The 71388-nt window shown below is 48.0% G+C and overlaps 1 protein-coding gene across 1 annotated transcript; it reads right to left on the reverse strand.

Annotated features, from left to right (window-relative positions):
* Nucleotides 1-21959: 21959 nt before the first annotated feature.
* Nucleotides 21960-40148, reverse strand: LOC125127744 (myelin and lymphocyte protein). Its single transcript, XM_047781235.1, has 4 exons — nt 39946-40148; nt 27802-27969; nt 26503-26628; nt 21960-22567 (listed from the first exon to the last, which is right to left on the reverse strand). Exons 1-4 carry the CDS (start codon nt 40036-40038, stop codon nt 22493-22495), a joined length of 462 nt encoding a protein of 153 aa, XP_047637191.1. The 5' UTR covers nt 40039-40148; the 3' UTR covers nt 21960-22492.
* Nucleotides 40149-71388: the final 31240 nt, after the last annotated feature.

The following is a 71388-nucleotide window of genomic DNA, read 5'->3' on the forward strand; positions in this document are numbered from 1 at the left end:
AGGTAAACTTCAAGACAATATCCCTGTATCCTGAGGATGTGGGTTTGATCCCTGGCCTCACTCAGTGGGTTAAGGATCTGGCCTTGTTGTGAGCTTAGTGTAGGTCGCAGATGTGGCTCAGATCAGGCATTGCTGTGTTGGCTGTGGTATAGTCCAGTAGCTGCAACTCTGATTCAACCCCTAGCCTGGGAACTTCCATATGCTGCCAAGTATGGCCCTAAAAAAGACAAAGACGTGGAAGCTGGTGTGACTAGAGACTCACATCCTGGGAATTCATTAACAAAGGAATGCTCAGATTTCATCGCTGACCCGTGTGTGCCCTTTCACACACCTTCATTCTCAGAGGATAAGTGTTCTCCTCTTAAAGACTCAGATTCCATTAGAGGACATTCTGGCTTTTACTCTCCTGCCTGTGTCCCTGCCTCCTTTCCTGGAGGCCACCTCCCCAGCCTGAGGCTGTTTCTGTCCCTTCCTCTTTCAGCAAATGGGAGTTTCTCTTCTGGTCCCTCAGGAGCCCCTCCCCGCCCCATGAACTCAGCAGGTGCAAGGTCCTGGGAGCCTGTCCGCAGTTAGCCTCTGGAACTAAAGCAAAGGGTGGTCTGTGGGTGTCACCACTGCCTCATGTGAGCTCTTGGAAGGGGTCCTCCTGGCCTTGCAATGCCGGGGAAGGAAACAGGTCCACAAAGGTCCCAGAATTCCCATCAGCAAATAAAACCCCCCAGCCCAGGAGAAACCTGGCCTTGGTGGACTCATTCCTCTGTGATTCACCCCCATCGTGCCCACTGTGCCATCGGCTGGCACCATGTCGTGATGTGAACCAGGCGCCACCTGGGGCACAGTGGGTGCATCCTCCCCTGCCTCCCCAGGCCTCAGCCACTGGCCAGCCTGCTGGGGATATTCCACCCTAGGGTGGCTTCCTGGATGGGGTCACAGGGGGGTTGATGCTGTCCAGCTCATAAGTAGGGGACAGAAGCAGAATTGCCCTTGGCAGCCCCTTGGGTCAGGCCTGGTCACTGGGGTCCTAGAAGCTGCCTCAGCCCAGAAGGCTGCATTTTGCCTGTGTGAAAACCTATGGCCTCAGTCTAACAAACAAAAAAAAACAAACAAAAAGGCTAAATATATAAACAGACACCTCACCAAAAGGTATAGCAATGGCAAATAAACATGAAAACATGTTCATCTAGTAGTTCTAGTTGTGGCTCAGCAGGGTAAGGACCCAATGCTGTCTCGGGTTCGATCACTGGCCTTGCTCAGTGAGTTAAGGATCCAGCATTGCCTCAAGCTTCAGGGCTGTTTGCACAGGTGGCTTGGATCCAGCATTGCCATGGCTGTGGCGTAGGCCAGCAGCTGCAGCTCGTATTTGTCCCCTAGCTTGGGAACTTCCATATGCCACAAGGGCAGTTCTAAAAAGTGAAAAGAAGCAAAACAAAACAAGACAAACAAACAAACAAACAAAACCACCCACCACTGAGAGATATCACTATGCCCCAATTAGAATATCCAAAATTAAAAATTCTTGTAGCAAATGTTGGTGAAGGTGAGTTCCTGTTGTGGCTCAGTGGTTAACGAACTTTACTAGCATCCATGAGGATGTGGGTTCGATCCCTGACCTCGCTCAGTGGGTTGAAGATCCAGCATTGCTGTGGCTGTGGTGTAGGCCAGGGGTTACAGCTCCAATTCAACCCTTAGCCTTGGAACCTCCATATGCCAAGGGTGCGGCCCTAAAAAGACAAAGATAAATGAATGAATGAATGAATGAATGAATAAATAAATAAATAAATGTTGGTGAAGGTATGGGGCAGTTGAACTCTCACATGTTGCTTGTGGGATGTCAAATGGCCCATTCGGGAAGTAACTTGACAGTCACATAAATGTTAAAGATTCACTTAACCTATAACCTGGTCATCCCCTCCTTAGTTATGTATTTGAAAGAAATAGAAGCATCTGCCCTTGCCAAGGCTTGTGTATAAATGCTCATAACAGCTTATTTCTAATAGGCAAATATTGGAAGTAATGCAAAACGCAACAGGGAGTGCATGCACAAATTACGTTAAATCCACATAAGCATTACTGCTCAGTAATAAGAAGGAATGAACTACTGATGCGCACACCAGGTGGATGAATCTCAAAATAACTATGTTGAGTGAAAGAAGCCAGACAAAAATGAGCTCATATTGTATGATTCCATTTCCATAAAAATCTGGAAATTGAAAACTAATTTACAATCATAGATAGCAGATCAGTGATTGCCCAGGGATAGGAGAGGGCGGGGTGGGGTGGGAGGGAAGGATGTGAAAAAGGCAAAAGGAACTTTGGGGGGTAACAGATATGTTCATTATCTTGGTCTTGGTGATGGCGTCACAGTCTATACAATGTCAGACATTTCCAAAATGTGCACTCTAAACCCTTTAAAAAAATTTAAACCTTATTAAAACTGTTAAGGTGTTCCCTTTGTGGCTCAGTGGTTAACGAAACAGGCTGGGATCCATGAGGATGCAGGGTCAATTCCTGGCCTTGCTCGGTGGGTTAAGGATCCTGCGTTGCTGTGGCTGTGGTGTAGGCCGGCAGCTGCAGCTCCGATGGAACCCCTAGCTTGGGAACCTCATTATTCCTCGGGTGCGGCCCTAAAATCAGGACAAACAAAAGACGTGTTGAAAAGTTGTCATTACAACCACCAGGGGGCAGGAGAGCTTTCCAAAGAGTCCCTGTTCTGCTGACAGGTAGAAATTGATGATTCTAGTAGAAAGCCATCGCTCCTCAAATAAATATTTTGCAGATGGAAATGCTTGCCTATCATATGGGTCAAACATTCCAACTTGAAATGCCAGATGTGGGATTCCCAGAAGCTATCGTCATCTACTAGCATCACGATTTAAGTTCCAGATTTGTGCTACAAAAATTTGTCTGGAAAGAATCCCATCTGCTTCTCTTTATCTCATGTAGGGGTTTCAAACTTCTTTCAGCTGCATATCACTGCTTTCACTATGAGGTTTATCACCAGCCCAAAGTACCAGTCAGGGTTGTGGGGCAGCTGCAGGAAGCATGTGGGATCTGGGGAGCACAGCTTGAACCATCAACTTCCTGTGACATCAGGTGGCTTAATCACTCTATCCACCTCCAGGCCTCAATCTCAGCTTTCCCAAAAGGAGGAATGAGCTCTCCAAGGCATGAGTGTTGCATATAAAACATGCCCTGCCGTGGCGTCCATCTGTGCTGTTGGAAGAGGGAGGGGGCATGAGAGCCAGGTTCACAGAGGGGAGGAGAGGCTGTGGAGCTGCAGGGAACAAATGGCAGTCCTAGGAGTTCAGGCTTCCAAGATGAGCATTCCTGGACCTGTGGCTTGTAAGGTGGAGCCAGTTTTTCTCCATAGTCTGGGGCCTCGGCTTTTGAGAGTCTCATCTTTTCAGAGAAAGGAAATACTTGCCAGTAAGTGGGAACTGGGCACAGGGCAGGAGGCGCCCTACTCTGAGCACACGCGGGGGCAGAGAGCTGTCTTTATGCTGTAACCTGTGCCAGGCAGGTGCACCCCTGCCTTTTTCTTTTTTTGCACTCATTTATTTTTTTCCTCTATTTTAGAAATTGAAATATAGTTGATTTACAATTTCGTGTCAGGTTCAGGTGTACAGCAGAGTGATTCAGTTACACACACACACACACACACACACACACACACACATTCTTTATCAGATTCTTTTCCATTACAGCGCATTACAAGATATTGAGGATATTGAGAAGAGGTCCCTGTTGGTTATCTGTTTTACATACAGTGGTGTGTTTATGTTAATCCCAAACTCCTAATTTATACCTCTGCCCTTTTCTTAGCACTAAGTGGGTGATTACAGACCCTCAAACCATGTTCATTACTTTGATGTTGTACACTCACTCTTAGCAAGATTATTTTTTGGTGCATATGTATGTCCTGTGACTTCAAAAATTTTTTTTTATAATGAGCATGGTAATGGCTGACATTTATTGAGCAGTTAACATATGTCAGACAGGGTTGTAATCCACTTACATATTTAAATTAATAACCCTTGAGCACTGAGATTCCCAGATAAAATAACTTGCTCAAGGTGATAAGCTAGTAAGAGGTGAGGCCAAGGTGAGCACCCATGTAGGCTGGTTCCAATAAAGCTGGAGAAGTTCTTTATTCAGGAATCCTTTTGGGGGGAGGGAAGAAGCCCAGGGGAAGGGGAAGGGGAGGTCACTGGTTTTCAGTGGCCCCTGGAGAGGAAGCTCTGGGATCCAGTAGAGGGTAAGGGATTTTTGCAGAGAGTGTTGAGGGACGAATAGGAGTGTTCTTGTTGTGTGCGTGTGGTGGTGACCTCCAAACAGAGGGAGGGTTGGTGCATGCCCACTAGGGCCTTGGGAACTTGGCTGGTTCAGAAGCTTAGCAGGAGGGTTCAGGGCTAGGAGGGAATCAACCATCCTGAACAACTGGTTCAGGGGCTCTTGGGGAGAGGGGAGGGGATCAGAGTGGAGAAGGAGGTGTAGATGCAGGAAGCCCCAAAAGCTACCATGCCATGGGTCAGACTCACAGCCCCAGGACTCGCTCCAGCTTCTTCGCTACCACCTGGCCCAGGCGCCAGCCAACTGGGTCGCTGCCCTTCTCCAGCTACCTGGAGCCCCAAGCTCCCAGCTGGGAGGCCCCCGCAGGTCTTGTGTGTCTTTGGCTCCCTGGCTGTAGGGAAATATTTGTGTTCTCACCTCAGAGATCTTGGAGGGCAAAGCCAGGGTGAGTCTGTGTCTGGGCCACAGCTGATGCTGCTGGGGCCTGGGGAGTGTCCCCCTCCTGCATCAGGGCAGTGGGCCTGCACTCAGCAAGCTAGAAGGAGTCTGTTCTTTTTCCAGGCAGCACCCCCCCACACACACACACACACACCACAGTCTGAGCTGCTAGTGATTCAAGGGTTGTTCTCTGAGGATCTGGATGCCCCTCCTGACATGGTGCTTTTGGAGCTGGGAGGGAGCCCAGAGGCCAGGCTCCCTGTTGTCTCTGGGAACCACCACCATCCCACCGGAACGGGTTTGGCACTGTTCAGGTGAGAGCTGAAGCCCAAGGAGCCAGGGTTGGGGGCACCTGGCAGGACACCAAGGTGACTTCCATCAGGAGGATGCCTGGTGTTAAGAGGCAAAGAACTCTGAGGACTGCGCCTGTCCAACACCATCTTAAGGAGAATAAACCCAGGAGCTTCATCTTGAGTACCAGGCAGGACAGTGATTGGGCGGCATTGGAAAGCTTCAGAAGGTTTTTCTTTACTGTGTGGTGCAAAGAGAGACGCTACAGACTAAGGGACAAAAAGATGTTGTTGTTGTTCAACTGATGGGAGATTAGGTTTAAATGCTGCCATATAGTTAATAAATGAGGAAGAAAAAGCCAGCTGTATGGCCTTGGGCTTCTCTTGCTCTCAGTTTCCCCATTTATAAAACAAGGAGGTGGACCAAGTGGTCATTAACTGAGGCTGAGACCATGCTCCAGGCTCACAGGGACAGAGGTCTTGATATGGACAGACTGGGCACAACCCTGGGTTGCAAGCCCCCTTGCTCAGGGGATTGACATGCCCATAGGACCCCCACTGGAGGTATGGCCTGAGCAAGCAGCTATAAGCCCTTTTTGGGCAATGGCACTTCCCTTTTATTTTTTGGCTTTTTATGGCAGTGCCTGCAGCATATGGAAGTTCCCCAGTCTAGGGTTCAAATCACAGCTGCAGCTGCCGGCCTACACCACAGCCATAGCAACGCCATATCTGAGCCGTGTCTGTGAACTACACCACAGCTCACAGCATTGCTGGATTCTTAATCCACTGAGTGGGGGCCAGGAATTGAACCTGCATCCTCATGAGAACTAGTCAGGTTTGCTACTGCTGAGCCACAGTGGGAACTCTGGGCAATGGCACTTCCTTAGAAAGAAAGGTGCCCCTGCCTCCCAGGGGTTCTATGAGGCCCACACGGCAAGACTGTAGTATTTATTTATTTCCTTATTTTGGCTGTGCCCATGGCATGAAGTTTCCAGGCCAGAGATTGAACCTGTGCCACAGCAGTGACCTGAGCCACAGCAGTGACAATGCTGGATCTTTAACCCACTAGGCCACCAGGGAACCCCAAGGCCTATTGTGTTATTGTCTCATCTTATCCCTGAAGATCAGCTCAACTCATGTTGAGTAAACCTAAACCAGGGGTTTCTCACTTTGGAGTGCAGATATAACTAAAATCTCAGGTTAAGATTTTCACCTTATAGCAGCCTTTGAGGCTATTAACACATAGATCTGTCCACTCAAAACTGGGCATGCTGAGCAATCCACTAAGAATTTGAGTCATCCTAAAAGTGGGGGGCGGGGGGATGGGCAGAGGAGTCCACTTGGCGGGGTGCCATGATGCGCTCCCCCTCCTCCCATGGTCAAAGGGCTCCCTCCCTCCCTAAGCTCCCGTCCTATGAAGCCCTCACTGTCACAGACTGCTATGACTCAAATTCTTGAGGGCATCTGGCCAGCTGGTCACCCCAGTGGGCGGGGCTGGGGGTGGGAGGTGACTGCTGGACCAGTGGCCAGGGCGGCAGCCACACAGCTGCTCCTTAACTCCAAGGCCATCTCTGATTCTGGGGACACCATCTCCCCAGGAATTTCCTTGCTTTTTTCCATGGATGAAGATCCCTATTTAAAATACAGAAAAAATAAAAGTCGTAGATTGTCTCCCCATCCAAGGAATATATAATGGTAGATTGACTCCCTATCCAAGGTATATATCATGACTGTTGATAGAGAAAAATAAAATCTATAAAAAGCTGCTCTACTTTTAGCAGTGCTTTTCAATGATGTTTATAAGTATCACAAACATATCTACACATATTTGAAAAAAGCATTAGAGAGTATATAAGAGCTTGGAACTCAGATGGACACTCACATGAAGTCCCCAGGGTCCTCAAGATGGGGGCCACAGCTTTCTAAAATCAGAAAGTTCCCCAGTTCTCCAGGAGAGCTGGACTTGGCAGTGTGCATCGGGACACACCCACTCCCACTTCTCTTTGGCCAGAGCTGGCACTAGAGGATCAGGCTGTCAGGTATCAAGGTGATCCCTGAGACCATCCATGAACCCCTGGATGTCAGTGGTGATGAGGCTGAGGCCAGGACCTCCCAGTATCTTCTGAGTCATTAGTTCCCAAACCTGCTTATCAAGGACAACCCTCTATTAACACCTCTTCTCCTGAAATTATTCCCCAAAATTCCAGGGATGCAAGGATTTTTCAACATCCACAGATCAATCAGTGTGATACATCACACTAAAAATTGAAGAATAAAAACCATACGATCACCTCAATAGATGCAGAAAATCTTTTGATAAAATGTAACATCTTTTTATGATTAAAAAAGCTCTTCAGAAAGTAGGTACAAAGGGAACATAACTCAACAAAACAAAGGCCATAAATGACAAACCCACAGCTAACATCATACCCAGCTGTTAAAAACCGAAACCATTTCTCTAAGATCAGAAACAAGACAAGGATGCCCACTCTTGCTACTTTTGTTCAACTTAGTTTTGGAAATCCTAGCCACAGAAATCAGAGAAGGAAAAGAAATAAAAGGAATCCAAACTGGAAAAGAAGAAGTAAAACTGCCACTGTTTGCAGGTGACATAATACTGTACGTAGAAAAATGCTGAGTTCTCTTGTGGCGCAGCAGGTTAAGGATCTGGTGTTGTCACTGCAGAGGCTTGGGTCACTGCTCTGGTGCAGGTTAGATCTCTGGCCCTGGAACTTCCACATGCTGTGGGCTCAGCCAAAGCAAACAAAGAAACAAAACTAAACAAACAAACAAAACCCAAAACCCCACAAAAATGAAAAAAACACTCTTTGACCTAATCATAACAATATCTTTTTGGATCCATCTCCTAGAATAATGGAAATAAAAACTTTTAAAATGGAACCTAATTAAACTTAAGAGCTTTGCACAGTAGAGGGAACCATAAAAAAAACCCAAAGGACAACCTAGGAAATGGCAGGAAATCTTTGCAAATGATGCTACCAACAAGGGGTTAATTTCCAAAATATGCTAACACCTCATACAACTCAACAACAAAAAACAAACAACCCAGTCGAGAAATGGGCCAAAGATTTAGACCTTTCTGCAGAGAAGACACACAGCTGGCTAACAGGCACGTGAAAAGATGCTCAACATCGCTTAAAATTATTAGAGAAATGCAAACCAAAATTGCAGTGAGCTATCACCTCACACCAGTCAGAATGGCCATCATTAAAAAGTCTACAAATAATAAATACTGGAGAGAGTGTGGAGAAAAAGAAACCCCCCAGCACTGTTGGTGGGAATGTAAATTGGTGCAGCCACTATGGAAAACAGTATGGAAGTTCCTTAAAAAACTAAATATACAGAACTAGTACACGATCTAGCCATTCCACTCCTGGCCGTATATCTAGAGAAAACTCTAATTCAAAAAGATACATGCACCCCAAGCTTCATTACAGCACTATTCACAGTAGCCAAGACATGGAAGCAACTTCAATGTCCATCAAGAGATGAATGGATTAAGAAGATGGGGCACATATACACAACGGGATACTACTCAGCCATAAAAAGAATGAAATAGTGCCATGTACAGCAATATGGATGCAACTAGAAATTATTATATCAAGTGAAGTAAGTCGGAAAGAGAAAGACAAATGCCACATGATGTCACTTATATGTGGAATCTAAAATATGGCAAAATGAACCTAGCTACAAAACAGAAACTGACTCACAGCCATAGACAACAGACTTGTGGTTGCCAAGGGGGAGAGAGGAGAGGCAGATGTGGGTTGGACTGGGAGTTTGGGGTTAGTAAATGCAAACTGTCACATTTAGAATGGATAAGCAATGAGGTCCCACAGCACAGGAAACTATATCCAATCTTTTGGAATAGGCCATGATGGAAGATAATCTAACACACACACACACACACACACACACACACACACATATATACATATGACTGGGTCACTTTGCTGTATAGCAGAAATTGGCACAACATTGTAAATCAACTATACTCTATTTTTCTTTTTCTTTCTTTTGGTTTTTGCCATTTCTTGGGCCGCTCTTGTGGCATATTGAGGTTCCCAGGCTAGGGGGCCAATCGGAGCTGTAGCTGCCAAGCCTACGCCAGAGCCACAGCAACATGGGAGCTGTGTCTGCAACCTATACCACAGCTCTCGGCAACGCCAGATCCTTAACCCACTGAGCAAGGCCAGGGATCAAACCCGCAACCTCATGATTCCTAGTAGGATTCACTAACCACTGAGCCACGATGGGAACTCCAAATCAGCTATACTTTAATAAAAAATAAGTTAAAAATAAAGTTTACAGGGCTTGGTCCCAGGGCTTTATAAAGCTTCCCAAGTCCAGGCATCACACAGACAACTGTGGCAACCCCACAACCCCTGGTGGCTCGGCAAGTTAAGGATCTGGCTGTGTCATTGCAGTGGTTTGATCTCTGGCCCAGGAACTTCTACATGCCGTGGATGCAGCAAAAAACCAAAACCAAAACCAAAACCAAAAAATTACAACATTACAATGTTGGATTCTGCTGAAATTAGGAATTAGTCCCCCTTCTGGGTGCAGCTTTACTTTGATTCCTTTGGTCTCTGAGGGATATTTCACAACACCAAGAGATGGAGGCCAGGTGAAGGGCTCATTTCCCGCCATCCCTCTATCAAAGGTGGTTTCTCCTGAGCCTGAGTGTCCTGGACTCCAGAGTGGGTGCTTGGTCCAGAGGTGGACTTGAAGGGTTTTGGTTACAGTCCACAGCCAGGTCCTGAGGGCATGATCGGGTGGGTGTGTGGACGTTCTGAGTGCTAGCTTATAATCCTGAAAGTAGAAATTACAATTCTAGAGCACGGCCTGAAGAATGAAACTGTTCTCTAAACAGTCAGTAAGTCTGTTCTCCAAACACTGAACAGACTTGGAAAGTGTGCAGACCTTCATGATGTCACTATGGGAGCTTATCCTCTTCACAGATCCTGTGAAACTAGCCTGAGAATACAGGCTTTGGTTTATTCCGTCTGTCTGCTCCCCTGAGAAGGAGAAAGTGTCACATGATGAGGTTCAGGTGTCCAGGAGGCTGCCAGAACAATGGCTCAGAATGGGTTCAACACTAGTCTATCAGTGTAATTTAGCAGAGTAGGAGCTTAAATGAGAAAACCTTGGGATTTCTCCAGAAAGGCTAGAAAGACTGATCAAAGTCACACCCACTCTTGATAAAACTCTCTTGGCAAACTAGGAGGAGAAGGGACTTGCCTTAATGTGATACATGGTGCTGACCAGAGTAGACCTGGAACTGAATTTACTGGTGCAGACTTAGAAACATTCCTTTCACTCAAGGATGGAATAGGACATGCATGCCTGCTCCTCCACCATTAGTTTTGCCTCAGGGGTCGAACCAGTCTTTATTTATTTATTTATTTTTTGTCTTTTTGCTATTTCTTTGGGCAGCTTTTGCGGCATATGGAGGTTCCCAGGCTAGGGGTATAATTGGAGCTGTAGCCGCCGGCCTACGCCAGAGCCACAGCAACGCGGGATCCGAGCCGCGTCTGCAACCTACACCACAGCTCACGGCAACGCCGGATCCTTAACCCACTGAGCAAGGCCAGGGACCGAACCCACAACCTCATGGTTCCTAGTCGGATTCGTTAACCACTGTGCCACGCCGGGAACTCCCCCAGTCTTTATTTATAGAAAACATGATTGTCCAACTACATTGTCCAATAGGATCAATGGACAGATTGTTAGAGCAAATACAAGCGAGACTCAAGGTGGCCAGATACAGGGGACCCCGCAGGAAATCATCAGGTGGCCAGTGTCCCCAAATGACCATTTAGAAAAAGTAAAATAAAAGAGATTCCAGTCACGATAGCAATACAAATTATAAAGAACACAAGAACACACATAACAGACAATGTGCAAGATTTTTTGGAAGATATTATTATCTTTATTGGTCTATCAAGAGAATTTACAGAGAAGTGATTAAAGAAATTAAATAATTTTGCTGGATACCAGGCCAACATAAGAACAAAGTATTTCTATAGGCCAGTAACAATGTAAAACATGTATTTGGGATCTTAGAAGAATAAAAACACAGAATCATTAGAATTAGAAACTTTTCCTGGAGTTTCCATGTGAGACGGCAGGTTAAGGATCCGGTGCCACCACTGCTGTGGCAATGCATAAGATTTTATGGTGAAAATGATAAGTCTCTACTGGATGATAAATCTCTACATCTTAATCAGTGGAGACACTTGACCTTCATAGGTTGGAAGATACTGGAGGCAGTTGTGTTCATGGACCTGGAGCTTGGGGAGACGCAGGTGATAAATGGACTTGGAAGTCCTTGCCATGGGTTTGAATGCTTTCTCCAAGGCAGGACATGGACACAGAAGAGGAAAGAAGGTGGTTTCAGATGGAGTGCTGAAGCTCCCCAAGCCATAGAAATAGATGGGAGAGAGGACAGTGTGAGGGCACTGAAACCCAGGAAGGAAGCAGTGTCAAAGGGGAGAGGGAATTCCTGTCATGGCTCAGCAGTGAACAATCCCGAGTAGTATCCATGAGGATGTTGGTTCAATCCCTGGCCTTGCTCAGTGGGTTGGGGATCCGGTGTTGCTGTGAGCTGTAGTTGTAGGTTGCAGAGGCGGCTCGGATTCTGCATTGCTCTGACTGTGGTGAGGGCTGGTGGCTATAGCTCCAATTCAACCCCTAACCTGGGAAACTCCATGGTTTTTTAGGTTCAGCCCTAAAAAAGACCGAAAAAAAAAAAAAAAAAAGGAGGTGGGGTGGGGTGGGGAGAGGCCCAAATCAAATGCAGGTGAGAGGTTGGGGAAGATTAAGGTTGACTTGGATCTATTATATTTGGTAAGGAGGAGTTAATTAGTGACCTCGAAAGGAGTAATTTCCTTGGAATAGACAGTGATATTGGAGATTCCTTAACTAAACTGCCCATCCACATCAACCCGCAGTGATTCTCTAGGAAATTCCCCACTTGCACTCAGAATGTCAGAGCAATTTTTAGACTCCATTATATATATGAGCTGTCACACAAAACTTCAGCTCCATATTAATTTAACCAAACATTTAAAAAATAATGGAGTTCCTGTCGTGGCTCAGCGGAAATGAATCCGCCTAGGAACCATGAGGTTGTGGGTTTGATCCCTGGCCTTGTTCAGTGGGTTAAGGATCCAGTGTTGCCATGTGCTGTGGTGTAGGTTGCAGACGTGGCTCAGATCCCGTGTTGCTGTGGCTGTGGCTGTGGCGTAGGCCAGCAGCTACAGCTCTGATTAGACCCCTAGCCTGGGAACCTCCACATGCCTCGGGTGCAGCCCTAAAAAGTAAAATGAAATGAAATGAAATAAATAAAATAATAAAAAAATACAATCCTACCCAACTAAGAAAATGGAAAAGGGGGGAGAAATTCTCAACTCATTCTATGGGGCTAGCATTACCCTAATATTCAAACTAGACAAATACATTACAAGACAAGAATACTGCAGACCAGCAAACCTTATAAGCCATTCACCTAAACCTTTGGCAATATGTTAGAATGTTGAATTTAGTAGAAAGTAGTTTAATATAAAAACATTAAAAATACACCATGAGTAAGTGGAACTTATCCTGGGAATGAAAAGTTGGTTTAACATTTTAAACTCCAGTGATGTAATTTACCATATTAACACTGTAAAGAAAATCCATTAGGTCATCTCAATAGATGCAAGAAAAACATTTGACAAAGTTTGACAAAATTCAACTAATGTTCATAAATAAATTTCTTAGGAAATTAGAAAGGAAACTTTAACTTGATAAAAACCATCTCTGGTTGCCCGCTGTGGCACAGTGGGTTAAGAACCTGACTACAGCAGCTTGGGTCACTGCAGAGGCTGGATTCAATGCTTGGCCCCAGTGCATTGGGTTGAAGGTTGCTTTGTCATAACTGTGGCGTAGGGTGTAGCTGTGGCTCAGATTCAATCCCTGGACTGGGAACTTTCAAATGCTGTAGGTTCAGCCATTAAAAAAAAAAAAAAAAAAAAGAAAGAAAAGAAAAAGAAAAGAAAAGAAAAAAAAGACGGCACAGCAGGTAAAGGGTGTAGTGATGCCTACTGTGGCACTGGTTTGATCCCTGACTTGGGAAATTCCCCATGCCAGGGTGTGACCAAAAAACTCCCCAAAGCTAAAAAATAAAAACCATTTCTGAGAAACCTCGAAGAAATACCATATTTAGTAGTGAAAGACAGAATGCTTTCTCTCTGACTCACTACAACTATTTATGTTGTAATGGAGGCTCCAATCAGTCATAAGGCAAGGAAAAGAATTGATAATGTAGGAAAGAATCTTCAAGACTTTGGGGTAGGCAAAGACACAGAAAGAGAAAAGCACACATCATCACACACATCATAAAAAAGAAACATAGTCTTCATAAAAATAAAAGCTTTCTCTTTTTCAAAAGACAGCATTAAGAAAACAAAAAGATAAGTCACAGACCTAGGAACCATTTTTCACACCACACACCTGATAAAGGTCATGCAAACCTCTGACTATATATATGGTTGCATCTAATTAATTGTGGTTCTGCCCTGTGAATTTGCCTACTTGCTACTATTTATTTGTGCCCCTGAAGTTGATCCTCATGGTACTTCTGGGTCACCTGTGGTCATGTGCCCACTACTGAGGAACTTGAGTTGCCTGATGTGCACACTCCGGCTGTGGTTGAACACGGTGATGCTCTGCGTTCAAGTTTCAGCCCTTGTCCTGTAACCAAGTATCCTTCTCATGGTCTATGCAGTGCCATGCATTTTGCATTTTGTGTGTGTGTGTGCTTTTTGTTGGTGATTCTGCTTTTCAAAGTGGTGCCCAAGCATAGTTAGTGCTGGCTAATGTTCCAAAGAACAGAAAGGCCGTGATGTGCCTTATGGAGAAAGTACCTGTGCTTTGCAAGCTTCATTCAAGAATGAATTATAGTGCTGCTGGCCATGAGTTCAATGTTAATGAATCAACAAAATACAATAAATAAGGTGTCTTTAAACAGAAACACACACAAAACCAGGCTATGTATGTGCCAGCTGTGAAAATGTTGTGACCTTACGCCTATAGACCTCAATCCTGTGCAAACCATTATATATAGGCTGGATAACCAACAAGGTCCTACTGTATAGCCCTGGGAACTATATTCACTATCTTGTGATAAACAGTAACAGAAAATAATATGAAAAATAATGTATTTACATGTGCAGTTGAATCTCTTCGCTGTGCAACAGATGTTAATGCATTGTAAATCAACTATAGTTAAATAAAACAAATTTTAAAAGAAAAAGGAGAAAGATCGGAATCTTGTAGTTACTCTAGGAGTAAGGTGTTTTTGGTGACTTTATAGAAACTACTGCAAATGAGATTCAAACATACATCACACACGTGTGTGTGTGTGTGTGTGTGTGTGTGTGTGTGTGTGTGTGTGTATTTTAAACGTGTCTCTGCTCCATTCAAGACTTCAGTATTGCTGTTTCTTTGATGACTGAAGGGACCTAATTTTTAATAAAGGCGGGGCTGGTTCGGGGGTTCAAGGCGGCTGAGCACGGTGGGGGTCCTGCTGCTCCTGCGAAGGCGTGTTGCTCACCGCAGGGCAGACGGAAGGGCGGGGCAACGTCTCTGCACACGGCCCGCCGCCGCCATCTTGGATTGCGTGTGTGGCGCGCCTTAGCCTCAAGGCGGCGCCAAGTCAGGGCGCTGGCAAGGTGTTAGGTGCGAGGCCTGTGTAGCGGGCTCCCTTTTGGCCGGTGAAGTAGACTTCGCACAAAAAGCAGAGGTGAGACCTTGTCCTGTCACCTGAATTGCCACATATTTTTCCCGAGGACCCCGTGGGTTAGCGGTGACGGCCATAACGCACTACGCGGCTGCTGGCTGGACAGGCCCGGAGCCGACGCTTGTGGAAGTCTGGCTGTGAGGGCAGGAGGAGCAGGGGGGACGGAGGGCTTTGGGGTGGCTTTGGCTTGATTGGGGATGTTGCTGGTTTCTCGTACTGGGGTCTTGCCTGGTTCTTGCTCTGTTTGTGGCTGCTGTTGGCCTTGCCTGGAGGGGCGGGATCGGAGTCAGGTCTGCAGGCGCCACTGCAGGTCAGGCTGCAAGGGCTTGTGGAAGGAATGGGCTCGTGCAGGGGGGCGGCTCCGAGGCGCCGGAGGCTGGACGAGGGTTTGCTGTGTGGGGAGGGATGTGGGAGGGACGGGGTCGGGGGAAGGACCCGGCAAGAACAAGGCAAGGGAGACGCTCCTCTGAACAACGTCTTCCCCTTTGCTCCCTTTCTTTATAAAGTTTGAACCCCTTAAAACATTTTAAAGGAGGAGGTGAGGTCCCTCGCTGTGCCGGAGGGAGGAGCAATAGGGACGTGGGTAGAGATGTGAATTTCAGGTTCACCGAAGGTCGTGGGTGGGCTTGCGTTGCTGGCTGAGGCCCTGCCGAGGTTGGAGGCAGGGAGGGCGGCGGTGGACGCACCAGCTCTGCCAGCAGAGTGTTCCCAGCACCGCGGCTGGGAGGGAAAAGAGAGCACCATCTCTTCTTGACCAGCGGCAAGGGAAGGGTCCCAGTTGCCCACCCATCATGCGGGGGACAGGGGAATAGTTTAGCACGTGGCCTTGGTCCCGGTGCTGATGCGAGGCTTCCAAGGGCCCAAGGCCACGTCTGCCGGTGTGGTTGTTCCCAGGAAAGGGCAGGGTCCTTTTAGCCATCCTTGTCCGGGGTTCCTCTCCCTGCTTCCTGACAATGGGGGCCCCGGTGGCTTTGGCAGCCTCATCTGTTCTCCTCACAGCTGTCTGGGAAGTAACCTCTCTCTGGGCCCAGGAGAACGGAGCTCGCTGTATCCAGCGGAGACTTCTTACTCCTCCTCAAGGTGGGGGCCTGAGGGGGGTCCCTTCCCTGTGGGACTGTCCTCCCACCCCAGCAGGAAGAGCAGTCTCCTGGAGAGAAAAGTTTGGGGGGCGGGATGGACCCCGGCGGCCAAACACCGCTGAAGGCTTCCTTGCAGATTTTCAGGGTCTGGTGCTAAAATGCAAGTATCTTCAGAGGCAGTAGCCCTTTTAAGCCCCGAAGGTGAAGGGGGGCAGCTGAGACCCTGTGTGGCGCCAGGCCAGGGCCAGGGGAGCGGGGAAGAGACGCGCTTGAGGGGGCAGGGGACCTGGGAGTGTTTAGTCTGTGCACCTGATGCTTGTGCAGGGTGGTTCCTCCCCTGCCTGGGCATCCCCTCAGCCTGCCTGGCTCAGGGCCTGGCCCAGCCTCTTAGCAGCAGCCTCAGCTGGGTGTGATCCGGAGTCTGCACAGTGGCAGTGGCAATAGCACCTGCCTGGCAGGATCCCTGTGAGGTGACGGACACACCCAGACACACGTGTGGGCAGCTCTTTGCTTCAGTCCCACTGAGAATGCACTCAGGCCACTGGGGACCCTTGTAGGTGTGACCCAGGAGGGAACAGAGCTGAGCGGGCAGACAGGGGCAGGATGGGGCCCTAAGGTGAGCACAAGGCAGCTTTCTCCATCTCCCTAACCCCCTCCCCACCTCCCTGCCTGGTGAGGCCAGAACCCCCTGCCCCTCCTATTACAGCCAGGGCACAGAGGGTACCCTGTAGGAAGAGTCCCTTAAGGGCCAAGGATCCTTTGTACCCGGGGCCAGAAATCCTCCTGCTTCAGGGAAGTAGGGTGAAGGGCAGGCATCCCTATCAGAGCATCTGATCTGCACAGCCAGTTCCTCAGCCACTCTGTCTCGGGGTGCATTCTTGTCATTGTTTGCCCAAGGCAGGGCCCAGGCTGTGAGTGGAGGCCCCTGCCCCACGTTAAGAAGTGAGGGGCTGGCTGAAATATGCTGTCTGTCCACTGTACTTCCCCTGCACGCCACCCCTTCCTGGCCTGGGCGATAAGAACGACTCATGGGGGGATTCTGGGGACCGATTGAGTTCTGCATCCCTCTGCCACGTTCCCTCCTGGGAGCTGCCTGGAGCCCCCGGTCCTTCTAGCCTCACTCCGTCCCGTTTGGGGGTGGGCATGGGTGAGCATCTGCAGAGAAGCACCTGGTCAGGACGTCTGCCTGGCAGGTGGGGATGGGGGAGGTGCTTGTTGGCATAAGGAGCAGAGGCTGGGCTGTGGAGATCAGGACACTGCCAGGAGCAGGACACCCGCTGGGTATGGGGACACTGTCAGGAACATGGTTAATTAACACATTGCCAGTAACCATCATCTGTCCAGGTTAGAACCTTAGGATCTTTCTAGACCTTTCCCTCCTTCATTCCCATGATAGTGACCCCAGCTGGCACTTAATTCAGCCTCCCTTGCCTGGGTCCTAGGTGCTTCCCTGAATAAAGTCCTTGAATCCTCCCAACAACCTGTGAGGCAAGACGGAGATTCCCACTCTGTAGGCCAGAGCGCTGAGGCTGAGAGAGGCCACACGCCTGTGCTGGCACAGGATCCGTGCCCTGGGGCAATGCCTTCCATGGGGGTCTCTGGAAGGCAAAACCTGGTCCAGTCTATCCCACATCCCAGCCCAGCCTGTCTCTCCCCACTGCCCCCACCACCCCCAGTACTGCCCAGATCCCCAGCATGTCTCACCTGGAGAGCTGCCACTGTCCCCAGGTTTCACCTTCAGAGCCATGCCAGCCCTCCTAACCTCCTGAGATCTTCCCTGCCTTACCCCACCTGGCTGAATCACTGCCCTTGCTCTGCATAGGGAAGCCTCCCTGCCTCCAAGTGCTCTCATCTTAGACACACCTGCCAGCGGGTTAGGCTTCTGCCCATGTTTTCCTGACACTGCCTATGTATAGTTGGGAACCTTCTGTAGTGTCTGTCAGTGGGTGTGGAGGACTTGCCTGATGGGTCTGTGCCCCCTGGTCCAGTGCCATGTATCACATGACAGGTAACAATGGGGGCTGTGGAACCAGGTCCTTGAAACTTCATTCACACTTACTTGCTCTATGGCCTTGGTAGGTCGTGTAGCCTCTCGGTGCCTCTGAGTGCTCATCTGAATACCAAGCACTTCATAGGATGAGGTGAATAAGTGCTCCAGGCAGCACCTGGCACCCAGTCTTCTACTCACATCATGTCCCTGGGTGCCTGCCTCTTGCCATACTCTCGTTGACTATGAACTGGCTGATGGACATTATGGAATCTGAGCTTCCTGCAGGTATCAAACCTCTCTGGGTACCATGTATAGAACCTGTCACCGTGATCATCCCAGGTTACCTGTGAGAGAAGAGAGAGGTCACAGCTTGGGGCCACAGCAGCTGCTTCCACACCCCAGCTCTTCCAGGCTTCCAAGACTGTATGATGGAGACAGAAAAAGCCCATGATCACTCGTAGAGTAGGGAAAATCACTTTAATTTTTTTTTTTCCTGCCAGTCATGTTATTTTAAATGTCCAGGCAAATGCCCATGTGTACAGGGATGCTTGGCTGGGCCAGAGGCGCTTTGTCTCCTGAAAGGCCCCATTGTGACCAGAGGCTAGCCTTGAGTGATTCTGGGAACAACAGGCCCTTGTGTGGGCCTGAGGACTGCCCCGGCCCATGGCCCATGGCTCATGGTGCAATCCCCCTGCTGTCTCTTTAAGGTCAGCATGCAGAGGCCATAAACTCCCTATGGGGGGCTGCTGCAGGGTTCTGTTAAGAGGTGCTCTGTACAGTTTGGTTCTGGGATGTCAGTTTGGGTTTTTAAAAGTGTTTCCTCTCCAGGAGAAGGGCAGACCCAGTGGGACCAACCATAAGCAGAACTGGGTGGGTGGCATAGGGGATAGGTTCCCAGAGGAGGACTGTATGCAGGTGAAGCCCCTCCCAGACAACTCGCCCTGCACAGAGAAGGCCCCCAGGAACTGCCCCCAGAGCCCCCATGAAGCAAGTGGGCCACAGCCACTGAAGTCACGGGTGGGAGCCTCCAAAATGTCCTGGTGGGATGTGATCCACAGCTGCCGCTCCCTCTTTCTGTCTGTCATGTACATCCTCACCCACCTGTGTAGTCACCGTGGTTTGTTTCATTCTGCAAACTATGGCTCTTGGTCACATCTGCTTCTTCCTAAGCCCTTCTCAGGCCCTTTGGAGGGACTTAACTCTTTGTTCCATGAACATAAAGACACCCAATTATTCATCTTCACAAACCAACAGCTAGACTGGAGGCCTTTAGCTTTGTGGGGGCTGCAGTGTGGAGCTCAGCAGTCGCCTGATCAGGCATGGCCGTGACTTTGCAGTTCCGAGCAGGCAGCCCCTTTCAGGAAGACAAGTGTACCCAGGACCTGGACTTGGCCATGTGGCCTCCTGAGACCCTGCTAGTGGTCTGGGGCTGTCCCAAATGCCCCAGAACTTCATCCCTCTCTCTGAAGTTTTCTGTCTATGGGCATAAGGTCCACTCCAAGGTCTTATCCCACTGTCACTTCCTGAGAAGCCAGAAAACAGACTCTCATGTGGACAAGCCTGAGTATCTGAGGGCAGTGAGTGAGCCCAGGGACTCAGGGACAGAAGGAGTTGGCCCCAAACCCAGCTCCAGCTCTGACCAGCTGAGTGTGTCTATTTCCTTACCTGTAAGAGGACAGTAGTAGCCATCTCCTGTTCCCTCCTCACTCCAGGAGGCTTTCTGTATATGAGGAGCTTCCGCAGTCAGGCAGGAGCTCCAAGCATGGCAGGCAAGACGGTCACACTGTACAAATGTGGGTCCTTTGTGTGGCCGTGTTTGGGTGCTGGTGCCACCTGACCTTTGGTCCAAGGCAGGGCCACCAAGCAGGCATCCTCTAAGAAATGTCCCACCTAGATGTGCCCCAGAGGAGGTTCCCTCCTGCCTGAGACCCAGAGGCAGAGCTGAGACATGCCAGCCGCCTTTCAGGGGGCAGATACCATCTGCACATCCAGGGGCCACAGGTCCCAGCACATAGTAGGTGCTTAGTCAGTGCCCATTCTCTGCAGTCTGAGGACCTTTGTGCTGTTGCCCCTCAGACTTCTTAATGCCCTCTTCCCTCTGCAGTGTGGGTTTCTGGGGGAGCACTGCCCTTATCAGGGAGGCCTGCCCGCTGGCCAGAACTTGTACCTGCCAACACTTCCTAAAGAGCTGCATGAGACAGGGATGAACAGTGAGATGCAGAAGCAGGAAGACTGGACTGGGGTCCGTTGGAGTGGGAGAGGAGGGGTGGTCTGGGTGAGGGAAAGCCACCAGGAGAGGGCATTTTTGAGACTACCCACCCCCCATTACACCCAGTGTGAAGAGGATGCAAATCAAATGTCCAGATGAAGTAACAAATGAAAAAAAAAAAAAAAAAAAAAAAGAAGAAGAAGAAAAAGACTCGGGACAGAAGGAATGAGAAGTCATGTCAGAGGATCTTCCTCAAAGCTGGGACTAAGGAAGCTCTACAGTTCGTTTGCAGCAAAAAGGGAAAATAGAGAAAGAACATGTCAAAGTTCCTTTAAAGAGGATAATTAAAATTTCAAAACATTGAGAACCCTTGGGAAATTCAACTAATAAGCCTCTGGCTTCGTTTTTTTTTTTTTTTTTTTTTTCCTTCTTTGAGGGGGTTGAACATGAGTCTGTTAGCAGCATGGAGCTTTATGTAACAAGAAAGACTTCCCTCCATCAACACTTGATTGCATATTGTGTGAGACATGTGACAAATTTCCTGTCATTTCCTAATAGGTACTTTAATTTTTCAGGATAAAGCCTCAGTCAGAACTTCTCCTTCCAATTTGCTATAACGTTTTCACTTAAATTTTTTTTTTTGTGTGTGTCTTTTTGCCTTTTTCTAGGGCTGCTCCCATGGCATATGGAGATTCCCAGGCTAGGGGTCGAATTGGAGCCATAGCCACCAGCCTACGCCAGAGCCACAGTAACACAGGATTCAAGCCGCATCTGCAACCCACACCACAGCTCATGGCAATGTCGGATCCTCGACCCACTGAGCAAGGCCAGGGTTCGAACCCGCAACCTCATGGCTCCTGGTCGGATTCGTTAACCACTGTGCCACGATGGGAACTCCTTAACTTAAATTTTAATTGGACATGAAAGTGGCCTTTTCTGGTACCATTACCCTGGGATAACAAAGAACCTTTTGAAGATCCCACTGTGAGCCAGTTTCGTCACCGTGTCCCCACCCATTGGAAAGGGAATAAGATGTCAACTAGTTAAACCTCTGCATGAGGTGTGACTCTTTGCTCTGTGTGTCCACTAGCAAGTGATAGTGCAGCCTCTGGCCCTACACCTCCATGCTGGGAGCTGACCACTTTTTGAGACCCCTGTTCTGGTGTCCCAGCTCCAGAATATCATTACCTTCCTTGAAGGACGAGGTAAGGGAGCACTTCAGAGCAGGAGCAGAGCCTTCAAGATTCCTAACTGAGAACCCTCCTTCCTAATCCTCCTCTCCTTCCGACCCGGACGTCTCATGCCCAAAATGTGGCACTGCCCCTTGTCACCCTACTACCTTTCACACTCTAGCCCAGTCCCCTCTCTCTCCTATGGAGTGGCCCAAGGAAATTCTAAAAACTGTTTCTTACCCACATTCCCGGTTGGAACAGAACACCGAGTACACTGTGCAGAGTGCGTCTGACACGTTGCACAAAGAGTGAGAGGAAATGTCTGCCCCTGTTTTCTTTTGGCTTAAGGACTTTCTAACTGAGCACAGACCCCTTTGTTTTGTAGGAGAAAGAGGGGGTCCCCCAGGCTGGTGCTTGGTGAGCTTCCAGCGAGGGTGAAGCCGTGTGACCTCCCCTGTAGCTGGGGAGGGTGGGCTGCCCAGTGCCGGCCTCTCTGAGATGCAGTGGCTGGGCACACGCAGCTGTCATCGGAACTGCCCTCTGATGCTGCCTCTGGAGATGCAGCCTAAGCCAAGGGTTCCTCAGAAAGGAAGCTGAGTATGATGGTGTTCTCATGCTGGGGAAATTAAATTGAAAAACAAAATCAAAAAACATCCCATGAAAGTATTGAACAAGAAGGCAGTTTATAAGGTATTTCAAACATTTATTATTTCCCACTGTGGACATCTGCAGATATTTGTGGGGTGAGTTTTATTCTTCATGACAGAATATTCTTGAAAATATTCTGTAGAATATTTTCTATATGTAGAATATCCTGGAGACAGAGAAGCTTGCTGCAAGAAGGACACTCAAACGAGCCCATGGAAAATCCAGTAGACAGTTCTCAAGATCCAGTCCTGGAGTCAGCAGGGCATCTTTGTTTCCTGGTCTCTCAGATCACGGTCCCCATTGCCCACTCCACTGCCCCCTTTCAAGTAGGCAACGATCTTGGAAAAATAATTCAATAGTTGGAGGATAAATGTAGCAAGCTCCCTACTCTGACACGAAGGTATATGAGAGAATAAACCTAACACCCACAAAGAAACAGAGCATTGCTTTTTTTTTTTTTGGTTTGTTTTCTTTTTCCACCATTGAGAGCATTTCTCAGTTCTAAAGTGTTAGCTGGAAGGTGGGCCAATCAGTTGAAACTCTGCAGGTTTTCATCTATAGTTCTTCTGCTTTAGGAAGACTTCCATCTGATTAAAGAAAACACTGCGTGGATCACGTACAGCAGCGTGACTACATATGAAAACACCTGAAACCGAGATAAATGACCATTAATGGGTATGCGTGGCCAGAGGGAAAGGCATGGGTCATCCACACTGGGCTGGCTACTCATATGGCACTTGGGGTTGATGGCCCTGAAGTGTCTGAACCACTGCTTCCCATCATTCCCTGTCTTGCAGAGCCCAGGTGTGGCCCCGAATGCTCTCAGCAGACTCCAGGTGACCTAATGGTCCACTGGACTTGGTGTGCATCTGCCATCCCACGTCATGATGTTGGTGCCACCCAGCTGGAAATGAGGGCCCTCGGAGACCCCTTAAATGATTTTGCAGGCCAAGATCCACTGCTCTTCGTGGAAAGCATTGTTCCAGCCCACCCATGAGGCCAGAGTCCACCAGTTGTGATCCCAGTGGCCTTGGCTAAGAGAGTATGGACATGTGCCTTGCCTGGGCATCCTCAGACCCTGCCCAGAATTTTATTCTAAGATTCTGAATCTCACAAGCATGGGCCAGGAGCCAGGCCAAGGAATTGAGGCTCTGAGATGGAGAGGAGGTGTTATGAGCTTTTGCCAAAAGGAAGGGCCTTCTTGAGAAAGCTGCTGGGAACAGAGGTGGGGAAAGGTGGCAGATGGTCACTTTGTGCCCTGTCTGGGCCCTGATCTGCTGTGTTTGCTTGGGGACCATCTATCCTATCACCCTGTTCTGGCTGGCTGGCCCCCAAGTCTCCCTGCCCCAAGCAAATATCTGCACCTGGCTTGTGACCTTGGGTCTGGGGTCAAGAATTTCCAACACAGGCACAACATCAGAGCGGCTATGCTCCCATGACTGTTGAAAATTCCCATAAAACCAGCCCTAACTGTGCCTGCTCTTGCCCTGCCTCCACACTGGGGCCAAACCTCACCCTCATTGCCAGAGGCGGTCAGTAACCTAAGTTATTAAATAACCAGGGTAAGAAAACTCACCTGGGATTTAAATACCCTGTCTGAAAGGAACAGTCACACATGAGTGAGAGCTCCCTCTAAGAGATTCCTCTGACAGGAAGCAGCTGTGTACTGGTGGGGACTTCAAGCCCAGTGGGAAACAGTGACTGAAGCACCTCAGGTCCCCACAGGAATAAGAAACACATTCATCTTCCAAGGAAGGTCAAGAAATGGCACATTGTAGGAGTTCCCATTGTGGCTCAGCAGAAATGAACCAACTAGTGTCGATGAGGACACAGGTTCGATCCCTGGCCTCGCTCAGTGGGTTAAGGATCTGGCGTTGCCGTGAGCTGTTGTGTAGGTTGCAGACGCGACTCAGCAGATCTGGTGTTGCTGTGGCTGTGCTATAGGCTGGCAGCTGCAGCTCCGATTTGACGCTTAGCCTGGGAACTTCCATGTGCCACAGGTGCAGCCCTAAAAAAAAAAAAAGAAAGAAAGGAAGAAAGGACACACTGGGGGACATTGAGAGCCAGGGACATGAATGGGCATGTATTTAGGCCCTCAGAAACTCCTCTCCCTGAACAGCTGCCTTTATTGTTTACCACAGTTAAGGTCCAGGAACCTCCAGACTGCTGCAGAAATTTCCAGCAAGTCTCAGTTAGCTCCCACCAATCCCAGAGATCCCTCAGGTGCAGCTTCTCCGCTGCCAGCCAAGGAGAGAAGGAGGGGCTCAGCTTCTGAGGCAGGTCAGTAGTCACTGCGGGCAAGAGGCAGGCCGGCTGCCCTCAAAGGCAGAGGGTGTGTAGGAGAACACTCCTCCCCAGTCCCTGGACTGGCCACCCCGAGACCATGGGAAGGGCATGATGTGGTCAGGTGGGGTCGGGGGTGAAATCCTAAGTGTGTAACCATGATCTCTCCTCCCCTGTGCTTGGGTACAGGTGATACTTTGCATAGAAAGGGGTGACTTGACATTGAATGGGGTTCACTGAACAGCGGTTTCAGCCCAGCGTGTCCTGCTGGCCGCATTTGGATTCCTGATCCTAGCCCTGCTGACTTTTCCTGGGCCTGCTCATGGTTCTCAACTTACCTCAAAAACACATGGGGACAGGGTCCATCGTGGAAGGGTTAAATAGATGTTGGCACATCAACAGTAACTGGGAAAGAGGACAACCTACAGTGTGCATGAGCCTCACAAACCTGAGGTGGAGAGAGAGCCCCGGACATGGGGAAGGCACGCTAGGTGATTCCGCTCCCATGAAGTTCCAAAGCAGGGAAATGGAACCTGTCAGCTAGACATCAGGACATGCTTATCCTTAGTTAAGGGCACAGTGATGGCGGCAGGACAAGAAGGGGACTTCCTGTATTATGTCCTATTTCATGATCTGAATGGTAGTGACACAGAGGACTTGAGACTTATGAAAAATGGGTGAATTATGGAAATTCATCAAGCTGTATGTGCATCCTGCTCCTCCCTCTGGATGCATGTTTATGTTACACTTCTATAGAAAGTAAGAAGAAACTTGGAAAATGGTTGAGCCCAGGGTTCTCAGCTAGAGATCTGCCCAGTGAGCAGGGGCAGAATTTATCCGACCTGGGATGTTCAGGCATGTGCTGACCCCACTATCCATTCCATTTATGTCTCACTGCCCTGTCCATGGTCATTTTACAAGAGTGGTTGTTAAATGCCTGGTTGGTGTCTGTTCAGAGAGGAGGCTTCTGGGGTTGGGGGGGGTATATGTGGGTTTTCTAGTGAGGGGGCCATGAAAGTCACTTGAAGGTGACAGAGGAGGCAGATGACCCTTGTCCCAAGGGAAGGAGAGCAGCCAAGTGCTGCCTGGCCGTGCTTCTGTTTAGAAACTAGCCGTCTTGGGAGATGAGCCAGCATGAGAGATGGTCCCACACTGCGGGACATTGGAGAGGGTGCCAGGGACCAGGAGGTGGTCATGCTTATGGGACTGGGGAGGGACTGGGAGCTGAAGTGGGGTGTGTGGCTTCCCCTGGGGAGGGACTGGGCCCCTGGGGAGCAGCAGACAGGCTTTGAGGGGCTTTCCCCTAGACCCTTCCCCCTGGGAGCAGGAAGGGCACCTCTCCACACCCTTTCCCAGGCCCTAGCAGTGCCAACCCTGTGGTTTCTCTCTGCCTCTGTTCTCCCTTTTCCCTAAAGGGGGCAGGTGGCACAGCTTTGGCACGGGGTGCTGGCTTCTACTGTCCTGTCATCAGTTTGACCTTAGGACTTGCATAACTCATAGGTGGATGCCTAGATAGGTGAGGAGTGCTGTTTCTGAAAGTTTGTCTTTGATTTTAAATGATCCTTCTCATCCTTTGAGGACACAGTGGGAATTATGGTCCCATTTTATAGATGAGCAAGCTGAGGCTCAAAGGGCACAGGGACTTGTAGGAGGAACAGGTGAGTGTGAACACCTCTGTCAAGAGACAAAGGCCTGATCCCAGCAGCAGACACCACAGCTGGGGTGTGGACACACTAGGCCTAGAAGGGCCTCCCCACAGCCCCAGAGTGAGGGCCTGGGAGACATTGGCCCCTCGCCTTCTCACCCCAGGCCTCAGCCCTCTGTGGCCCTGACCGTGTGCTTCCCTGGAAGATGCCGAGGGAGAGCCAGGAACCCAAGTGGCCAGACTCTGTTTTTGAACTGGTGCTAAGAGTGTCAGTGCCAGAGCCCTTGGCCTGGACCCCAGACCCCACCATGTCTTGGTGACCCGGGGGTGGGTTATACATGCTCTCGGGGTCCTGGTTCTCCATCTATGAAATGGGTATAACAACACCTCCATCCTGGGGCTGCTGTGAGGGGCAAAGAAGATTTTTCCCATAAACTCAGACAGTGCCAGGCCCCCGAGGTCCTGTCTCTTTCCGTATCTGCTTCTGGCCAGCCCTTCATTTCCCTTCTCTGGGGCTTTATTTGTAAATGGGGTGGAGGGCTATTTAAAATTTAGCAAACTAAAGGAAAGCAGAGAGGGCCTGGGCAGCACCCCCTCAGATTCTGTCAGTGAGAGGTGGAACAGTGTACACGGCACCTTGACTGGGGACTCACCACGGCAGAGATGTTTTCATGGTATTGTTTGTAGGTATAGCCATCTTGCATACGGATGGTGACCAGAGCTTCCAGGACTGAGGCACCAAAGTAAAACAGGGAGGCGATACAGTGGTAGGCTGCGTCCTGCAGGATCAGAAGGGGCCATGGGGAGATGGGGCACCAGGCTTGGACATGTGGGCAGCAGTACTCCCAGCAGCACCTGTGTAGCCCGTCTGTCCCTGCCCAGCATGGGCCAGGTCCCTCCATCATCCTCTGCTACTTCCTTTGACCCCCCCCCCCACTCCACCCTCCTCCTCAGATAGATTGATTAACCAGGTCTGCTGAGCTGAGTTTCATCTCATTGGTTTGGGTGCTAGTGTAAGGACTTAGAGGAGGGACACTGCCTCCCCTTGAGGTGGGATCTAGTAAGGGGTGTGAGGTGGCCTTTGGGGTCGGCAGAAATTGGTTTTGGACCTGAGAAGTGTCAGCTACAGTCACATCCCCAGTTCAGATGTGGCCTTGGTAGCCAATACAGAGCAAGAGGCTCAGGCTATTTCCATTGTTTTCTTGCTGTTAGCTTTCCCTTGGGGGTGGGGGCAGGGGGTTGGGGCTCCAGGTATGTTTAAAAGCAAACATGTACTAGAACCGCCTTTTGAGTGGTTGTGATTTGGAGGTGGTTTCAAACGTCTAGCCTGGAAGCCTTTTGGGAGTAACAGTCCTGGGCAGTGGCTCCCCCCTTCTTCAGGAGGCAGAAGCAGGTGGCCTATGGGTAAGTTTACCCCCTTCATGAGCCTCAAGGCAGAATTTGTGCAGAAGAGTAATGACAGGACATCCCACTTCCCCAGCCAAGTCCCTCTTGGTGACCCTGCTTCAGAAGGCCATGACTGAGAGCCGGGCAGTGAGCATGGCCTCACGCTGGGCAGCCAGGGCCAGCCCGCAGGCCCCTGGAGATGGAAGCCAGCTCTCCTGGGTGGTGGAAGATGCCAGCGAGCCCCTGGCAGGTGCAGGAGGTACAGGGAGGGTTGCTGGGCTGCTGTTTTCCGTGAAAGAGAAACACACAGGAGAAAGCCGAACAGCAAGTCCACAGAGAATCAGGCAGTGACAGTCAAGCTCTGCCTTCACCTCCACCTGATCTCCTGCTTCAGGAGCCCCGGGCCACCATGGACAGCTCAGAGCTGAAGGCCTGGCCAGCTCCGCCTTGGAATGTGGGTGGGAGATGTCCACAGGGCACCTCACCCAGCACTGGAAAAGCCATCGTGCCAGGGGAGAGGATCCAGTACCACCTCCCCTCCTTGAACATCTGGGGCTGAGACTCACCAGGTTGATCCAGAAAGTCCTGCTGCCATGGGCACCAATTACATACAGGAAGAGTAGGGCAGTGGTGGCTATGAAGCAGAACACGGACACGAACATGACCCAGCCCTGAACTAGGGGGATGGGTACGTGGGATGAAGCAACCAGGATCCACACCAGGCCTCCAAAGATCTGCAGAGGGAGGGGGAGAAAAGGGGTGAACATGAGAGCAGGAGAGCCTGGGCCCAGGATGGCCAGACCAGAGGTAATGCCATGGGACCAGGGGCACTTATAAATATTAACTCACAATCCTCACAACATCCCTGTGAGTATAGTACTGACCCATTTGTGAGATGGGGAAACTGAGGCACCTGTAAGTTAGAAAGTTGTCATCCCAGGAAAGGACTTACGCCATCCAGTTTATCATTAGAAGGGCTAATTCTGAGGTGATATCCTTTCCTGTATTTTTTGACATAAAAACATCCTTTCTTTTATAAAAGGGTAGTGAACAGCTGATTCTTTTGGTCTTTATTTGGTGAAACAAATTAGCCACATTATGTCATTGGCTATTAGAAAAAAAATTGACATCATATACTGAAATCCAGGGAGTTCTCAGACTACTGGATGCCAGATTGGGGTGGGGAGGGCCCAGGTCATCCTGGTCTCTGATGGCCTAGGGTGGGAATGAGAGAAGCAGTCCTCCTGCTTCAGTATCCAGAAGACACCCCACTTGGGGTCCCCAAGGTCAGGGAGCCCCATATTTTCAAAGAGGAATGCAGGGACAGATGTAGGGACCACAACCTCAGTGCCACAGTCCAGCTCCCCCTGTGGACAAGGCACAACCAAGCTGGGACTTTGGGTGCTTATTTTCCCTTCTCCTGTCCCTCCATCCCAGTGAGATCCCCTTAGCCTCATCCATCATCCCTGCCCAGAGAAGGAGTGGGCTGGGCCACGGTGGAGACATCTTTGCTGTCAGAGGGTGCAGGGTTTGGCATCAGGCTCCTGAGGGTCGGGGGCTGAGGACAGGCTGCCCTCCAGGCCCCGCGTCCCCTGTGGTGTGAATGCACGAGGTCCATTGACCCCGCCTCCCTGCCCCTGCTGCCCACTTGCTTGGTAAGAGCCAGCACTTCCTTACAGGGCTTCTTTGAGCATGTTGGCTGAGAAGTATGAGGGGCCAGTCACATCTGGGTAGAACAGTCAGTGTGCTGAAGGATCCAGAGTTACCCAACCAGGTTGGGCCTGATGTTTCAGATGTGGGCATCTCTGAGCAGAAAACTCTACAGATGCCTGAGAGCCAGTTTGACATACTTTGTAACTTATAATAAGTGGTGCAAAATAAAAAAAAAAAAAATCCTCACATTGCTGGAGAGTGAAATGTGTGTGTAGATTCAACCATAGTTTCCTGTAAGATCAGATCACCGAGCCTTTTCCATAAAGTACAATGACAAAAGGATGGGATTGTGCTGATGGCTGAGACAGACTTGGATTTAGAAGGCATGAAAGTGTGGCGTAGAGACAGCACCAGGCCTGCCCGTCTCGTGAGCAGAGGGCTGCTGGCACTTGAGGGGAAGGCACCTCTCCACTGATCTTCTGGAGGAGGCTGTAGTGTGTGGTTCAGCCTCTTGGGCCTTGGCTTCCTTATCTGCAAATGGCTCTTGGCAGCTGTCTCCCCATGTTGCTGGCTGGTGTGCACTGGCTGAAATCATGGGTGTGAGTGTAAAGCTTCCGGCCCTGTGTCCAGCACCACCCCACAATAGGGAGGACCGCTCACCCAGGATGCCAAGCAGCCCAGTGCAGACAGGCCCAGAGTCAACCAGTGACAGTGCAGGATGATTACTGCCCCATGTGGGCAAAGCAGCCCTGACTGGGGCATGGTCCCAGTTGAGTCCTGAAGAAGGAGGTGAACCTAGCTCTTGGGCCTGGCCAAAGGGTCAGGATGAGGCTTTCCAGGGGGAGGAAGGAGTACATGCCAAGCCCAGAGGATGCTAGAGCATCAGTGAGGGCTTGGGAAGGCCATGAGATGGCATAAGGTTGGGGGATAAAGAGTGGCAGGAGATGGTGTTCTAGGGAAGGTGACTTCCAGACAAGATTGATTGCTGGGCCACTATGAAGGCCTCTCAGGCCCAGCCCAATGGAAAGCTGAGATTTAGCATGAATCATGGGGCAAATCCTGTGCCTGCCTCACTCCACCTATGAAGTTTGCATAGAGCAAATAGAGCAAGCACGGCACCCACACCCAGGAGATAAGGCAACCCAGGCAGGGAGCAGTTCACTCCACCCTGGCCTCAGCACCCTACTGGCCAAATATTTGTCAAGAGCAAAAGGGTAGGTGAGAGTTCAGGTACTTCCATTCCTAAAGAAAACTCTAAGCCTCCAGCTCCCAGGGAGCATGCTGAGAGGCATCCATTTTGAAACATCAGTCACAGAAGTGGAGACATGGCCCCAGTTTCTGTTCCCATGGGCCAGAGTCCCACCACCCCTGATTGCATCCAGGTCACCATCCTCTGTAACAGATATGGTTCAGCTGGCCAGGGTGGTCTCAGACAGATGTCTCTGCTGAGTGGCCCAAGGGTCAGCTAGATTGAGTTCCCTTTCTGGGTCCCAGATCCCCCCAAGCTGTAAAATGGGGATGGAGCCTGGACTTACCTTTATGGTCCTCAGCCCTCATTCTATGCTGGCATCCCCTGAGGCACCACGAAAACCCTAGTGCCTTGGTCTCATACCCAGAAGAGAAGCAGAGTCACAGGACAATAAGCATACACCCCAGGCCCTTTGCCAAAGGCTTTGGAATGTGTTTCCATAACACAAACCACCCATGGATGATGTTCTGGGGACTCCTGTCAAACAAGAAATGGCTCCTGTCCCCAGTGTCCAGCAATACCCGGCTGGATGCCTCTTTAGTTCCTGACCAGTTGTGGGGCAAATTTTCCTCTTCTTAAGCTTCTATCCCTGTCTTGCCTTGAACGTGAAAGTCACTTATCCTTGGGTGTCCTCTAGATGTGGGGACATAGCCTCAGTGTCTGTGAATGGTGTGGAGCTGGTGATCTGAGGCCTCTACCCACCCTGGTGTTTCAGGACTGGAAATCACCCATCTTGCATTCAGTCTGGTTTTGGATGCTGAGCAGGGGTGAAGTTCTGTAGGAACTAAGGATATTGTTGAAAACTGGACAAAAAATCTCCAAAGATAAGAGTTTACATGAGTTATCTACCCTATCAAATGATTTTTGTGGAAAAAAAAACACACACCCTCAGTAAATAGTCTTAGGGAAAGCTCTCATGTGAAATCAGGAGAAGATACTGTCTTGTCTTTTCTGAATTAATTCACAGGAGACAGGTGAGGGTGGTTAGGGGTGTAGACTTCAGAATTACTGAGTTGGAATCAGCTCTGTCACTTTTTGCTGGGTGGCCTCTTGTCCCTGGTCGAGTTACTTCCTCTCTGGTCCCTATCTGAAAAATAGTGATAGCAGTACGTCCCACCCTATGGACCTGGGGTGAAAGGCTTTATACTGCAAGCTGCCTGGCACACGGTGAGTGGTCTAAATGCTTGCTGTCAAAACTGTTATGTGTTGGGGCGAAGCCGTACCTGTAACTGTGTGAAAATCTCAGTAGGTCATGATCTCAACATGCACAATTATCCCCTCCAAACTGTGCAGGAACCCAGAATTTTAAAATAACTTCAAAAGCATCAAAAAGAAAAACCTATGATCTCCTAGAAATCAAAAGTTGAGAAAAATGTGTCTGCCTCTGCGGAAGGAAACACAAGGACATGAAAATATGAGAAAGCCTTCCTTCAAACAAGGAGCCTTGGTTACAAAAGCGGGAAAAGGATTCCTTTGTCACATTCTTAAGATTGGTAGGGCGTCTTCATTGCTCGTGCAGGACCGAGAGCTCTGCATCCACAATTGTCCAGTGTTTTTGCTGCAGGACTTGGATCACTGAGGTCAGGGCACAGGAATTGCTCAAATTCTCTGGATATTTTTCTTGGGCTCCATTTTACTCTGTCAAAGTCGCCACAAGCAGTTACTCATCTAGTCATAAGGCAAGACGTGAACCGAAGAGGGTGTCCCGCACAGACCCATCTGCACACATACCTGGTCATATGGCCCCTTGGAACCCAGTCAGAATTCCCAAGCTCAGAGGGCGTGGAGTGTATCCTGAAGGCACATGTGAACAGGAGTTGTGCTTAAACCTTTTTATAAGAGCTGCTATGTATTAATTTTTGTTTGGTTTGGTTCAATTTTTTGGTCATACTCTTGGCATGTGGAAATACCCTGGGCCAGGGATCAAACCCATGTCACAGCAGTGACTATACTGGATCCTTAACTGTTAGGCCAGCAGGGAACTCCCTGAACTCTTGAGAAGTAAAGGAAACTGGCTGAAGAACACAGACTGTGTATCCAACCCTCAGTATTCTGGCCACTTTGCTCAAGTGGGCAAAAATCTCCCTAAGAGGGAGAAGAGAGATGGCTGTGTCAGTGAGACTCGTCTGGCTGCCAAGAGCTCCAAGCCTTGAGTGCTCTCCCAAGGCCACCAAAAACAGCAACTCCAACTCATGTTTCTGGAAATGTCTGTACCCACTGAACTAATTTGGGTGTTGGGGTCATTGCATTGCTGAGAGTGCATTTGTGCAGGTGATTGACCAGTGGGATAACTGTGTTTCAGGAGAAGTAGGAGTCTCAGATCTAAGTCTTGGTTGACTCAAAAAATTAATCATTCCATGAGGTAGAATAGAGGGCATTTTCCTGTGAGTATGTGTGTGAATGTGAGTGTGTGTGTGCAGAGGCCGGTTAAGGATGAGCTTCTGCAGAGAAGGGATTAGGTACAGGACAGGAGGACATGAGTACCAGGTGGCAGGAGAATGCAGGGAAGGAGATCAGAGGGGAAGGACCCAGTCCCCCAGACACTGAGGCCTCCCGAGACCCAAGAACAGGGCCCTGAGAGGGAGGCTGGGGACTCTTCCTGTTCTGAATAGCAGGGAGAGCAGGAAGCAGACACTGGGTCTTGGCTGAGCCCATCACCCTTGTGTGGCAGAATGGGCTTCCACCAGGTCAAAGGAAAGCCTTTCCTCTCTTGCTCACTTACTCATGCCATCATTCATTCATTCATTCACTCATGCCTTTAACAGACCCACTGAGAGGGACCCACGGCACTGAGGGTGGGTAGGTCCAGGGAGATAAACTCTAGTCAAAGACACACTAGTCAGTGGATCTCCTGTCCCCTCTCCTCCAGTCTTGCTGCCGAGCCCCACCCAAGCTCCACCAGGGGCAGAGTCAGGTCCTGGGGAGTGTACTGGGGCCGCAGTGAGGGTGGCCAGACATTTGCATGGGGTCCCCTCCTGTGACCCCATGGAGGTGTCTGGGGGGCAGGTCAGAGATTCTCTGTGTGGGGACCCCCTCTCCCTCTGTTCCTGAGAGTCTGACCTCTGAGGTGTCTCCTGCTCAAGCTCTGGGGGTGGTGCTGAGGCTTCCTGACTCAGTTTACCTACACCAGCTGCTCTGCCCTCCTGGCCCTTCACCTGCAGGCTCCTTCCTTCTGGGGACCCATCCTGACATCCCTCTCTCCACAGCACCGGCTTAGATCATGTCCCTTTAGCTAATCTCAGGGTGAGACCAGGACTCAGTGGACTTAAGTCTGTTTATGAAGAAGAGGATAAAGGTTTGGGATTCAAAGAGGTAAGGTGTGAGTTCATGTTGTAGTTGACATTAGAGGGTACGTGTGGACTAGGAAGTGGCCCCTGTCCACACCCGAGTCCCTCTCACTCAGGGACAGGGACGTCTTCCTAGTACCCATCCCGCCTCTCTCCATAGCACTGGCCAAGAGCATATCGGAGTACCTCTCCCCCTTCCTCCCTGCCCTTCTCCTCCTGGCCCCTCCCTCCCAGCCCGGCTGCATTCCAACAAGAACCTAGGTTGCTGGGTGGGATTTCAGGTCAGCTGAGACTGGCCCTTCTTCCCACTGCCCAAGCACATCAGTGTGAAATGGTTGATGCCAGGGCTTTTCTTTTAGTTCCTACATGTTTTATTTTTTAGGTCCTAGGGCCTTTGTGCCTTAAAATCATTCAACACAGGGGTTGTTTGGCCCTAGTGTGAGTAGAATGTTAGCCACGTGGTGGGAGAACTGGAACCTGGGCTAAGTGTGGCAGAGAATCAAGGCCGCCACATTATTCCAGGAAGTAGTTACACCACTAGAAGCTACCCGTTGAGAAACTACCAGTTGTCAAAACTTCTCAGCAGTATGCAGAAAGCAAATCAGAGCCCCATGAAGTAGAGAGTGCCAGGGCCTGCTCCATGCTCTGAGGAACAATCTGGAACTGAGGAGCTGGCCCACACCTCCCAAGGCATTAGTGCTTCAGGGACCAGTGGTGTCGCTCACCTGCTGTCCTTACATCCATCAGCATCTAAAGACACCTGCTGGGGCATCTTCTCAGTGCCTGCTCCTGGTCCAAAGCACCAAGTCCAGGGAACCATACTTGAGAACTAGGAGGAAGCCCAGCTGGGCTTGTGTCAGGGGTGGAAGCTGGGGCTCAGCACTGAATCTAGGAGGAGTTGTCCCCAGTTCCCATCCAGGTCCAGACTGGTGGGCCCCAGGTGGCCCAGTCCCTAACCCCAGCCCTGCTCTCAGGTAATGTGTCTGGAGTCCAGAGCAAAGCCAAGCCATTCCAAAGGCTGTGTAGAACCATCCTTGGCCAGCAGCACAACATGCTCCCCCACTCTCTGGCAGCCATTGTGGAGGATGTGGGTGCAAAGAGCCAGCCTTTGTCCCTGGCCTGATTGGAGTGTCAGCTGTGCCCTGCAGTGGCATCTAGGACCCTCCTACTCTCTCCTGAAAAGTGCTCGGATGGAGAGGAGGCCCCAGCTGCATAGAGACAGGGCTGACTTACGGAAAGCTTAAAAGTAGTCTTTCCAGCATGGCTTGGTCCTGATACCATGTGTGAGGGCCCCAGAGCTGAGCCGAATCATCACACTTAGCAGGGTCCAGAGAATGGCTCAGAGTCACTGCCTCCTGATCAAAGTAGGCTTCCCATTCTTGAAAAACTGGAAGAGTCACTTTTCAACTCCAAGGACCAACCCCCGAGAGACCTCTACCTATAATTCTTCCCCTTCCTTTAGAGAAGAGGAAAGAAGAAAACCCAGCAGTGCTCTTACCTCCTTCTAAACAGTTCCAGGGAAGGGCCCACAAGACAAAGGGCCAGGAGTCAGTGGGCACAGCCAGGGAAGCCACTGTCCCGCACTGGCCAGCGGGGCTGGCTGCCACTCTCCGATGTTTGCAGGAAAAGTCCCCAGCTAAGGCAGCAGGAAAATTTCCCCAGGAGCAGAGAGGGTGCTTACCCTGAACCCGGGAGGACTTCAGGGCACCTTGCCCAAGCCTTTCACAGGCACCAGTATCCTGTTCCCCTATTAAACATTGAGGGGGTAGGCTGGCATCTCAGTACCTACTCCAAACCTAGCTGAATTGATGGGGCCTGTCAGTACTTAGCAAATGCAGATTCTTGGGCCCACTTTGGACTTAGTGACCAAGAACCCTCCAGGATGTTTTTGACAATGAAGCCTCGGTGGGTGTGAGCTCCCCAGTGGCCTTGAGCTGTCCCTTCACTCTCTGTGGGGAGAAGAAGGAACCAGACCTTGCCTAAGGCTGCCGGGTGGGCAGCATGATCCCTCCTGCTGCAGACAAAAGTTCATGGTGGGTGTTTGGGAGAATGCAGGAACCTGGGAGATCTGCCGTCAGTGTAAGAAGTGCCACCCTGGAGATGGCATTAGCAGGCGAGCTGCCTTCTCTCTCTGAACCTCCATTTCCCCCCAGCTCTGAAAAATTAGGTTTCTGGGATTCCACACCTCTCATATCCTAGGAGTCCACCTGCTGCCTTGCAGTGTAGCCAGAATGTGGACCACTTATTGGAAAACTGCTTTGTCATCCTGCCCCCACCACACCCCCACAGAGTCTATTCCTGACTCTGCAGTGCTGCTGTTTCCCAGACAGGTGAAAGTCTAGGGCAGGTCTGGGGACTTTTCTGGTCACCCTAAAATAATACCAAGTCCCCAGTCACTTTGGGTCCCAGAAACAGTCTCATTTTAGAAACTACTATGTCCAGTTCTCTGTAAGAATTGAAACTGCCAGCTGATTCCAGATGGCTCCCCACCTCCACTCCTAACCCCAAAAGTATACACTGCAGGCTGTGCCCCTCACCAGTTGATGCTACGCCTCTGAGTCCCCCAGCTCCTGAGGAGCGCAGGCAGGGAGGGCAGCACCCACCCCTGGAGACGTGGGTAATGCTCCTAGCATACTCTTTCCAAAGAAATGTCTCTTTTCATGCCCAGCCATTCTGTCCACGGCCCTCCCTCTACCAGGCTGAGGAGAAGGGAGTTGGGTTAAAGATTATTCAATAACCTGTTTTCACAAGTTTTGAAAGGGAGGTGTCTCTACCAGCACTTTATGAAAGAAATTTCTTCTTGGGGCCCTGGCCATAGCTAAGGCAAAAAGCATCCTATGTTAATATCCTGTTTTCTGAACATATCCCAAGTGTCATGAAGCCCCTGGCTTAGAAGGAGGAGGAGGAAGGGGAACCAGAGCCTTGGCTCCAAAAGGAAAATTCCCTTGGGTGGGGGTGGGGGACAGGCCAGAAGCAAAGCCCTGGGGGAGTTGTTGGGGGAAGGGAGACATTGGACATTCTACATGTGACCCCACCACCTGGTTGCCATAGCAGCATAGCCTCTGTGGCTCTGGGGTGGCTCTGGGGTGGCTCTGGTGTGGCACATGGTTGGGCCACCCTTTATCTTTCTGTGGAGACCCTGCAGGCTTCAGATGTAGGGGTGAAGGGGCAAGCCACCATGGCCCACCTTGAGCCAGCACCCTTCCCTACTCCTGGGCAGTTTCCTTGTCTTGGGAGCTGAGTGGCGCTCCACCCTGTTGGCTTCGGAGGCTGAACATTTGACATCTGCACCTCTCAGGCTATTGGGAGGTCAGGCATGAAAATATGGACTGTGAGTAATCAACAACTCGCTGGACCACAGATTTTAAAAATAACCAAGCCTTTCACACCCATTGGACAAGCAGAACATTACAGAGTCTGACTCTACCAAGTGTGGCAAGATGAGGAACAATGGGGACTTTCATATGCTGCTGGTGGGGTCAGGGAGGTTTAGCTTGAAGTTTATACAATATGGGGATCTGCTCTATGCAAGAATGCAAAATGTGGTAGCGTATTGGACTGGCCCTGAATAAGCAGGGGTCCTGAATTTAATTAAGCTTCATCAGCTTCCCAGTAACTCCACTCCTGACTTTGTAAGATAGAATAACCTTTTTGGACATCAGTGTGTAACATCTGAGAAAAGGAAGATGTCTATCCCCCGTGACCCAGCAAGTCAAATCTCTGTGTGTACCCACAAGAAATTCCCATGATATAGGTAAAGAGGCAAATAAAGAGGGTTGTCAATGCTGTCTGCAATATCAAAATGCAACAAACTGGCAATTACCCAATCTCCATCAATAGAAAATTGAATAAAGAGTGTAAAAGCCTCAGAACAAGGTTGCATGAAAAGCATGTTGCAGAAGGATGTATACAGGTGATACAACTTCTGAAAAGTGAGAAAATATAAAAAACCATGCCATATGTAGTCATGGTTAAGTGTGCAGTAACGATCTAACCTTGGACATTCCTTTAGCCCAGCGGTGATCCTGAGGCTGGAGGGAGTAAGATAATAGCAGTATTGTCTTATACTTGATAATACTTAGCAGTATTATCTTATAGAGTAAGATAATAGCAGAATATCCAGGGGGCTTAAATTTCATCTGAAAAGCTCTATTAACGCTGAAAGTAAATAAGGTAAAATATTAATTTGACAAAGATAATTACATAGGTGCCTTTTAAAGTATTATATGTACTTTTCTGTCCTATTTGAAATCGTTCTTAATTTTTAAAAAATTGAAGTGAAATTGGCACAACAGAAAGCTAACCATTTTAAATTGTCAGTTCAGGAGTTCCCATCATGACTCAGTGGGAAGGAATCTGACTAGTATCCATGAGGATGCAGGTTCTATCCCTGGCCTCGCTCAGGGGGTTAAGAATCTGGTGTTGCCATGAGCTGTGGTGGGGGTCGCAGACATGGTTATGATCTAGCATTGCTGTGGCTGTGGTGTAGGCCAGCGACTGCAACTCCGATTAGACCCCTAGCCTGGGAACCTCCATGTGCCACAGGTACGACCCTAAAAAAGACAAAAACAAAACCTGTCCACTTCAATGGCATTTAATACATTCATGATGTCGTGCAACCACCACCTCTACGACCAACACATTTTTCTTACCCCAAAAAGAAACCACATACCCATTAAGCTGCTCCCCATTTCCCTTTCCTATCAGTCCCTGTCAAACCACCAGTTTGTGTTCTATCTCTATAGATTTACCTAATCTGGACATTTCATTTAAATGGAATCATACGCTGTGTGACCTTTTGTTTCTGGTTTCTTGTTTTCAGGTTTATCAGCCTTGTGGAATGTATTGGTGCTTCATTCCTTTCTACAGCTGAGTAGTATTCCATTGCATGGACTATCACAATTTGTTTATCCAATCACCTGCAGATGGGACATTTGGGCTGATTCCACCTGTTGCTTATTCTGAATCGTGCTGCATATTTTTGTTCCATTCAGGTCAAGGCCAGAGGAGGAGGGTGCACAAGACTTGCATGAACCCTGTTAACTCTCTCATGATTCTTGTTATAATGCTCCGGCTACAATGGCGGAGTAAATAACTCATTAGGGTGATTTAGTTATTAGGAAGTCCTTTTGTTTAAAAATCTCTCTGCTCCATCTCACCTCACCTTTAGCCCTCATCACTTAAAGTCACCAAATTCTGCATTTATAAATACAATAACCTCAAAAGAAGCCACTTACTACTTAGAATACCTGTTCATTTTCAGGCTAAGGGTTGAATAGATGTGCAGAGATGAGCCATTTGGGGAAGGAATGTACCAGTGGATGCAAGCCCCTTCCACTCTGGACCTAGGTAGCCCTATCTGTAAATGGCACAGCTGAGGTGTTCACCTCCTGGATTCTGGCTAATTCCAGGATTTGAAGTCACTCTGGATACATCCAGCTTTGGCTCAAGTTCAGTGGTATGGTGCCACCAGGCAACCTTGATCCCCTCAACCCTTTCACCCATCCCTCAATGGGTGATAGAACTCCCTTTGCTGTTCACACCCTCCCTTGCCAATCAGGAGAGAAGAAGCTGGGGTCCCATTTTCCAACAGTTGGGTTTGCACATTTTCTTTTGCAACCGACTCTCCAAGGCAGCCATTCCGCTGTGCGCCTGCAGGGAAAGGAGTCTCTGGCTCAGGGCACCGCACCCACGGAAGAAACACATCTGCCCCGTCTCAGCGGAGGGCCTAGGGCCCCGCGAAGTTGAGGCGGAGGCGGCCTGAGGCCTCTGACAGGGAGCGCTTTCTGCAGCCTGCGAGGGGGGTCTGTGAGGCTCCGGTGTAAGGAGGGACCAACTGCAGGCGCAGCGGTCTCTGGGCTCACCGCCCAAGGTCAGCCAGGGAAGGTGAGGGCTCGCCCAGGTCCGGCTCCCTTCCCCCGCCCCTCAGGCAGGGCGGCAGCATGACCGTGGCCTCTTGTGTTATTTCCAGATCAAAGTTGTTGCAAGTTTGTTGACTCGCCAGAAACGTTCAAGAGAAAGAGAGCGAATAATCCGGATTCAGCTCCTCCTATGACCCCAACTCTATCTCCACACCTCGCTTGGTAATCCTCAGGTTTCTTTTGCTGACTTTTAAAATTAAAAAAAAAAAAAAAAATCCTAACCGTGGAGGGAGCTGGACCCCTCCACGGGAACGTCGCTCTCCTATAAGGGGAAACGTCCCGAGCACAGCTTTGGAACCGGCTCACAGTGGACCGCGGCGGGTTTCCGACATCTAATCCTTGTTGTGAATTTGGTTTTTCACCTAAGCCCTGGAGACTATTTCCCCATTGTCGCTGGCTGGAAGAGGCTAAAGTACTGCGGGGTGGGCCCGGGGAAGACACCTTCCTTGCCTGAGCCCCTCTACCCGATGCTCCGGGGACCGGAGACCGCGCGGCTGGCAGATGGGCCAGCGCGCTGTGCGGAGCCCGGGTGAGAGCGAGCGGCTCGGACCGTCTCATCCCGCCCTCCCCGGTTGGGCGCGGGGCCCGCCAGCCACTCACAAACTCGAAGATGAAGAGCAGGTCCGGGAAGGTGATGAAGACCGCGAAACCGCTAGGCAGGCTGCTGCCGCCCGACACGGCTGAGGGGGCCATGCTCGCGGGCTGGGCGTCGGCCTCGCAACGGGACGCGCGCGGCTCTGGCTCTGCGCTGACCGCTCGCTTGCTCGGCGGAGCCCAGTGGCCAGGGAGCCACCGCGCGCGGGTTAAGAGCAGCAGCGCCTGGGACGAAGAGGGAGGAGCCCTGGCCGCCGCCACGGGGCTGCAGCCATCCGAGAACGTGGGGCGCGCCCCAGGGGACCTGCCCAGCGCCATGGACACAACTCTGAATCACACCAAGGTTGGGGCGGGAGTTTGACTCCAGAGTCCCAGGTCTGAGCACCACCGCCACCGGAGGAGGACAAAGCCGCTTAGATGAGGCCCTTTGCAGGTGATCACTCTTTGCAGGTGATCACCACTTCTTAAGAATGATCTCCAACAGCAACTAGGCCCCCAAACCCACTCCGTGGCATCGCTCAGGTCACCATTGCTTCAACTGTTCTTAAATTGTGGCTTTTTCGTCTTTCTTCTGGCTCACAGTGGGACGAGTTCCCCGCCCTGCAGGGGCAGTCTGGGACCACTCTGGCCGCCCAACACTTGTCCCTGCGCCCCAGAGAGCCCAGCGCCTGAAGGCCACACCCTGGGTCTCCACCACTCCTCCTGGAGCTGCCCGGTGGTGGCTTAATGGCAGCCACAGCTGTCTTGAACCTTGAAGGTCTGAGGAGAGCCAGCATTGCTGAAGGCTTATGGAGTGCCCAGCGCCACCAAAAGGCTCTTTGCCCACACGATCTCATTTAATCCCACAGAGCCTTTCTGGTAAGTTTTACTCAGACATACAGGTTTAGAGTGAGGAAGGAACACACCCAGGCCACCTGGAGGGGAGCCGGGCCCTTTGACTCTAGAAGGCAGACTGTCTCCACTGCCTCCGTGCCTCCTGCCTAAAATCCACACACTTGAAACCTAGAGGTAGGGGGTGGTTGCTCACCAGAGAGCTGTGCCCTGGTGGGCCAAGGGGGCACCTGTGCCCTGCTGCCTCCAGGGACAGTGAGCCACTGCTTGTGACCTTTTTTGCTTGTTCCCAACCTCTTCTAGGTTCCCATTTCCTGGGTTGGGGAGACTTGGCCCTTCACCACTGCCTGAGAAAGCCATCCCCAAGCATTGTCAGGATGATGCAGGGACGGGGACACAGAGGGCGGGTATTTGAGTGGGGAAGACAGAGTCCCTGCTCCCTAGGTGAGTTCCATCCAAAAGGGACATCGCACTCAGAGTCAGTGGACACCTGGGCTAGGCCTGCACTGGGTACTCCTCCCCAACCCTAGAGGCCAAACCGTAGAAGCCAGTCCTTCTACATCCAGGTTGGTGTGGGGACAGGCTCCCATTTCTGAGCAGCTCTTGGGTGCACTGAAGAGGTAACAGTACACATGATAGGGGCCCCTGCCCTCAGTCCCCCCATCAGTACCATTTCATAAAGTGCCAGGCCTCAGGGATAGCACAGGAGCAGAGCAGACTTGATCCCTGCCTTTTTGGATTTTTTTTGTTGAAGTATGGTTGATATGCAATGTTATATAAGTTACAGGTGTACAATATAGAGATTTGCAGTTTTAAAGTTTATACTCCATTTATAGCGATTATATTTTGTTTTGTTTTTTGTTTATATTTATTTTCTTTTAATTACTCAAATGAATTTATCACATCTGTAGTTGTGTAATGATCATAACAATCCAATTTCACAGGATTTCCATCCCACAACCCCAGCACATCCCCCCACCCCCTAAACTGTCTCCTCCGGAGACCATAAGTTTTTCAATGTTGTTCTGCAAAGGTGTTCAGTCTGTCCTTTTTTCAGATTCCGCATGTCAGTGAAAGCATTTGATGTTGGTGTTTCATTGTATGACTGACTTCACTTAGCATGATAATTTCTAGGTCCATCCATGTTGTTAAAAATGCCGGTATTTCATTCCTTTTAATGGCTGGGTAATATTCCATTGTGTATAAGTACCACATCTTCTTGATCCACTCCTCTGTCGATGGACATTTAGGTTGTTTCCATGTCTTGGCTATTGCAAACAGTACTGCAATGAACATCAGAGTACATGTGTTTTTGTGAGTCGTGGTTTTCTCTGGATAGATGCCCAGGAGTGGGATTGCTGGATCAAATGGTAGTTCTATTTTTCGTTTTTTGAGAAATTTCCATATTGTTTTCCACAGTGGTTGCACCAATTTACAATCCCACCAATGGTGTAATAGGGTTCCTTTTTCTCCACACCCTCTCCAGCACTTATTGTTTGTAGACTTTTTGATGGTGGCCATTCTGGCTGGTGTAAGGTGGTACCTCAGAGTGGTTTTGATTTGCATTTCTCTAAGAATGAGTGATGTTGAACATCTTTTCATGTGTTTCTTGGCCATCTGTATGTCTTCTTTGGAGAACTGTCTGTTTAGATCTTCTGCCCATTTTTTGATAGGCTTGTTTGTTTTTTTGGTATGGAGCTGAAGAAGGTGTTTATAAATTTTGGAGATGAATCCCTTGTCAGTCGATTCACTTGCAAAGATTTTCTCCCATTCTGTGGGTTGTCTTTTTGTGTCGTTTAGGGTTTCCTTTGCTGTGCAGAAACTTTGAAGTTTGAGTAGGTCCCACTTGTTTATTTTTGTTTTTGTTGTCATTACTCTAAGAGGTGGATCAGAGAAGATGTTGCTGTCATTTATGCCAGCGAGGGTTTGGCCTATGTTTTCCTCTAAGAGTTTGATAGTGTCTGGTCTTATATCTAGGTCTTAAATCCATTTGGAGTTGATTTTTGTGTATGGTGTTAGGGAGTGTTCTAATTTCATTCTTTTCCATGTGGCTGTCCAGTTTTCCCAGCACCACTTATTGAACAAGTTGTCCTTTCTCCATTGTGTATTCTTGCCTCCTTTGTCATAGGTGAGTTGGCTGTAGGTGCATGGGTGGAATTCTGGGCTTTCTATCCTGTTCCACTGACCTATATTTCTGTCTTTGTGCCAGTACCATGCTGTTTTGATGACCGTTGCTTTGTAGTATAGTCTGAAGTCTGGGAGCCTGATTCCTCCAGCTCCATTTTTCTTTTTCAGGATGTCTGTGGCTATTCTGGGTGTTTTGTGCTTCCAAACAGACTTTAAAATATTTTGTTCGAGTTCTGTGAAAAATGTCCTTGGTAATTTGATAGGGGTTACATTGAATCTGTAGATTGCTTTGGGTAGTATAGTCATTTTGATAATATTGACTCTTCCAATCCACGAGCATGGTATATCTTTCCAACTATTTGTGACATCTTTGATTTCTTTCATCAGTGTCTTATAGTTTTCAGAGTACAGGTCTTTTGTCTCTTTAGGTAGGTTTATTCCTAGGTATTTTATTCTTTTGGGTGTGATGGTAAACGGGATTGCTTCCTTAATTTCTCTTTCTGATCTTTCCTTGTTAGTGTGTAGAAATGCCATTGATTTCTATGTATTGATTTTGTATCCTGCGACTTTGCTAAATTCATGGATGAGCTCTAACAGTTTTCTGGTAGAGTCTTTAGGATTCTCTAGGTATAGTATGTCATCTGCAAATAGTGATAGTTTTACTTCTTCCTTTCTAATTTGGATTCCTTTTATTTCTTTTACTTCTCTGATTGCTGTGGCTAGGACTTCCAAAACTATGTTGAAGAGTAGTGGCGAGAGCTGACATCCTTATCTTGTTCCTGATCTCAGCAGGAATTCTTTCAGCTTTTCACCATTGAGAATGATGTTCTCTGTGGGTTTGTCATTATGGTCTTTATTATGTTGAGGTAGGTTCCTGTTATGCCCACTTTCTGAGGGTTTTTATCAGAAATCAGTGTTGGATTTTGTCAAAGGCTTTTTCTGCATCTATTGAGAGGATCATTTGGTTTTTATTCTTCAGTTTGTTAATGTGGTGTGTCACACTGATGGATTTGCGGATATTGAAAAATCCTTGCATCCCTGGGATAAATCCCACTTGATCATGATGTACAATCCTTTTAATGTATTGTTGGGCTCGGTTTGCTAGTATTTTGTTGAGGATTTTTGCATCAATGTTCATCAGTGAAATTGGCCTGTAGTTTTCTTTTTTTGTGGTATCTTTGTGTGGTTTTGGTATCAGGGCAATGGTGGCCTCATAGAACGTGTTTGGGAGTATCCCTTCCTCTGCAATTTCTTGAAATAGTTTCAGAAGGATAGGTGTTAGCTCTTCTCTAAATGTTTGATAGCATTCGCCTGTGAAGCCATCTGGTCCTGGACTTTTGTTTGTTGGAAGTTTTTTTTTTTTTTTAATTTTATTATTATAATTATTTTGTCTTTTTGCTATTTCTTTGGGCCGCTCCCGCGGCATATGGAGGTTCCCAGGCTAGGAGTCAAATCGGAGCTGTGGCCACCGGCCTACGCCAGAGCCACAGCAACGCAGGATCCGAGCTGCGTCTGCAACCTACACCACAGCTCACAGCAACGCCGGATCCTTAACCCACTGAGCAAGGGCAGGGACCGAACCCGCAACCTCATGGTTCCTAGTCGGATTCGTGAACCACTGCGCCACGACGGGAACTCCTGTTGGAAGTTTTTTAATCACAGTTTCAATTTCAGTTCTTGTGATTGGTCCATTCATCTTTTCTATTTCTTCTTGATTTAGTCTTGGAAGATTGTACTTTTCTAAGAATTTGTCCATTTCTTGGAGTTCCCGTGTGGCACAGTGGTTAACGAATCTGACTAGGAACCGTGAGGTTGTGGGTTCAATCCCTGGCCTTGCTCAGTGGGTTGAGGACCTGGCGTTGCCGTGAGCTGTGGTGAAGGTTGCAGATGAGGCTCGGATCCTATGTTGCTGTGGCTCTGGCATAGGCCGGTGGCTACAGCTCCGATTAGACTCCTAGCCTGGAAACCTCCATGTGCCGTGGGAGTGGCCCTAGAAAAAGCAAAAAGATAAAAAAAAAAAAAAAGAATATCTATTTCTTCTAGGTTTTCTGTTTTATTGGCGTATAGTTGCATATAGTAAGTAGTCTCATGATTCTTTGTAATTCTGTGATGTTCATTGTTACTTCTCCTTTTTCATTTCTAATTTTATTGATCTGAGTCCTCTTTTTTGCTTGTTAAATTTGGCTAAGGATTTATCAATTTCGTTGATCTTTTCAAAGAACCAGCTTTTCATTTCATTTATCTTTTCTATGGTTTTCTTCATTTCTATTTCATTGATTTCTGCTCTGATTTTTATGATTTCTTTCCTTCTGCTAACTTTAGGTCTTGTCTGTTCTTCTCTCTCAAGCTGCTTTATATGTAAAGTTAGCTTGTTTTTTTGAGCTTTTCCTTGTTTCCTGAGGTGGGCTTGTAGTGCTATAAACTTTCCTCTTAGAACAGCTTTTGCTGCCTGCCATAGGTTTTGGAGTGTCATATCTTCATAGTCATTTGCTTGTAGATATTTTTAAATTTCCTCTTTGATTTCTTCAGTGATCCATTGGTTGTTTAGTAGCATGTTGTTTCATCTCCACGTGTTTGTGTTTTTTGCAGTTTTTTTCTTGTTGTTGATTTCCAGTCTTATAGTGTTGTGGTGGGAAGAGATGCTTGATATGATTTCTATTTTCTTAAAGTTACCAAGGTTGGATTTGTAGCTGAGGATGTGACCAATCTTAGAGAATGTTCCATGTGCACTTGAGAAGAATGTGTATTCTGTTGCTTTTGGATGGAATGTCCTATAAATATCCATTAAGTCCATCTGGTCTAATGCTTCATTCAGGGCCTGTGTTTCCTTATTGATTTTCTGTCTGGATATCTGTCCATTGCTGTAAGTGGGGTGTTAAAGTACCCCACTATGATTGTGTTATTGTTGTTTTTTGTCCTTTTAAAGTTGTTAGCATTTGCCTCATATATTGTGGTGAACCTGTGTTGGGTGCATAGATATTTAAAATTGTTACATCTTCTTCTTAGATTGATCCTTTGATCATTATGTAATGACCTTCTTTGTCCCTTAAAATATTATTCATTTTAAAGTCCATTTTGTCTGATATGAGTATTGCTACTCCAGCTTTCTTTTGATCCCCGTTTGCATGAAATATTTTCTTCCATCCTCTGACTTTCAGTTTGTGTGAGTCCCTAGAAGTGAAGTGGGTCTCTTGAAGACAGCATATGTATGGGTCTAGTTTTTGTATCCATTCAGCCAGTCTATGTCTTTTGGTTGGGGCGTGTGGTCCATTAACATTTAAGGTAATTATTGATATGTATGTTCTTATTGCCATTTTATTAATTGCTTTGAATTTGTTTTTGTTGCTCTTTTTTCTTCCCTTCCTCTCTTTTCTCCTCTCAACAACAACTTAAAACAATCTCATATACATATAGACTCATATCAAAACTTCAGAATACCTGCAAACCAAAAATCTACAATTGATACACAAATAAAGAAAAATCAACACAAATACAACACTAAAGATAGTCATCAAGCCAGAAGAGGAGAGAACAAGAGAAGAAGGAAAGAAAAAAGAGCAACACTAAAGTTTCAAGGTAATAAAAATATAAAAAAAAAGTAAAAGGAGCAACAAAAACAAATCCAAAGCAATTAATAAAATGACAATAAGAACATACATATCAATAATTACTTTAAATGTTAATGGACTATAGCTATTATAAAATATTACATTCCCTATGATGCATAGTATATCCTTGTAACTTATTTTATACCTCATAGTTTGTACCTTCTGATCCCTTACCCTTATATTGCCCCTACCCCTTCCCTTTCCCCACTGATGACTGCTAGTTTATTCTCTATATCTGTGAGTCTGCTTCTTTATTTTGTTATATTCATGTTTGTTGTATTTTTTTAGGTTCTACCTGTAAGTGAGATCATACAATATTTGTCATTCTCTGACTTACTTCACTTAGCATAATGCTCTCCCAAGTCCATCCATGTTGCTGCAAGTGGCAGAATTTCATTCTTTTTTATGGCTGAGTAGTATTCTATTGTATGTATATGTATACTACATTTTCTTTATCTGTTTCTCTATTGATGGACATTCACATTGCTCCATATCTTGGCAATTGTAAATAATGCTACTATTGACATTCAGTTGCATGTATCTTTTCAAAGTAGTGGGTTTTTTTGTTTTTTTTGTTTTTTGTTTTTTCAGAATATGTACCCTGGAGTGGACTTGCTGGGTCATATAGTAGTTCTATTTTTAGCCTCCATACTATTTTCCAAAGTGGCTGTAACAATTTACATTCCCACAAACAGTGTGCAGGGGTTCCCGTTTTTCCACATCTTCATCAGTGTGGATTGGAAGAATTAATATTGTTAAAATGACCATACTACCCAAGGCAATCTGCAGATTCAGTGCAATCCCTATCAAAATACCAATGGCATTATTCACGGAACTATAACAAATAATTTTAAAATTTGTATGGAAACACAAAATACCCTAAATAGCCTAAACAATCTGGAGAAAGAAAAATATAGCTAGAGGAATTATGCTCCTTGACCTCAGACTATATTACAAACCTATAGTAATCAAAAAAGTATGGTACTGGCACAAAAACTGACACACAGATCAATGGAACAGAATAGAGAGCCCAGAAATATACCCATGCACCTCTGGTCAATTAATCTACAATGACAGCCTCTTTAATAAGTGCTGCTGGGAAAAGTGGACAGTGACACATAAAAGAATGAGATTAGAAATTCTCTAACACCATGTACAGAAGTAAACTCGAAATGGATTAAAGACCTAAATGTAAAACTGGAAACAGTAAAACTTCTAGAGGAAAAGAGACAGAACTTTCTTTGACATAAATCATAGCAATATTTTTTGGACCCATCTCCTAATGCAGAGGAAATAAAAGCAAAAAATGGATAAATGGGACCAATTAAACTTAAAAGCTTTTGTATAGCAAAGGCAACCATTGACAAAACAAAAGACAACTTACTGAATGGGAAAAATATTTGCAAATGATATGACTAACAAAGGGTTAATATCCAAAATATATAAATAACTGAAACAACCCAACATGAAAAAAAAGCAAAAAACCTCAAACAACCTGTTTTAAAAATGGGCAGAAATGAATAGACATATTTCCAGTGAGGAAATGCAGATGGCCAACAGGCAAATGAAAAGATGCTTAATATCACAAATCATCAGGGACGTACAAGTCAGAACCGCAATGAGATATTACCTCATACCTTTTGGAATGGCTATCATCAAAAATAAACAAATAGCAAATGTTGTCAAGGATGCGGATTCCACCCTTTGTGACACTAACCCTAAGGCACAGAAGAGAGAGTTAGATAAAACATTGTATAATGAATGGGTAAAGGGTTTGTTGCTGGAATGAGGGTGCAGAAAGCCCCAAGGGCACCCACCAGCCCAGCCTGGCTCAGTCCAGGGAGCTGGTGGGAGGACGTGACCCATGAGTGAGTGAGCAGTGCTTCACTAGAGGCAGGAGGCAGCCTTCCCTCCACAGGAGCATGGTCCTGGAGGAAGGTCAGGCACTGCTGCCCACACTGCAGGGCTGCAGCATCAGTAAGGAAATCCTCATGAGGACTCAGAGCCACTCCACTGGGGGAGGAGGGAGAACAGCCACAGGCATCCAGGACAGAAGGAAACAGGCACAGACAGTGGGTCCTGGGGCCAGAAGACAGACAGATGCTGACAGGGGAGTCTGAGGAGAGCCTGTGCAGGAAGAGGGAGGCGGGGTGTGCCTGGAAGGGTCCTGGAGGCTGGAAAGGCTTTGATCGCTCTGGGGAGCAGGGTGGCTCCTGGGGCAGAGCTGGAAGGCCCAGGCCTGTCTGGGCTAAGGAGGAAACGGGCAAATTTTAGAACATAAAGCATAGCTTCAGCTCAATCATCCTCCCCTGTTCAGCCCTGAGAACAATCCGACCCAGTCTCTCTGCCCCAGCGAGGGTCGGGATCCCGCACCTGCGCAGGAGCGCTTTCCACCTGCCCAGTGAGTTGTACCTGGAATTGGCCCAAGTTGTCCAAAACATCAAGAAGCATCAGATGCACAGAGAGGGCAGGGCCAGTGGCTCCCCTGGATGCAGCCTCGCCCTCTCGGCAGGTTGGGGCTGCCAGGCTTCTCCTTGTTAGGCATTTCCCTTGCAGGTTTCACGTACCACACCTCTCAAATAGTATCTGCCATGCAGCGTGCTTCTTAGCCTCTGAAGAATTGTTGAGAAACGGTCAGAATTTAGCAGGTGCATCCTGGGACAGCCTTGGCCCCCAGGGCTTTTGCTCTCAAACTCACAATTCTGCCTGAAGCTTCCTCCGGAGGCCTCCCCACCCATGGGAACTGACCCCCTTGTGACTGACCCCCTCGTGGGTTCCTGGTCATTCACGAGCGGGCCTCAGTGTCTCCAGGCATTGAGACAGTGAGAGAAACCTTTACCCTCCACCCACAGTGCCAGAGGGCCCTCTTTCTGTCTATTCGTAGCATTGCTGCTTTCTTTTGGAAAAAACACACTTCCACTTAGAAAGCATGGAAGGGAAGATTGTATTCATGACCCCTGATTCTTCCCAATCAGGGCCACAGTTTTCATCTCTGCACATTACCTTTTAGGACTCATGAAGGGGCAGACTTGTCACCTCTCTGACATTCTGTTTGCACTTGGCGACCTGTTCATTCTTGTAGCCTCAGAGGCACCCTCCCAGTGCTGTGCCCACGCTGCCTGAGCCCAGGAAACCAGGCTGGAGAGGGAGGTGCACGTGGGAGCCCGGGTGCTGGAGGGGAGGCCATTGTCCCTGCAAGCATTCCAGGTGGTCTGTGAGTCAGAGCAGCCAGGCCCTTGAGGGGAGGGAGGGGACCTGCCGCCACTTCACCTGGGTGACAGAAGAGGAGGCTCCAGAGAGCTGCACCCAGAGGGGTCAGGACAGCCCGGCCACACAGGGTGGATGGCACACAGGGTGGATGGGGAGGAGGTCTGACCCTCACCTGACCAGCCTGGCTGTCTTGGGCAGCTGTCCTGACCGTGCAGAGCTGCCGTGGCATCACGGGAGGTGATTCAGACCATCCCCTCTGCATCCCCTCCCAGACCCCAAAACCTTCCAGCCTCATAGCCCAAACCCACCACCTCCCAGACCAAGACCTCCCAGGCCCCAGCATTTTCCAGACCCTCAGTTCCCAGACCCCATCACCTCTCAGATCCATCATCTCAGAACCTAAACCCCTTAAACATCAGGGGACCAGAATTCTGGCATTATCCAGTTCTCTGAGACAGGACCTCCCATCCCCTCCTCCCCCCACCTCTGAGCAGTTGATGGGAGGGAGCGACTCTGGGAAAGGACACGCCATTCTCCAGAAGGCCTGTGACCATATTCACTCAGCATAGGACCAGGCACCCAGACACATGGGGGCTGTGTGCCTACCATGGGGTGTGGTGTCAGTGCTGGAAAAGGGACAGTAGACATTCAAGTGCTGACACAGGGAGAGGACCAGGAGAGCATCATTTGAAGATAAAAAGAGGAAGTTGCAGGCCAATTCACGGAGCATAATCTGTGATTTTTTTTTTTTTGGTTTTTGTTGTTTGTTTTTTTTAAGAAATTATCAATTTAGAGGAGTTCCCATTGTGGCTCAGCAGGTTAAGAACTTGACTAGGATCCATGAGGATGTGGGTTTGATCCCTGGCTTTGCACAGTGGGTTAAGGATCCACCATTGCTACAAGCTGCAACAAAGGTTGCAGATGTGGCTCAGATCCCATTTGGCTGTGGCTGTGGTATAGGCCAGGACCTGCAGCTCCAATTCGACCCCTAGCCTGGGAACTTCCATATGATACAGATACAGCCCTAAAAAGGAATTTATATACATACAAATTTGTTAACATATAGATAAGCAAGTCTCTAGTAGGACAGAAGCCACACTTTTCCCAGTGGATCTCTCTGGGGACAGGATTGGTGGTTAAGGGACAGTTGAGGCTGAGAGGAGGAAGGAGATGTCACTTTTTCTTGAAATCGTGGACATAGACATGGAACTGGTGATTGGAAACCCCATTTAGGAAAGCACAGCTTGGCTCCAGCCTGCTGACCTGTGGGGTCTCTTCCTTCTGCCAGGCCAGGAACTCCTGCCTGCTGCCCAGCCAGTTAGCTGGGGTAGGAGACCTTGGACCTCAGAGCTCCCCATTTCTGGAAACATCATTTTCCTTCTCTGTCCCCCCGCATATGTTCCAACAGGCAGGCTAGAGGGGTGGCTGGACAGAGATGGGTGCACCAATGAGGCCAGGGACAAGGACCCTGGCTGATGCACACCCACTGCTCTCTGCTGGTTGCCACAGGCCTCTTGCCCTGGGTCTCCTTCCTGCAGGAAGGGCCTGAGCACTCAGGGACCTCTTGTTCTGAACCATGGCCTCTGGCCATCTCTTCTGCATATTGTCTTCCGCAAAGATAGGCACATAGTGGGTCACTGCACCTCTAATTGTCATGCCACTGTCCTCCCTCTGGTCCCACATTGGCTACACAACAGACATTTAACCAGAGACCCTGGAGAGCCTTTGGTTATAGAGTGGCTTTGGGATGTGGGTTAAAAAATCTCCTTCTGCTATGTCCTTGCTGTACAATTTCAGACTAGTTACCTGGTTTCTGGGCCTTGGTTTGGTTGTCTATAAAATAGCCAGAGTAATCCCTTTCTCACAGGGAGATTTGTGAATTAAATGAGATAATGGGTGTTGAGTGTCCTTTGTTGTGCCTGCCATGAGGTAAACTTCAAGACAGTATCCCTGTATCCTGAGGATGTGGGTTTGATCCCTGGCCTCACTCAGTGGGTTAAGGATCTGGCCTTGTTGTGAGCTTAGTGTAGGTCGCAGATGTGGCTTGAATCTGGCATTGCTGTGGCTGTGGTATAGTCCAGTAGCTGCAACTCTGATTCAACCCCTAGCCTGGGAACTTCCATATGCTGCAAGTATGGCCCTAAAAAAGACAAAGACGTGGAAGCTGGTGTGACTAGAGACTCACATCCTGGGAATTCATTAACAAAGGAATGCTCAGATTTCATCGCTGACCCGTGTGTGCCCTTTCACACACCTTCATTCTCAGAGGATGAGTGTTCTCCTCTTAAAGACTCAGATTCCATTAGAGGACATTCTGGCTTTTACTCTCCTGCCTGTGTCCCTGCCTCCTTTCCTGGAGGCCACCTCCCCAGCCTGAGGCTGTTTCTGTCCCTTCCTCTTTCAGCAAATGGGAGTTTCTCTTCTGGTCCCTCAGGAGCCCCTCCCCGCCCCATGAATTCCCATAACTCAGCAGGTGCAAGGTCCTGGGAGCCTGTCCGCAGTTAGCCTCTGGAACTAAAGCAAAGGGTGGTCTGTGGGTGTCACCACTGCCTCATGTGAGCTCTTGGAAGGGGTCCTCCTGGCCTTGCAATGCCGGGGAAGGAAACAGGTTCACAAAGGTCCCAGAATTCCCATCAGCAAATAAAACCCCCCAGCCCAGGAGAAACCTGGCCTTGGTGGACTCATTCCTCTGTGATTCACCCCCATCGTGCCCACTGTGCCATCGGCTGGCACCATGTCGTGACATGAACCAGGCACCACCTGGGGCACAGTGGGTGCATCCTCCCCTGCCTCCCCAGGCCTCAGCCACCGGCCAGCCTGCTGGGGATATTCCACCCTAGGGTGGCTTCCCGGATGGGGTCACAGGGGGGTTGATGCTGTCCAGCTCATAAGTAGGGGACAGAAGCAGAATTGCCCTTGGCAGCCCCTTGGGTCAGGCCTGGTCACTGGGGTCCTAGAAGCTGCCTCAGCCCAGAAGGCTGCATTTTGCCTGTGTGAAAACCTCTGGCCTCAGTTCCAGCTCCTCCTGTGAGGGCCTGGGCCCTCTTACCCACCCTACAACTGCACCCAGCTGGTGTCTGAGTCCCAGCCCAGGGAGGCAGAGGAGGGTGAGCATGACTACCCTCATCCCCATCCTCCTCACCCCTACATCCCGCTCCCACTTCTCCTGCCACCCCTCCCTCCATTACTATCTTTAGGGTCCCCTCCCACCTCCCAGCCCCTCTTCTATAACCAGTCCAGGACCAACTCAGTCATAATTTCTCTTTCCTTCTCCAGGGATCTCCTGTAGTTCACATGATAGGTTTACATCTTTCTTTCTTTTTTTTTTTTAGGGCTGCACCAGAGACATATGGGAGTTCTCAGATTAGATCAAATCCAAGCTACAGCTGTGGGCCTACGGACAGCCACAGCAACATGGGATCCAAGGCGTGCCTGTGACCCCAAGCAATGCCAAATCCTTAACCCACTGAGCAAACCCAAGTCTTCATGGATCCTAGTCAGGTTCATTCCCACTGAGCCACAACTGGAACTCCTGCATCTTTCTTCTGGTGACACAGTGTGGGAGGTTGTGTTCTTAATTGTATGAACAATGAGGGATCCCTTTTGCTCATGTAATTCTCTGTGCTCACTATTTTATATACTTTATCTCATTAATTGCCCAACAATTCTACTTAAAACAATTATTTTAAGTGGGGCAGAATTCACTTAAAACTGAACATTTATCCATTTTCATGTGTATGGATTTTTCATACATGGCTTTTATTATGTTGAGTTAGTTTTCCTTCCATTCCTAGTTTGTAGAATGTTTTTCATGAAAGGGTGTTGAATTTTGTGAAATGCTTTTTCTGCATCAACTGAAATTATCATGTGGCTTTCTCCCCCTTTGTTTTGTTGATGTATCATATTACATTGATTGATTTTCATATATTGAACCATCTTTGCATTCCAGGAATAAATCCCACTTGGTCATGTTATATAGTTTTTTTTTTAATATGGTGCTGAATTCTGTTTGCTATTATTTTGTTGAGGATTTTTGCATCAGTGTTCATAGGGGATATCAATCTATGGTTTTCTTTTTTCTTTCTTTTTTTTATTTAGGGCTGCACCCACGGTATATGGAGGTTCCCAGGCTAGGGGTCGAATCCGAGCTGTGGCCACCAACCTATACCACAACCACAACAGTGTCAAATCTGAGCTGTGTCTGCAACATACACCACAGCTCACTGCAACCCTGGATCCTTAACCCACTGAGTGGGGCCAGGGAGGATCGAACCTGCAACCTCATGGTTATTAGTTGGATTAGTTTCCACTGTGCCACAATAAGAACGCCAATCTATGATTTTCTTATAGTGGTTTTGTCTGGCTTTATTTTTTTTTTGGCCTTTTTGTCTTTTTTGTTGTTGTTGTTGTTGTTGTTGCTATTTCTTGGGCCGCTCCCGCGGCATATGGAGGTTCCCAGGCTAGGGGTTGAATCGGAGCTGTAGCCACCGGCCTACGCCAGAGCCACAGCAACTTGGGATCTGAGCCGCGTCTGCAACCTACACCACAGCTCACGGCAACACCGGATCCTTAACCCACTGAGCAAGGGCAGGGACCGAACCCGCAACCTCATGGTTCCTAGTCGGATTCGTTAAGCACTGCGCCACGACGGGAACTCCTGTCTGGCTTTAATATCAAGGTACTGCTGGCTTCAGAAAATGATGTTAGAAATGTTCCGTCCTCTTAAATTTTTTGTAAAATTTGAGAGAGATTGATCTTAGTTCTTCTTTAAATGTTTGGTAGAATTTACCAGCAAAGCCATCAGGTCCAGGGTTTTTCTTTGTTGGGATGTTTTTCATTATGATTTATATTCCTTACTAGTAGTAATAGATCTATTCAGATTTTCTATTTCGTTGTTATTTAGATGTGGTAAGTTTTGTGCTTCTAGGAATTTGTCATTTCGATTTGTTGGTGTACAATTGTTCATAGTATTCTCTTATAATCTTTTAACCTGTAGAGCTGGTAGTTATGTCCCCACTCTATTTCTGATTTTAGTCTTCTCTCTCTTTTCCTTAGTCCAGCTGGCTAAATGTTTGTCAATTTTGTTGATCTTTTCAAAGAGCCAACTTCTGATTTCATTGTTTGTTTGTTTGTTTTTTAATGGCTTCACCTGTGGCATGTGGAAATTCCCGGGCTAGGAGTTGAATTGGATCTGCAGCTGCAAGCCTATGCCACACATCTCTGGTGCTTCCTACTCCAGTATCTTCCCAGAATTCTCTGACCAACAAATTATCTTTAAGTAGAAACTTTGTCACTACTATAAATGGAAAAACAGCATATTTGCCATATATAGAAAGGAGCTCTTAAAATAGATGCCACGAATAGCAAAAAACGGGATTACATTCCAGAAGATTCTGTGGCCAACAAGGGTCTCCACTGGGACCTGAAAAAGTGTGGAGATAAAGCCCCTGAACAGCATGAGTAGGATGAGAGCTGCTAGCCCTGTGGGTGCAGCCTCGTCTGTAGCTTCTATGGAATGGAGTGTGTTGACTCTCCTTGCCCCAGCATGGTGATCCTATCACTCTGTATCTCCAACACCTGGTATCATCAAGCTCTTTCAATTTTGCCAAACCAATAGGTCTCAAATGGTATTTATAGGTGTTCTTTATATTTTCAAGTACTAGTCCTGTGTCACTTTTATCCTTTGCAAATGTCTCTCCCAGTCTATGATTTGTCTTCTGACCAACAGAAGTTTGTTTGTTTTTAATGAAACAGACTTTTTCAGCCTTCCCTGTATGGCTTGTGTTTTCTGTGTCTTAAATTCTTCCCTATCCCAAGATTATGGTTTTTCTCTTCTCATTTAGGACTTTAATCCTCTTAGAAGTGACATTTGTATATGGGGAAGGTAGAGAGCCAATTTTTTTTTTTTGGACTTTTTGCCTTTTCTATGACATCTCCCTCGGCATATGGAGGTTCCCAGGCTAGGGGTCTAACGGAAGGTGTAGCCACCGGCCTATGCCAGAGCCACAGCAACTTGGGATCCGAGCCATGTCTGTGACCTACACTACAGCTCATGGCAACTCTGGATCCTTAACCCACTGAGCAGGGCCAGGGATCGAACCCACAACCTCATGGTTCCTAGCCGGATTCGTTAACCACTGAGCCATGATGGGAACTCCCTAGAGAGCCAATTTTATCTTTTCATGATGGATCATTGCTCCAGCAACATCCACTGAATTATCTGGACTTCTCCCACTCTTCTTGCACCTGATTTTGATGTCTGGGTCAGAGAGTAAGAAAACAAAACAAAACTGTTACAACTTACCCCTTAATGGTGTTTCTTTTTTTGTTAGTTTTGTTTTTTTAAGTCTGCACCCACAGCATATGGAGGTTCCCAGGCTAGGAGTTGAATCCAAGCTGTAGCTGCCGGCCTATGCCACAGCCGTAGCCACAGCAACGTGGGATCTGAGCTGTGTCTGCGACCCACACCAGAGCTCATGGCAATGCTGGATCCTTAACCCACGGAGTAAGGTCAGGGATCAAACCTGCATCCTCATGGATACTAATCAGATTCGCTTCCACTGAGCCACAACGGGAACTCCAACCCCTAATGTTTTGACATCAGTTTTGAGCCTGATTATTTACAGGTTTGAGTGGCCTGAATCGTAGAGGAGGCTTTTAGAGATTAGGGCATACATTGCCCTAAATGGTAGGAAAACAAGTGGAAATATAGGATTTTGGGGGGGGGGGGCAGCACCCACAGCATGCAGAAGTTCCCAGGCCGGGGACTGAAACCACGCCACAGCAGTGACAAGTCCAGATCCTTAACCCCCTGAGCCACATAGGAATTCCCTAAGGAGTTTTTATAGGTTGGCCCATCAGTAAGTTTCCTAGTTATATGGCATTAGCCAAGAAAATGGATCTGAAATGGTTTGGGTCTTTAATAATACCTTGTTAGAATTGTACAATATGTTTAAACTATGAATTACATTTTTATGACAATAGTGTCTTGGTGTATTTCTTGAGCCAAGGAGGGCAGGTCTAGCAATTACGTTGTTTGAGGGTCTGAACTGATAGTTCAGTGAAATATGTGGACAAAGGACAATAGTATTTGCATATAACCAAGGGTGAAGGGGGTGCATGTCATGGCGTGGTTATATATGTGTAAAGAGTAGTAATTTCTGTAAGATTTACCGGAGGGGAAAGGAGGGAGGAGAGGTAAATTTGGAATTGGGGATTAACAGATACACACTACTATATATAAAATAGATAAACAACAAAGACCTACTTTATAGCACAGGGAACTATATTCAATATCTTGTAATAACCTGTAATGGAAGAGAATCTGAAAAAGAATATATATATGTGTGTATGCACACATATTTATATAACTGAATCACCTTTGCTGTATCCCTGAAACATCATAAATCAACTATACTTCAATTTTTTAAAAAAAGATCTCACCTTAGACCTTGGAGTCTGGAGGTGTACATTTTGGCAGAAAGCAAGGAGTTTAACAGGATGATGGGCAAAGCCAACAGCAAGCTCAGCAAACAATAGAATCCCTAATACCAAGGGAAGAAAACCCATAAATACCCAGCATCCAGCTTATCAGCACCCTCAGAGCAGCCCTTGGCCATTGCTGTGGCAGAGAGCTCATTGTCTGGAGGGAGATCATCTCTAATAATAAGGTCTTGGATGTGGGCTGAGACTGGGGTATCTTTTTCAAATGGAGATCCACTTGGGTTGATTTGCATCATGTTTTGGTGGCTCTGTGGTATTCTAACAAAGCTGAGCTCTTTGTAATATTTGAAGCCTGGGAGCTTGGCTTGTGAAGTTCTTTTAAATGAAGGGGTTTTGTGGATGTGCAGCCAGCAAAGAGGAGGCTGGCATCTGTGATACTGTCATAATTGGACCAAAGCTCTGGAACCCAAATGGCACAATTTGATCCCTGTTTAAGGGCAGCCAATGTAACAGCTCCCAGTAGTTGATGAGCAAGGCTCTGCTGCTGCTAGGCTTTGAACCTGAGAGGGCTAAGAGAGTGTCAGGTTGTTTGCCAACTGAGATACCATGGCTGAGGTGGGGGAAGTTCAGCACAGCATTGAGGGCAGGCCCTACAATCTGGCAGCTGCCACAGGACTCCTGGCTCAGGTGCTGTTTTGGTTGGTGATGGCCATGCCAGTGGGGTCTTTGGGCTTCAGAGCTTATATCAGCCTAACTTGACAGAATGCATGCAGGCCTTGGCATTTTCCACGTTTGATCGAAACAGTGTCTCCTCTGGAGGGTTCTGGCCTCTGAGTTGCAAAGCAGTGAAAGCACCCAGGCCAATATTCGCAAGGCAGTCAACAGCATGGCATGTAATTGCACTCAACAGGCTTTCCTTGTCTGATGTTGACTTTCCCCTGGCATGTGTTATTACCAGGGAAGGGTTGTCAGCTTTCATTGTTATGGGATATAGTGATTTTTATTTACTGCATGGACTTTTCTTTTTTTCTCTCTTTCTGGTAGTGTACACTGTGAGATTGGTCTTGAGGAACTAATTATTCTCCCCTGTAGAGGATCATCGAGGATGCCCAGATTAATTATCTACCCCTAACCAGATGTTGAAGAAGTAGCTTTTGAAGGTGAAATTTTAGTCTCAAAGAGACCCTCTACCAGCTGGGCAGGTGTCTGGCTCATGAGACAGTATGTGGTCGGATTCTGAGAAAGTATGTGCCCTTGATCTGGCCTTCAGCCCTTACGGGATGGGGGCAAGAATTGAAAATGCATATAGATGAGGGGAGATGCGAGTCTTCAGATACATGAAGATGAGACATCTCTCCCTTTAAATATAGGAAAGGCAAGGCAATGGGAAGGTATTTTAAAAGTTGTGTAATACACACACACACACACACGCACTATATATAAATTCCTCCCCCTGTATCCATGTTTCTTTCTTTTGGGGAGTGGTCGTGTGGGGGGTTCTAGCAGCCTAAAGCTGTGGTTTTTAGTTTTTGTCTGTGATAACCGATAGTGTGGGCCTTCTAGGAGGTTAAGGAAAAGGAGGTGGGGGCTTGCCCTTAGGAGAGTGATCATAGCCCCTTCTTGGGACAGTGCCGTTAGCCTCCTCTCCTCTCCCCAGATCTGAGGAATCAGTCCCTTTGCACGTTAGTATGCAGGAGTGCTCAGTCAGGCCCAAGAACACAGTTTGGTCTCCCATAGGTATTGGGGGTGGGGGGCCATGAACCTCACACTACCCCTGGGGATCTAGGGAGTGGGAGGTGTGCTGGTGACAGCAGAGGGTATGCAGCCGCACACAAAGAAGGCGGGGAGGCTGCTGCCCCAACCTGGGCCACTTGGGCAGAGAGATGAGTGCCATCTTTTCTACCTCAGGGGGGTCCAAGCAGCACCTCTTCCCACAGGGTTGCCCAAAGCACGCAAACCAGAGTCCTGCCCCAAAGGACAAAAAAGAAAAATGACACCAAAGACAGCATGAGGCCCTGGAATGGCCTTCAGTAAGTACCTGTTGCTCTGGAAACACATCAGAACACCCAACCCAGAAGAGCACTGCTCCTGTGACCCACATTGCTGTGACCCCAAAGCAGATGTTCTTGAGCAAGAATGCAGTCCCCAGAGCCTGGCCAGTTAGCACCCTTCATTTGGGTGTTCCCACGCAGAGGAGGTGTGGGTAAGGAGAGAGTGGCAACTGAAAGGCTGACACACATGCCCCAGTTCCATCCCAAGCCCTCTCACCGTGGTCTGGAACCAATAAATAAACCAAGAGCAGTCTCCCGACAAAGCTATTCAAGAGCCAGCGATCACGGCCACGCCATCCTGCTCACAGCGCCAATTGTTTTGTAAGACTTAAAGGTTCCTTTGATGGTGGACCCAACACAAAGATCCTCACAGAGATGAAAGGCAATCTCTTTGTTACTTGCAGCATCAAACCAGAGCAAGCTGCCAGGCAGGGCCACACGGGGGCTCGCACCCAAGGACCGAGGGCTGGGGACCAGGCAGCTGGAGCTATGGGGGCAGCTTGGGAGTGGCAAGTGGGTGGGATTAGCTAGGTTTCTCAGGCTCCCTGGAGATTGGCTACCATGAATAATTTCTCATTTGTCATAGAGTCAGGCCCGAGGTCTTCCGTCACAATCACAATGAGCCTGTCATCTAGTATCCCCCAGTGCAGAGCCCAAGGTGCAGAAGGCCTCCCGCCCCCCGGCCTCTGATGTGCCAGGACCTGGATATACACAGTGGCTGCATATACGCAGGGTCACCAACAGGCTCCAGGGTTCATAGCCTGGCAAGAGGCTCTGGGATGTAACCTGGGTTTCTATCACTCCACAGCTGGGACAGGACTGAACATCACTGGCCCATGCTGGGCTGGGCCACTGGTCACTGGGTGCCTTTAATCCTGCATCCATGATGGATCCATAGGGCAGAGTCCAGTGAGCCTACAGTGAGACTGATGGGTGAGAACTTGGTCCCAAGATAACTGGCCAAAGGAAAACAAAGACCTAGAAGAACTGCCTCAATATAAGTGATTTAAATCACCCCTTTGGCACATTCTCCAGCAGCAGCAGCGTCCACACTCTTGCGTGTGCTGTTTAGCTTCTAAACTCCTCCCTCGCGTGCTCTCCCACAAGTTGTACTGTGTCTCTCATAATAAACTGCACCTTTCACAGTCTCTGCCTCTGAAACATTCTTGCTTTCAACAGGGGCAAGAATCAGGCCAGTTCTGCTTTTAACCTCTGCTGGTCTGGTGGCTAGGATCCCTGGTTTTCACCCAGGCTGCCCAGGTTTCATTCCTGAGCAAGGAATTAAGATCTTGCTTCAAAACATCAGTCACTGATGTCTCTCTGAGATCTGCCATGTGGAAACTACGATGTGAATTTCCAGTAACCTGGAAAGAGGTTCAGACTTACTCCATGAAGGGACTGTGTGTGGTTAAGAGCTCATTTAGCTGTACACGTGTGTGGTGGACATTAACACGGAAACATAGGTTTGGACAACCATGGACAGTAGATGCTGCATTTCACAGGAGTGACTGGACTTCCACTGTGTAGGAGGAGGGGCCAAGTGCACCCTAACCGAGGTTGAGATGCAGTTGACTGAGGACATGGAAGATGTTGGGGCCAGGTGCACAGCTGTGCAGGAAGGAAAATGTTCTAGAACAGAGGTCAGAGTGCCTTGTTCAGAGCAGAACCATCTTGTGAGAGAGAGCACAGCACCATGAGGTCATGTGTCCAAACACCCATGCATCTAGTGGATAAAGAAACCCAGAAAGGGCATTGGGAGGCCATCCCAGAAGCCCGGAAGCCACGTTGCTTTAGATCACACTTGGGGAAGCTTTGGCAGAGAGGGGAGGGCTGGTGCCAGAGGGCTTTGGAATTGTGTTTTTGCAAAACGAGGTGGTGAAAATCAGTTACTAGACTCCTAACTGCACACTCATACCCTGGGGTAAAGGCTGAGAGTTGGAAATGAGAAGGAGCTTTTGGGCAGCCAGTGGGAGGATCCCCAAGGGGAGGGAGAGGGTATAGTCTGCTTCCTTTCAAGGCAAGTGCTTTAAGGAGCCTGCTTGAAGAGTCTAACCTGTGACCCCACCATTTGAGGGCACTGGTCTCGGATTCGAGCCTGAAAAATTCAGAGAGGGAGTGCCTGGCTGGTGGCCAGCTCTCCTGCTGGAGTGCCAGTGGATCATGGCAAAGGATGCCAGGAAGGTGTGCCAGGGACCCCACAACGGGGGAGGGTCCCGGGGTGGTGTGACTCCTGTGGGAAAAGGGCCACACTAAGGGGCTGGAGGCGGAGCTGGCTGCCCCGGCTTCTCAGTAGGCAGTCAGGAGAGAAAGACACAACTTCTCTCAGGGTCTGCAGGCTAAAGGTGCACAGAAAGCACTTGAAGGGGCAGGATCTCCCCAGGAGAGAAAACACCTGTCTGAGAAAGGGACCACTCCCACCTCTTCCAGTGCCAGGTCACACCACAGGACCCGACTGGTAAAATCTTTCCCACTCATTCCTCCTTCTCTGCCACTCCTTCCTATTTTCCGATTTACCTAGAAGCATTAGAAGCTGCATTGGCTGGAAGGGGCATGAGGAAGAGGGGAGAAGCTGGCCATGCCTTCCCCTACCCTGGGCTGCAACAGGCTGGAGCTGGTGGGGGTGGCATGGTGGGTGAGAAGGGACATTACATGGGATCCAGTCTTTATCACCTAAGAATGACCTGGCCACTGCCCCTGTTTGCATCCAGGATGAGGACTAGCCCCAAAGAGTGGGTGAAGGGTCAGAGGGAAATTAAAATGCAGCTGCTTTTCTGAACAGATCAGTCTGTTGGAAGGGCTGTGCTTGGTAGGAAAAGTAGAAGCAACTCTATTTCTTCCTCCCCCTCTCCCTACCTTCAGATGCCCCACTGAGCCCTTCCTCTCCACTCCTGGGTGAAATCTCAGCTTCTCCACTCACAGCAGCACTGTCACAGAGAGAGAATGTGAGCCACAGTTGGTGCATCCTTAGGTCCGAACATTCTAGTAACCTCAGAAAAATGGAGCATGTAGGGTTAATTTTAATAGTGTATTGTATTTAACTCTATATGTAAAGCATTATCATTTAAACTGTAATTAATATAAAATTGAGATATTCTACATTCTTTTTCATATTAAGTCTTTGGGATGCAATTTTTTTTTTTTTTTTTGGTCTTTTTGCCATTTCTTGGGCCGCTCCCGCGGCATATGGAGGTTCCCAGGCTAGGGGTCTAATCAGAGCTGTAGCCACCGGCCTACGCCAGAGCCACAGTAACGCGGGATCTGAGCCGCGTCTGCGACCTACACCACAGCTCATGGCCACGCCGGATCCTTAACCCACTGAGCAAGGGCAGGGACCGAACCCGCAACCTCATCGTTCCCAGTCGGATTCATTAACCACTGCGCCACGATGGGAACTCCGGATGCAATGTTTTTTAAGATTGTATTTTGTTGATGGTTTCCTTGACTGTACAGAAGCTTTTTAGTTTGATGTAGTCCTATTTGTTTACTTATGCTTTCTTTGCCATTGCCTTTGGAGTCAGAGCCAAAAAAATTCTGCCAAGAGCAAGGTCAAGGAGCCTCCTGCTAGGGATTTTATGGTTTCTGGTATTACATTCAGGTCCTTAGTCCATTTTGAGTCAGTTTTGTGTGTGTGGTATCAGATGGGGTCCAGTCTGATTCTCTTGAATGTGGCTATCCATTTTTCCCAGAACCAGTTATTGAAGAGACTGTCCTTTCTCCAGTGTGTATTCCTGCCTCCTTTGCTATGTAAGTTAATTGACCATAAACTTGTGGGGTTTTTCTAGGCTCTATTCTGTTCAGTTGATCAATATGTCTGTTCCTAAAAAAAAAAAAAAAAAAACAGAACAAATGGGCAAATGAAACAAAACTTATAGATACAGAACAGATTGGTGTTTATCATAGAGAGAGGGGTTATGGGGTGGATGAAAGGCTGAAGGGGGCCAGCTGTGTGGTGACAGATATGGAAACTAGACTTTTGTGGTGGTCAGTTTGCAGTGTATACAAACACTGAGTCTGTTATACACCGGAACTAGTATACTGTTAATATTGGTTTTATGTCAATTGAAAAAAATGAAATGCGGAGTTAAGGACCCAGCACTGGCTCGGATTTGATGCCTGGCCCAGGAACTTCCATGTACTGTGGGTGTGGCTAAAAAAATGAAATGCAGTGTGTCTGTTACACTTCCCACACATCTTCAACCGGACCAGCTTCGTTTCAAGTGCTCCGTAGCCTCATTTGGCTCTCAGATAACAAGCGGTGGTTTTGTTTTCAGGTATTAAAAATCTGGTCCATTGTGGAACCAAAGCTGTGGTCTTTTATCTAATTCAAAAGCCCCCTTCCAGCCCGGACAGACTTGGCCTTGGAAATCTGCAGGAGAAGGGGCAGTGGGGATGGGAGTGGGGGTTTGCTATTTTCTCTTCTCACCTTATCTCCTCCACTGTCTAGATGGTCTTTCTGCCCCTCCCCGGCACCCCTCTTCCTCTGACCGGGACGAGGGGGCAGCGGCAGTTAGAGAACAAGGGCAGGATCCTAGGCCCCTGTGTCTCCCTGAAGTTGTTCCTGCCAGGGTAGCCAGGAACGCCACCTCCTGTTCCATGATGGTGGCTCCTCCTCTGCTGGCTGTTTGCAACTGTTTGCAACTTAGCTCTGGGCTCCTGGCTGTGCCCCCTCCTGGATTCCCCTGGGGGAGGTCACTCTACCTGTGCAGGCCTCCCGGACCCTCTGGAGGTGCCCATTCCTACAACTGCTCATGCTGCCCACCCACGGAGACCGTGCACGCCTGCCATCACTCTTTCCCACTCTGTGCTGGAGGCAGCTCCAGCCACAGCTCTTGCTCTTGGATTCCCCAGGGCGCAGATCTGGTGCTGCGCCCTGGCGTCCACCTCCCCACCCCCAGGGGACCTAGCCAAGTTCTCTGGCAGCTGCTTTGATGCCCCTTTGTTTGGTTTGCGAACAGTATCCTGCTACCCTCTGCCATCAAAGTGGGTCATGGACAATAGTGGCAGAACATCCCTGTGGTAAAACCTTCGTGGCTGGACTTCTCATCTCTCCATGGAGACACTAAGACCCCATTTTCACCCTGTCACATTTACAAATACAGTCAGGAAGGGCAGGCCCCCAGTCCCCAGATAGAAGCATTCCAAGGGATTTTTATTTTTACTTTTTGCATCTTGGCTTTTTAAAAAATATTATATAAATGTCTGCAATTTATTATTTCTATGATGAGTTGTTTGTTTTTTTCTCTTTTTAGGGCCTCACCCTCGGCATATGGAGGTTCCCAGGCTAGGGGTCTAATCAGAGCTGTCACTGCCGGCTTACACCACAGCTCACGGCAATACTGGATCCTTAACCCACTGAGTGAGGCCAGGGATCAAACCCGCAACCTCATGGTTCCTAGTCGGATTCATTTCCACTGTGCCACGGTGGGAGCTCTGAAATTTTTTTTTTTTAGAAAACAAATGATTCTTGGAGTCAAATAGGAACATGAATATTCTAGAGAAAACATGCATAAAGAGTGAAGTAACTAGCCTGTGTTTTTGTGCGGGATCTGTGCACACACGTATAAATAGGATGCTGTGTGTTTGGAGAGTAAAGCTTCTCATACTGCAGTCCACCTCCCTCCCTTCCTCTGCTCTGTTCCACGTCATCCCCTGGGCTCCTGGATGCTAGTGTTTTCTTGCCTTTGGCCAACGGACAGGGGTGGGAGGAACCCTATTCTTTCCCTGCTGCTCCCAGTGGTTGTTTGGGTTGCAGGGTTGTTCCTTCTCTTTCTGGTGGCCATGGCCATGATCCACAGCAGGAGTGTCCGCAGTGTGGCCTCCTGGGCTACGTAAGTGTCACCACCTCCCCTCCTGTGTTCCCCTGGCACATACCTCCTGCAGTCACTAATCTCTAGGTTCCGTCTCATTCCCCTTTTTGCTCCTTCAGCCCTTCAAACCATTTGTAACAACTTCCCTAAATTAAGTCCCTTCTCTGTGAAATACCTAGCATGGCTTCATTTCCCACCCTGGACTCTGGCGTCGTGAGTCAGCCGAGCACTTCCCCACTATCAGCCTGGAACTACATGGTGCAGCACCACGATTGGATCTGCAGCTCCCAGCTGGGTTCTCTGCCTCCCACAGGGAGCAGATGTGTATTGCAGCCTGGCCCACTTGGCCTGCGGCCATCTTGGTTCTGGGCCTGCAGTGGCCAGTGACCCCTCACGCCAGGACTCCTGGTCTCCGTACCTAAGCCTGGCCCTGAGAATCCCCAGCCTTCCAGGGACAGGGCACATCCCTGGAGACCTGTCTGTTCCTTAGACCTGAGGAGCCTCTCACCTGTGGCCTCGGGCCACACTGACACCACAGCTACGACCCCAGACTGTTCACACTGAAGGACACCTTTGGGGCATTTAAACCTTTGTCTTCTGGATAAGGAAATGAAATGCACATGGAAGCAGAGAGAAGTGGTCTGTCCAGGGTCACACAGTGACTTGATGCAACAGCCATGGCCAGATTCCAGGCTTCCTGCCTCCCCATCCAAAGCCCTTTAAAAAAAAGCAAACTCCACGTTTAATTTTAGACCACTGTAGAGTCCCAGGCAGTTGTAAGGGTAATACAGAGAGAGCCTGGTACCCTCTAACCAGTTGCCCTCCGTAATAACATGTTGCCAAACCATAGAACAGCATCACAACCAGGATGCGACATGACCCAGGCCCTTGGTCCTGTTCAAATTTTCCGTTCCTCATACTTATTTGTGTATATGTGCATGTATTTAGTTCTGTGTAATTTTATCACGTGTTGAATTGTCTATCCACCCCACAGTCAAGATCCAGACCATTTCCACCACACAAGGATCCCTCCTGTGTCCTTTATAATCACACTCACTTCCTGCCTACCCCACCCCCTCCTTAGCCCCTAGCCCACTAATCTGTTCTTTATTCCTATGATGTCATTTTAAGATTATTTTTGATGGAATCACATAGTATGTGACATTTGGGGACTTTTTTTAACTTAGCATAACTGTCTGGAAATTTATCCACATTGTTGTATCACTAGTCATTTCTTTTTAACGACTGAGTAGTATTCCATGGTATGGATGTACCACTGTTTGTATAACCAGTCACTCACGGAAAGACATCTGGATTGTTTCCAGTTTGGGGCTGTTAAAAATAAAGCTGCCATGAACTCTGGTGCACAGGCTTTTGTGTGAATAAAGTTTTTATTTGTCTGGGCTAAGTGCCCAGGAGTACATTTATTAGATCATACAGTAGTTTCAAGTTTAGTTTCACAGATTGCTATGCCGTTTTTTATACACTCCCATCAGCAGTGTAAAAGTGATCCGGTTTTCTGTATCCTTGCCAGCTTTGGTGTTGTCATTGTTTAAAATTTTAGCCATCCTGATAGGTGTGTGGGTTTAATTAGCATTTTCCTACTGGTAAATGAAGTTAAACAACTTTTCATGTGCTTATTAGCTTATTAGCCAATATACATATTTTTTAAATTCAGATTCTTTGCTAACTTTTTAATGAGATTTGGTCTTTTTATATATTCTTTATATATTGCCTTACAATTTCCTTATCAGATATATAATTTGCAAATATCTTCTCCAATTCTGTGAGTTGTCACTTTACTCTTTTAATAGCATCCTTTCAAACATAAATATTTTTAATATTTATCAAAGCAAGTTTATTTTTTATTTCTTTTCTTTTTTTTTTTTTGCTTCTGGTTTTGGTGTCCTACCTAAGAAACCATTGCCAAGGTCATGAACACTTACTCCTATGTTTTCTTATAAGATTTTAGTAGTTTTAGCTCTTACATTTAAGTTTTGATTCATTATGTATTTCCTTTGAGATATTAATTAATTATTATTATTATTGTTGTTTGGCTACATCCATAGTATATGAAGTTTCCAGGCCAAGAATTGAACCTTTGCCTCAGCAGTGACCTGAGCTGCTGCAGTGACAATGCCAGATGCTTAACCCATGGTGTCACAGCAGGAACTCCAAGATGTTCATTAATTTTTATATCTGCCACAAAGTAGGGATCCAAATCCATTCTTTTGTGTGTGGGTATCCAGCTGTCAGCATCATATGATGAAAAGACAATTTCTTCCCAATTCTTTCCTCATGTCAAAAATCAGCTGACTATAAATGTAAGACTTTAATTCTGGATTTTCAGTTCTATTCCTTTGATCCATTTGTCTAGCCTTTTGCCAGTACCATACTGCATTGATTACTGTGCTTTGCATTAAGGTTTTTTTTCTTTCTTTGTCTTTTTAGGGCTGCACGCACAGCATATGGAGGTTCCCAGGCTAGGGGTAAAATTGGAGCTGTAGCTGCTGGCCTACACCACAACCACAGCAACTCCAGATCCAAGCCTCGTCTTCGACCTATACCACAGCTCATGGCAATGCTGGATCCATTGAATGAGGCCAGGGATCGAACTTGTGTCCTTATGGATATTAGTCAGATTTGTTTCCTCTGAGCCATTATGGGAATTCCTGTATTAAGTTTTAAAATCGGGAAATGAATCTTCCAACTTTCTTTTTTCTCAGAGTTGTTTAGGCTATTCTGGGTCCTTTGTATTCCCATATGAATTTGGGGGTCAGCTTTTCCATTTCTGCAATATCTGCCACTGGAACTTTGATAGGGATTGTGCTGAATCTGTTGGTTTATTAAAGGAATATGCCTATCTTAAAAATGTTAAGTCTTCTGACCCATAAACCTGGGATGTCTTTTTGTTTATTTAGTTCTTTTAAATTGCAACAATGTTTTGCAGTTTTCAGTGCGTGCAAGTTTTGCAATTTTTAAATTTATTCCTAAATATTTTTTCTTTTTGTTGCTATTTCACCCAGAATTCTTTTCTTAATTTTCTTTTGGGGTTATTCATTGCTAGTGTACAGCCAGCCATCACTTTTAATGGGCTTTTGCTTAACATTTGTTTTCATTCGCAAACTTAGTTAAGGAAACAACTTCCAACATTTAAAACTGCCTTTCTAAGTATAATATATGTTGTTTTCCTTTTTAAATATTTCAGTGGTCTGACAATGAAGTCATTTTGAGCCTTTTAATTTCAAATATTGAACTTGAAATGTGATTAAACTTACATTCTCTTAAATGTTCCAGCACTGTTTACAAACTTAGATTTCAGCCTAAAACCACACATCTAAAGCAGTTACGTACCGGAGTCTGAAAGTCTCAATGTCTAATATATTCCTTGCCTAGAATTCCAGACATGAAATTCCTTCTTGACACCCAGACCCAAACGTTTCTGAATTCAAGCCCAGTCCTTCTGATGTGGGCGTCCAGGTGCCTGCTGGGAAGGACAGGTCCTGTCCCAGTTACCTGCAGACCTTGGGGGCAAGTGCACTCACTCAGCTGAGGAATGATCTACAAACGTCTTGATCAGGAAGTGACTGTAGCCAGAGAAACAAACAAGCTTACCCCCGAAGGGATGTACGTAAATGCAAGTGCAAGGTTTTTTTGGAAAATGTATTTGGATGTTTCATACCAATTCCACGTTTAACATCTCCCCCAAACTTTTGCATTTATTTTTATCATACTTATGTGTATATATAAAAATAATGTCATGAATTTTTTCACTAAGTCCTCTGTGGTTATCCCAGTTTATCCCAACGTGCAAAAAAGTTGTATTACTTTCTATGTGTTCCTCAAAGTGTGAAAGATTGGGCAGTAAAAGGTGAAGGGGTTCTACTACGTGCTAGGCTATTGGTCCACATTACTTTACTTAATTCTCACACCAGAGCAACCACAAGGAGAGGGAACTGCCCAGGGTGGAGCCTCTGACTGCTTCCCAGTTGGATTTCAATAAATAAAACATTTGCTAAGGAAGGAATGGCCTATGTCTGCCACTTATACTTTGGTGTGAATTTACTTTGCTCTCTCCTTGTGAAAGGAGAGGCAAAGGCTTCATTTAAAATGCACCAGTAAGAGCTATCCATGGGGCTGGCTGCTTTCAGTCACACAGGTGTTTCAGCCTAGGGCTGCAGAATTCTCTGGCCTGACTTGGCACTGAAAACAGACAAGATCAATGTTGGGCAGATGAATCCACCTACCTTGGGAATTGTGGCTGCACTTCAGGCTGGAGGAGAGTCGGCAGCTTTCTGTGGGAAGCCCAGTGCCTTGCAGGCAAGGGTCCTCCCCAGAGCTGGGGTCACTCACGCCCTGCTTTTTTCCCCCCTTTCTTTTGTTAAGTTGAGGTAGAGTTGATTTACAATGTTGTATTACATTCAGGTGGGCAGCATAGTAATTCAGCATCTTTACAGATTATATTCCGCTAAATTATGACAAGATAGAGGCTATAAGGGGTTCCTGTTATATGTAGCTCAGCAGGCTAAGAACCTGACTAGTATCCATGAGGATGCGGGTTCGATCCCTGGCCTCATTCAGTGGGTTAAGGATCTGGTTAAGGATCTGAATTAATTCCTTGTGCTGTACGATATACCTTTGTCAGTTCTCTATCTTATACCTGGCACTTTGTATCTCTTAATCTCATGTCCCTAACGTGCTCCTCCCTGCTTCTCTCTGCCACTGGGAACCACTAGTTTGTTTTCTGTATCTGAGTCTGTTTCGCTATATATATTCATCTGTTTTATTTTTTAGATTCCACATAAACACACGGGGACTAAACAGAATGGTACTAAAAACCCAGTGGGTTAATGACATCAAACAGAAAATCAGAAAATACCTCCAGACAAATGTAAATGGAAACATTTGTCATAATTTCAGCAAAGTAAATCAGTAATATATATACACAAATCTTCCTTTTCAGATTCTTTTCCCATATGGGTTATTACACAGTATTGAGTAAATTTCCCTGTGCTATGCAGCAGGTCCTTGTCACTCATCTATTTTATATCTAGCAGTGTGCATATATCAATCCCAACCCCCTAATTTATCTCTCCCGCCAACCTTTCCCCTTTGGTAAACAAGTTTTGTTTCAAAATCTTTGAGTCTGTTTCTGTTTTGTAAGTTCCATTGTATCATTTTAAGTGAAGTCAGTCAGAGAAAGACAAATATACGTGATCACTAAGATGTGGAATCTAATAAAAAGGATACTAGCCAGATTCTCACACAAGCACCTGAAGTCAGGGGAGGAACCCTCCCCTCGACAGCCAGGGGCTCCACTGGTCCCCAGCTTTGAGAGCTGTGGGCTGGCTCTGTCCCTTCCCCCACATCCATGAGCCCCCAGCCCACATTGAGTGAGACCCAAACCTCCATGTCAAACACGGGCCACGGAAAGCAGTGAGAAAGCGCCTTCCCTCAGGGCTTCTCGAGGCTCCTTTCCTGGCCTGCCCCTCTCTTCCCTCAGCTGGAGGCAGCTGGGTTCGCCCACAACCCTGCAGCTTCCAGACAGTTCTCCACACAGTGCTGGGTGACAGCTGCTCTGGGCTTTGCCTGGGGGCTGAGCCCAAAAGGAGAGGTTGCCAGAGTCCCCAGGTACCAGTTCAGGCTGAGATGGCACTATGGCAGCACACTACGCTGAGGGTGTGTGCGTGTGTGTGCATGCAGGGCTGTGTGTGCACCCAAGTGTGAGCTATGCAGGCTGTAATTTCCAAAACTAAAATGGACTTTTTCCTGCTTTGTACATTCTTTTACATAAAGGAATTTTACAGAAGCATAAAAACGAAATCATATTCAGCTGTTGTTCTAGCGGATCACCATTGGAAAAAAAAGAAAAAAAATGACTTTCTATGAAGCTGAGGGTCTTTTAAGACATTCCAAGATTCCCAGCAGTAGAGGTTCTGGCTGAAGACAAACCTGGGCCAAAGGTAGGAGCAGGAGAAAGCTCCTGAGGATTTGGCCCTGAGGATGGCAGTCTCTGGTAGTGTCCACCTTGGCACCCACCTCAGTGTGCCCGGCACCTTGCTCGGCCTCTTTTCAGCTCCCCTGGTTTCCCTCATTGGGGCTCTGTGAGCCCCTCAAGAGCAGAGGCCTTTTTCTTTTTCTTTCTTTCTTTCTTTCTTTTTTTTTTTTGCTTTTTCTAGGGCCACACCCGTGGCACACAGAGGCTCCCAGGCTAGGGGTCTAATAGGAACTGCAGCTGCCAGCCTCCTCCAGAGCCATGGCAATGTGGGATCTGAGCCGCATCTGCAGCTTACACCATGGCTCAGGGCAACTCTGGATCCTTAACCCAATGACCAAGGCCAGGGATTGAACCCACAACCTCATGGTTCCTAG

This window comes from Phacochoerus africanus, chromosome 5 (genome assembly GCF_016906955.1).
Source record: "Phacochoerus africanus isolate WHEZ1 chromosome 5, ROS_Pafr_v1, whole genome shotgun sequence".
Taxonomy (NCBI): Eukaryota; Metazoa; Chordata; class Mammalia; order Artiodactyla; family Suidae; genus Phacochoerus; species Phacochoerus africanus.

Excerpts from the sequence above, each read along its gene's own strand:
- LOC125127744 (XM_047781235.1), bottom strand. The coding sequence starts at position 40,038 with ATGGCCCCCTCAGCCGTGTCGGGCGGCAGCAGCCTGCCTAGCGGTTTC. Across the intron at positions 27,970-39,945 it reads TGCTCTTCATCTTCGAGTTT|ATCTTTGGAGGCCTGGTGTG; the intron begins GTGAGTGGCTGG and ends CTCCCTCTGCAG. Across the intron at positions 22,568-26,502 it reads ATGAAAACATCTCTGCCGTG|GTGTTTTCATATGTAGTCAC; the intron begins GTGAGTCCCCAG and ends TCTCGGTTTCAG.